Here is a 68,945-nt window from a genome sequence, read left to right on the forward strand (position 1 = left end):
CATACGTGATGTCTCCACTTCCTGCTTACTCCTCCACATCTGCCTTCTCACTGCGAATTCCCGTGGCTTCAGTTGTATTATTTGCATGCCATCTTGAAGTTACATACTTCTCCAAGCGTTCAACGTCCTATCTGCGGCGGCTTGAGCGGTGCGTGCTCTCTATGACACGGGTTGTTATGTAGTTGGGGTTATGTAGGGTTTGATGTGTTGGGAGGGGTTGACCTTCACTTCCGTCTCTCATCACCTCGCGTCCAGCCGGCCTGTTGCCAGCGCAAATCGAATCGCCGCTCGAACCGCTTGCATGTTTGGCGTCAATTTGTCGTCGTCCGATGGGCTTTTGCCTCCTAGGTAGAAAGATATGTTGCTTCTCTGTGTTTCTGTACATTCGAGCATCTCTCTACGGTGTGTCGTCCATTTTGTGCATCGGAAGAGAAAATGCTCAACCGTTTCAGCTGCCTGTCCGCATCCACAGATGTGCGAAGACGCTGCGTCGATCCGATGAAGATAATAGTTGAGTCTCGCCATTCCGGTTCTGAGTTGTGCAAGCGTGGTCGCTTCTTTCCAAGTAAGCTTGTCGTAAAGTTGGCGGGTATGCTTTCCTGGCAGCGGTTTGTCGACTCTTTTGGAGAATAGTCCGATCTTTTCCGGCAGCACTCTTCCTGGTGAGCACTTTGGTCGTGCTACGTTGAGCGTCGTTGACTTCGCCGTTGGAAAGCGTGCCTGCGGAGTGGCCCCCTCCTTGGTGGCTTCGTGCGCTTGAGCCTTTGCTTGCTTAAGCAGTTCGTCATCCTCGCTTGTGGCCGTCCATTGGACTGTTAGGGTGTTGCCGCCTCGACGCAGGCCTTCTACCGAGTCGTAGATGCACCGTATGAACTCTTGTCCGGACTGTTGGTGAGGTCGTCGAAGCGTAAGCACCGCCGCTTTGTTGTTTGTCACCACCGTAATCCTCTCGCTCGTGACGTCTAACAACGGCATCCACAGTGCGTATGCCATAGCTGCCAGTTGTCCGCTGTACGGTTTCTGCTCCGACCTCGGGCCTAACGTGAAGGAGAAAGTCTTGAGTTCGAGGTCGTCTCGCAGCCCCGACCGTTTCTCAACGACACCGCCGACACCTACCACTCCATTTCTTGCTGAGCTGCTGACCGCGACACGGACTGTGGTGGCTGTCCCGGCCCCCCTTGTCTCCTCCTCACCGACTTCAACTTTGAGTCTCTCTTCCCATGGCAACAGCGTAAGCAGGGTTGATGGTCTCGATTATTTCCATCGGCACATCCTTCAGAGCCTCCGCCACCTGGAAGAGAGGCGGAAGACATTACAGCATCAATCAAAATGGTAATAATAGTGGTGATAATAGGCAAAAGAGCATAGGGATAAGTGACGTATCGTTAAGTACCCCTTTGAATGCGGGGTAAGAAAGGGTAAAAGTGGGTGTTTTGTGGTCTTGGCGAAAGTGCTGTTCAGCCGCACCCGATGGGATACATCATGCGGCTGATTGTGCGAACATGCTATCCAACCAACATGAACGTATTCGATGCGTAGTGTCTTTCCAGGGCGCCTTCTACATGTTGACGCTGGCTTTCCAATTTTCTTCTTAAACGATTGCCCTGACGGTTGCTTTCTACCGTTTGCGCGCGGTCGAAGATAATCACGGTGCTCTAGTTGAAATGCTGCTTTCGTCACTATGACCTCGTCAGCGCTATTTCGCGTTGCTTAGACGTCACCTACCTGTCCTCGAACCTAGAAAGATAACATCACTGTCGTGTTTGTCGCTTGATGGCGACGCCGTCGTTGTCGTTGTTGATGTCCCAGCCATCGGCAGGCCGTCTGTGATGCATGGTGTTGTGCAACTGCGGAGATGCGCGTCCGCCACGGGCCTCCCTTTGCGCAACACTGGCCGAAGGAGCTTGGACCATCGTACGCCGTCTGTTCCTGCACCAATCAACGCGTGTGGGATAACAAGGTCGAGAAGGCTCAGCTTTCGACCGGACTTTGCCGTGTCGCTCGGGCCAATTTTGCCTCGCTGACGCGGAGCTGGACGGTCAGGTAGCATCTTCTCAACGTGGCGGAGTCCTACGCAACTGTGATTCTCCATTACTGGAATTTTGCTGTCGATACGGACACCGTCACACCTAAGGATTTTTGCTTGAAGTACGGGCTTGAGCCAGCCTGTACAGGTAGTGTATTCAATGACCAAGTATCCGCCCTGACGGATTCTGTATCACATACGTATTTTCTATCACACCTTCGTCTCAGGTTCACGTTCGTCATATACCGTCTCGTCCAACAGCGTAGTCAGTCAGCGACCTAACTCCGTAGTGTTCAAGACCAGCCCAAAAAACCGAAAACCGAAAACCAAAAACCAAAAACCAAAATAAAAATAAAAATAATTTACCGCCATGAGCAATGAAGCGCACCCATGCTACAGCAGTGTTGCTCACAAAAGGTGCCTCAAAAAGACGACGGCCCAACAGTCCGGACACTGAGCAACCTTTGTTCTTCGTGACGCTACCGATACCAGAACAGAGACGGCATCGGATGTCTTCGTCTCTTCTGCTAACGGCAAACCGCTACCGCCTGCATTTTGGTCGTTTACGGCTTGTCTCATCATCGTCATCGTCTCGACATCGTTTGGTACGATGGTCAGACGTACCGAAGCACTGCTCGAGCTTTTGGCTCCGCACCAGCTGCTGAACGGTAAATGGCGAGCCGCTGATGTTGCGACCCTCGTCGGGAGTCTCCCACAGGCAGACGGCCAGGGACTCCTGCAGACTGGCCACACGAAACCTCACTTCCAAAAAGAAATGGCCGTCTGGCCGGGTCATCGGGTACGACGCAAAGTCACATGCTACTTCATGGCCGCCGATACGGAAGTGAGCCTTGCTCCTGGCGAGTTGCGACACGAACTCTTTCAAGCTTTCAGAGCGGGCACCCAGCCGACAACGGATGTGTCCGCAGCACTCGTACCCTCCCTCAGAAAACAGATATGGTCGCGAAGCACGCAGCTCGAAGATAAACAGCTCTGCCCTTGCGCAAAGTGCCAACCGCTTCAATGCCGGCAGGCCTTCGAAAGTACATTCATCATCACATTCGGGATCGTCAAAGCTGGACAGGCTGTCCAACGGCGGTTCGGGGCCGTCGAATTCGACGTCAAAGCGGAAGAACTCACCCGATCGGCCAACCTTTTTGTGCGCCACGAGCCGCTGCCAGGCGTTCTTGTCACTGCGAAGGGTCCGAAAGGCCCGCGCCAGGCGGAAGGGGAAGTAGTCCCGCCATCCCCCGTTGGGCTCGCGCGCTAGCTGCTTTTCCTCCCGAGAGGAGCCTGTACCCGCCGAGGCCAGGAGGCTTGGGTCGGGGGTTTCGGGGAAAAGCGAAGCCACCTCTTGCAAAGCGATCGCGGAGGGGTTGTTGGCCACCAGGCCGCCGTCTTGGAACGTGCCGAGGCCGTCGATAGACCAAGGCGTGAAATAGCTGTACGACTCTGTTAGCAACAACTGATCGTGTAGCAATCAATCGACGGCGGCGCTGTAACGAGATAGCCGGTACTGACTACGGAGCGGCGGTTGCACATCGGATGCTGCAGGTCAGATCAGCCACGACACGAGCAAGATGCAGGCGTGATGTATGGACACCGAGTAAGCACGCACATCTCCCACAAAGATACCTGCCCGCCGCTGTCGCTTGTCGTCAACACCTTGTACTCTGTGAAGCCCATCAGCATCGGGTTGCGGTGTTGGATCGCGTCATCGGATCGCGTCAGCAGACCGTGTCAGCGGAATGGGAAGACTACCGTGATCTTCGCCCCGGTGGCCTACTCCGTTGTAGTTGGTGAAGATGCAGGCACTTGCGTCTTGCACAGTAGCGACCGTCATCCCGACCATGGCACCCATCGTGTCGGCGGCCGAGTAGTCGGCGATGCTTCTTTCCGAGCCGAACATGTCTCGCAATGCCTGCTCGATGTGTCGCGACGGATACCTGCTATCGAAAAGGAGCAAGGCTGCGGCACGAACAACTGTGGCGACAAAAGGAACCTGCATCATCAGTCGTACGAAAGAACCTATGATGGGAATGGACGGGACGCCGCGGGGCGTGAATGCCTGGTTTGATAGGGACTCGAAGCGGGCAATGCACTCGTCCACCGTCCAGCCGTTGATGCAGAGAGCACCGGCGCTGATTGCGCCTGCCACGAGGTGTCAGCTACGAAGTAAATCACACATGCAACGGCAACGTTCCACGACGAACCTGAGCTGGTCCCGAAGACGACGTCAAAGTTCTTCTGCACAGGGTGGCCCGGCAGGCCAATGTCGTCTTCGAGCTGCTTCAAAAACTTGAGCGGGTATTTTCCCCTCGTCCCGCCGCCGTCGATACACAGCACTCGGGGCGACGCGGTGTCCGGCTTCACTCGTATCTGCATGCCGACGTTATGTCCGCAAAGGAGACACTCGTCGACGTCGATCAGCCACGGATCGGCCGCACTCGCGACCCCAAAGATCTTGACGCAATCCATGCACTGGCCGTGGCCACACTCGGGGAAGAATTGCGGACGACGCCGTAGGCAATGAAAACACGTGCTGTCGGACCGAAGCCGTCTCCAGTCCTCCGCGAAGGCGGCGACGAGCTGTCGGTGGAGTGACGCCGCGGACTGGCCCATCGTTAGCTGCCGGAACATACGGGTCATCTGGGCCTCGATCATCTTGGAGAACTGAGACGGCAAGACGAAGTCGGTGGACCCTTCGTGCGCCAGAACGGCGGCGCCACACACGTTGTAGCACACGTCTTTGTAGAACATCTGGAAGACGTCTCGCGGATCAAAGACTGCGGGATGGTCAGTAACAGTCAGGGTTGGCCAAAGCCCGCGGGACGTACGGTGCATGCCCGGGGGGTAATGGTCCAGCAGGAAGCTGGAGGCGATGACAGGCACGGCGAATCGTTTCAACGCGTCGACGGAGTCGCAATGCATGAGAAACCGCGCGAGGTGTGCTTGTAGATCTGCCGCTACCGGGTTGTCCAGCCGAGAGAGGGCGAGAAAGTTGAGGGGCGGGGCGTCGGCATCACCGAGTTGCGCCGTGGCGTGGCGTAGGAGACCGGCGAGATGGGTGGCCGAGAAAAGGCAACTGGCGAGGACGCGCTCAACTCGTTTGGTCTCGGCCATATAGGAAAGCTCGTTGCTCAGTATGTCCCAACGCAGGGAATGGAGACGGCGTCGCAGAGACTTGGGAGACGTGTCGGCCAGGCTGATGACGCGGACGCCATGGAAACGTTCGGATGCATGGACGTTTGTCCTCTTGCGGACGGCCTGTAACAGCTGGTTGCGTGCGGAGCTCTCTTCGCCGCCGTTCGTGACGACGACCAGCCAGGGACGCACCGACGATGTAGACGGCGTTTCTAAGGTCAGCCACGACGCAAGCCGCTGTGCGACGACCTCTACACCGCCGACATCATCGGCAAAAAGGCAGACCACATCTGCAAAAGGGAAAAGCATGCGGTTGTAGACATGGTCACCCGATGCCACCGCTGTGGACGGGATGCTTGCGCTGTGCGCAGTCGATATTGACCTTGTTGCGAGTTCATGACAGAGCGTAGATTTCCTCGGCCTCCCGAGCCGTTTATGGGGGGGATGTCGGCGTCGGCAATCAGGGTGGGCCTCCCGCCGGACGCGCCGACCGGGGCCAGGGAAAGATGGATCTCACCGTGTCCCCGGGTTGTGTTGGGCGGGGTGATGTCTACTCCAAGTCTTTGCATAGCGACCCGCTTGGTCGCATTTCCTACCAACACGAGTGTACTTGGGTATTGGCTGTCCGGACGCGGCAGACTGTCCAGCAGTCTCTGGGCACGGTCTGAGCTTTCAATGACATAGGCCTGGTCTTTGGTCGACACGCGCAGCCAGCCGGTGTGTTTACAACGGGTCATTATGGCCATGGGGTTGCGGTCGCCTGTCTACTACAAAGGAGACGAGGCGACTGTCTTATAGTAGTATAAGGGCAATTCGGAAGCCAAAACGAGCTGTGGGTAGATGGATCCGAAGCCCGATGTTTTTGGGGAGATCCAAAACTGTCTTTGACCCCTTGGCCAGCACCATGAAGACACTTCCGGCCGGATAGTCTGGTCAAACCCAGGGCGGTTGACGGCTGTTCGCGGTTGCGCGGGTGCCTGCATTTAGGGTGTACGCCAGTCGGAACACCATGAGCAGCATCACTCTTGGCTGATGGTAGTCAAAGACAAAGTTGGGTCGGCCAGCCGATCACCGATCGTGTGTGACGCGGATGTGGAATGGTCCCCTTGCCAAACCTGACATGACATGGCGAATCTGATGCACTTTCAGAAGCGGTACAGCCATCGGTTTTTTATGTACTGTATTGTATATTGTTTTTTCCCTTTCTTTTTGGACAGATTCACTGTGTGCTTTTGATGACACAAGTCCGTACACAGTTCATGTTTCTCCTCACACGCCTTTCGACAGCGGTCCATCAATGCTGCAATACTATACTACATGACGCCAAGACGCAAGATATTCAACCATCCATCACGTTGCCCAATGAACGGACGTTTCCGAGTGAGGACTCGAACCTACACCGGCAGTCGCCAATGTAGGAGGAAACCTGGGAGTGCTGGCACGGAACTGCGACGTGCCGCTTATGTCTGTCCAGCCAAGCTGGTGTCGGCTACAGAAGCAGCTGCAGTATGGCCAGTTCACGTAGCGTCTGCTGTCCAGGTTCCAAGCCCATAGTGGATCGTGTGTATACTTCAAGTCGTCTTGCGTCGAAATGACCAGACTCGGCGTTGAATAAATGGAAGAGGGGTCGCCCTCGAGCTGGCTCTTCTCGGGAGACGTGGAATCATCGAGGCTCCAGGGGCTACTGTGGCCGTGGCGAACTTCGGACACGTTCTCCCGCGGAACGTCGCCCGATTCGGATGCACACGAGGACGTGGGTGATGCCACGCTGTTTCTCTCTGCAGGAAGCACCTTGACTTTTTTCCTGCGATTCGCTCGAGGTTTGCGCGTTGGCTGGCGCGCCGTCAAGCCCGCCCCTACAAGACGCCAATACGAGCCTCTCCCGTCCAGTCGTTGAAAGGCCTGTTTCGCACGAGTCAGCGGGGTGCGACTCCAGAACGCTGGTCTGGCAGACGTTGACAAACCTTGTTTAGGCTGAGGTTCGAGCGGACGCTGTTTTGCCATCCTTTGTTTCCCCTGTTGGCTCTACTGGTGTTTTTTTCAAACCAATCGTAGAGTTCGCTAAGCTCCATCTGCTGCGTCTCCCTGCTGAGAAGCGCCGTTTGGATGAGCTTTGCATATGTCATCTTCCGTCCGCTTTCGTCCATCTTGGTGTCGGTACTCGGCGATGATTCGCCGGCTGCCTTGGCCGGCTGTGGGGAGACCGGCTCCCCGCTAAAGGCGTGCTGCGGCATGCAAGTCTGTGCCGGCATGCAGCATGGATTGACTTGCTGGTCGGCATCTACATCGTGATGATGAGATAGGAGACGTGGTTGTTGAGGAAATATGGGGGGATTGAGATCAGAAGAAGCGGGTGGTGCGCGGGTGGGATCCATTGGATCAAACTGGTTTGCTGCGCTGGCACATGAATGCACGGTACTGTACTGTATGGAAAACAAAGTGTTCGCTAATAACACGCAAAGTCGTGGAAGCCGCATCGATTCTTCGGGGGCGTCCTTCTCCGACCGACGCTCTTATTTTCGGGCTGTCACCGTACCCATTGCACTACATAGTACCTGGGAACACACAATATGGAGTGGTCGGCGACAAGGTGTTCGACGCCGGAATGAAGATCCAAAAGTGGCTACAGCGTACGACAGTACCCAGGTTGAAAACCAGCTGCTGTTGGCGACACCCTCCTCCCGCTGAGGCCATCGCCGGGGTATCGAGAGCAACAGCCGAAAGTGGCGCAACAGGAGCCTGGGCCGCTGGGTGCTGGGTGCTGGGTGCTGGGTGCTGGTGCTGGGCATAGTACATAATACAGGGGGTATGTTCTGGCTCTTACGTAGCTAGGTGCAAAAACGTCTCTCACAATCAAGAATCTCGTGTCAAATAACAAGAACCGGAAACTGCTTACGTGAAGTGAAGCCTTAAAGGCCGAAACTGGATGTCTTCGTCTAGGGCGCAGCAGCAGCCGTTTGTGGCCTCATCTGGTTGTGGCACCCAGCATTGAGGAATCCTCAGCCAGGATTGTGCCCAAGCAGGCCTGCCTTCACCGAGCCGGACGGGCCCTTCCTACCTTCCCGGTCGACGATACTTTCACAACACCGCATGCGCTGGTAGGAACCCGAAAAGAGTGTTCTGGCTACTGTATGTAACGACCAGAAGCAACTCTTTGAGGCAGGTGACCATGCACGTAGTCACCAGGAAAAGCCGAGTGCACATTTGCGCACTAGGTAAAGAGGAGCATCGGAGAACGGCCAACCGCCTCAGGGAGCCATTGCCTTTTCTCGCCCCGCACTGCAGAGGAAATGTGGCTAAAAAAATCTATGTGATGGGATTTGTCGATCGCCACTCATTTCATCGCGTCGCATCCGATAAGTGCTCCTGATCTCAAGCGCCAACAAGATCAGCACCACGACGCCAAAAAAGCGCGAACCATCTCTGACAAGGTCTCTTTCTAGGCCTATTGACATATCTTCTCTGAGGTATTCACTTCCCGCTCTCTGGCCTGATTGCTGAACTTTTCATGCAACAGTCCCCCCATCTTTCGCCAAATTGATGCCAAAATCCATTTGGCGCAGCAGGCTGCAGAACTAGGCTCAACGTAGAGCGAAGTCATGTTCTCGACGTTGTTTAGCTGGTCATACTCCGCGAAACTCGCTCGCCGAGTGTATGTACACATGGCGTTAAGGCTCTCGATTGCGACGCAACATGGAGCACATTGTAGACCATGGAGAGGCCTCCCGGGAGAGTAGGCCATTGGCCATTTCTTCGCCATCGTAGACAGAAGACGGCTTTGCGAAGCCCTGCGTAAGAGACTGCAACGCCACTTGACGGGAATCGACGGCCGACGCCGCCGATGCTGCTTGCACCCAGTTTGCTGACCACACATTGACCGTCACATGCCATGTCAACCAAATGACACTGTAGTTGGTGAATAGTTACGTCACGTGTTGAAGCCTTTCAAGTGATGTGATCTCAGACAAGGAGGCCGGCATATCCAACCATTTTCGGGATATACCGCACAGGCTTAATGACATCCTCGCAAGGAAACCCCCTACATCCGTTATTCCTTGAAGGCTACGGTGTTCAGTTGCGCACCATGGCTCATCACGATGTCTTATGCAACCTTTTACTCTGTCACAGCTCTAGCGTCTCTGAGTCCCAAGTTTTCTATCTGCTTCATCCTCGTAGATGCTCTATCCTCGTCAATGACTGAGATCCAGTCGCCGCTGGTTGACGTCAACGACAGCTACAGTACGAATGAATGCTCGTCTTCATCCTAGTGAGTCGTAGCCTGGCTTCCCGATTCCGCAAGAGAGCTTTTCCGAGTTGATTCCAGCCCTGCTTCTCGAGCATGGTCGGCAATGGATGCTAGAATATCAACCACTTCCAGCTTCTGCAGGAACATAGCGTCCTCCTCCTCCTTGTACAAATCACCGTCATGCATAGGCATCACCGTACAAGAGACGACCAAGTCGTTACAGACGGCCGGGATGTCTTCAAACCCAACTCATCAAGAGAGAGAGGCTCGTCAGGCGTGGCTGTGATCACACACCATTCTGCTGACTCGTTGGTCTGCGGCATTCGCGGTCGCACCCGTTCGAATGATAATGGTATGGCAGTGACACCATCCGGTAGGGGCGCCACGACCACGCCATGCGCGTGCATAACTGCGGTAATTATGAGATTACGATCTCTAGAAAGACGCTCGAGAAAATGCATGGGCCTCGTTCCATCAAGCCGCAGAAAGAATTCCACAAAAGGGATCTGACGGATGTCAATCCACTCTTCGTCTTCGTCGGAGAAGCAAGAGCTTGCGGAGGCTGGCTGGCTGTTCGTCGTCAACATGCCATACTCATGGAGGTGGAGCAGCGCAGGCACCAGTTCCTCAGACTCTGGATCAAGGGGGCGAAGGTGATAAGGTGTGTGAACGTCTTGGATACCGGCTGCGCTTAGTTCGATAAACTCGGTATTCAAGTCGACTAAGGCATCCCAGTCTTTAGCCTTCTTCCATTTATCGATCCAGGTGGAATCTTCGAGCGTTTGTAGGTCCATCGGTCTCGGTATCAGGTGTAGTATGCTGAATGGGTGGCTGAACAAGTTGGGTAGATCTAGAACCAGTTCAAGGCAACAATGAAAGATCGATGATCGGTTTGGGATGTTGAAGCTGGAAGGGGATAGGGATGTTTCGGTGTGGAGGTACAAGCAACCGCTCAGGTGAGTTTCTCGACGGTATGGGCAGGCTCTTATATACGGTTTCGGGCGCAAAGAACCTCAAAATTGCAGCAAGCCATATTCAGCTGAGCCGGGAGTCATTACTATTGTTGCAGTAAGGGCTGGGTAGCTCACAACGCAACGGGAACGAGGGGAGTCGAGCGGGTCCATTGTGGCTTTTGGTTTACCGCTGATCCATCAGCCATTCTGGCTCCAGTCGGCCGTCCGAATGCTGCATATCCATGGTTGGTCCCGTAGACGAGCAAGGGCACTTTTCTCTTCAACCGCACAACTGCCGGTAAACTTTACTGTACATACTATGTATCTCGACTCGGAAGAAATCACCGTCTTGCTATCTCTAGTCGAACATAGACTGCGGCGTCCCAAGGTCTGACCCCTTTCCCCATGCGAGTACGACTGTGGCTCTTTCTTTAGCCCCTTGCCCTGCGGTCTTGTGCAAGGCCGCCTCACGTATACGGCAAAACGCGACCGTGAGTCCAGGAGCCGGTCATCCCGTCAAGGTTCTTGTGGTGGGTAGCGGCGCGGTCGCCCTGGCAGCCGCCGACACAGCCGAGCATATTGGCATGGACCATGGACACGATGGTCATCGAGCAAACCGATAAGATAGACGGGGCAACATCCTACAGTACTCTAGAGGCACTATATGGATTCTTCAGAGCTCAATATCTAAGGTCCAGTCTTGGTTACGACGACCCCGGTGATACTGTTCGTCAGTACTTGGACGACTCACTCGCAAGAAACGGCGGCGCTGGGCCGGAGTCGTCCCCTGTCCGAGTGCAGGTGTTTTTGGATCCCAGCCCACCCATAGCCATGTCTCGAACCTCACCCACTTCACTGTCAACGATGCCCAATGAGCACCTCTCTCACAATGACCACTTTTGGGCAATCTGTATTGCTGTATGTATGTACCCTTGCCCACACTCTATTCTCAAACAAGACTGCCGTTGCTCAGCCGAACGCACTCTGCAAAACTCCCTGACCAAGTGTACACAAAGCGTCTAAGCACTTGATTGCGACGCAGCGTGGAACACATATGTAGGAAATTGCGAGGCCTCCCGGGAGAGGAGGCCATGGGTCATTTCTCTCCCACCGTAGACAGACGACGGCTTCACGAAGCCCTGAATTAGAGAGGGCAACTCCACTTGACAGGAACAGACGATCGAAACCGCCTGTCCTGCTTGTACCAGGATGTTGACCCAACGCTGACCATCGCGGGCCAGATCAACCAAATTATGTTGTAGTTAGTGAACAGTTACGTTATGTTCTAAGGCCGTCCAAGCAATGTGATCTCAGACAACGAGGCCAGCATTTGACTATGTTCGGGATATAGCTGGCGTACCGCGCACCTTTAATGATATCCTGGCGGGGAAGCCCCCTACATCCGTTATTCTTAGAGCAACGACCTCCCATTGCGCATCATAACTCATCACGCTGCCTTGTCAAGTCTCTAAGTCTGTCACAACACGAGCATCTCCTAGTTTCAAGTTTTCCACCTACTTCGTCCTCGTCGATGATCTCCTCTGCCGGGACTTTGATGTCATGCATTATTCCTCGGCCCAGAGTAGGCAGGCGGTGGAAAGGGTGGCAGGTCCATGGCCATGTATGAGTGGCGGTCGACCTCCACCGTCGTCGTCACGAGAACACCCTCACCTATTTGCTGGGGCGCGGGGTCGCCGTCTTTTTGTATCTGCACACGGCATCGTCTCATTCTATCAAGAGACCAACTCCATATTTGTTTCGGACTCTCTTTGTGGAAAAAGCTTCCCGATGATGCGGGGCGACGTCGAGACGCGATGCTGACAAGTAGCAAACGCAGCGTGGGTAAGCTCGCACAGAGCATCGCCACGGACTGTTCGATGAATGACCATACCACGATATCGACATGGTCCCACGTCTCATCGAACGTGGTGCTATACTCCACCAGATATTTGATCCGGATGGCCGATGTCACGCAGGCGCTGCCGGCCGTGTCAGCCTTCTTCCGCTTCCCTTCTGCCACAAAGCGGTTATCCGACTCACAAGGAACCGACGCTGAACAGTGCAATAACTGCCAGGCGCCGCGGGAGGGAAATCTTCAGCTGCCAAACGTGGGGGATCGGCAGGAGTAAGATGGCGATATCTTCCGCCATGGCGAGCCCGCCGCTGCTGTATCCCACCGCCTGTAAGTTCAGACACTGACGGTCGGTGATGGTGCGGTCCCAGATCGATCGTACGGGTATGCATTGCACCGCAAATGGGATGGTGAAGAGCGTGCCGTGAAGCAGGAGGATGATCTCGATGGCCTGGGCGATCCTCCGGAAGGTTTGTGACGGGAAGATGCGGCGGAGGAAAAGAATGATCGACAGTTTTACGGCGGCTTGGAGGACAGTGTAGACCAAGTTTCCGACGTAAAGCATCTGACTCGGCGTTTAGTGTGAGGCACCACGATCAACCGGCGGGCCCGGGTTCCCGAACCTTGCGGATAACAATGCCATTCCCCACTGGTATCGTCCAATAGTGCATGCCGAAACCAATACGTGTAATGTGCATGTAGACTGCGGTCAGAGCGATGAGGAGGACCTGTTGGGTGACATCAGAAGAATTCGCCAAGGGGAGTTGGGCCCAATTACTGCCGCGAAGATAGTCATGTAGTCATCCCCCATAGGCCACCGGCGTACTTCATCCGCGTAAAAAGACGAAGCGCCACGACGAGGAACACGAGACTGCAGCTGATGACGAGCGTACGTCGGACTTCCTGCCTCCGCGATTCCTTGGGATACGCTTCGCATAGGACTCCCTCTACCGTCGCTGCAGCTTCGCCAAGGTAGTTAGTAGGATGGCACTGTGAATGGGGACGGCAGAGCCAACTTAGTTGATCGCCAAACGGACAGTGTGTTTGCACACATGCCGATAATTCCGCTTGAATGGCGATGTTAGAACAGATACAAGTCGTCACGTCTTCTGGGTCGCAGGCGGACATGAGGAATGTGCTGCTGATACATTCAGACTTGATGGATAACATATCAGCATGATGGAGACCTGGATAATGACGCAAAGACTCACAGCACATGACGGAACCTGCGAAAGAACCTCGATGGCCGACGTTGCCTTCACGATAGCAACGGCAAGCTGGAGAGCCAGGAGCACGGGAGCTAGCGACCGACGGGGCGTTGTTGAGGGCATACTGACAAGAAAGCGCGAGGATGCCGAGACGCATGGATGACGGCGATGCCATCGCGGTTTCAGCACTGACGGGAGCAGTATACCGTATATCGGGGAGCACACCTCGGCGTACTCCACACCATCATGACGGATGAGCTATATGAGGCGCTGGGAGAGATGTTTTTGGCGTCGACCGTTGCAGCCGAAACATGCTTCCTGTACTTTTCACGCAGGGAGGATGGCACGTAGTCGTGCGCGGGAAGAGCAGAGCCACTTATGGCGCCGGTGGCCAGCCTACCGACCGATGCCTCGTCTTGCGTATCCGCTCGTCCGTGACGAGTAAAATGACAACGGCCCGTTCTGTAGTTGATGTTCCGCAACTTGCAGCCGGGCTTGAAAGGCCTTGAAAGACAAGGCCCAGAATGCTCTCAGACTGTCTGCGAGCCCTCGTCAGCAACAGTTGTGTGCATCATCATACGCAGTCATCGGCAAGCAGACCATCGTAGCTTTTTGATACAGGTTGTTCTAGTGATGAACCCTTCAGCATGTCATGGTTGCGCTGGGGATTTCAGAGGGTTTAGTAAAGCCTGGCACAAGCTGGCTCACTTAAAAGGCGTAGACATCAAGCGAGGGATCTGGCATTTGTTTGGAAAGTAATGTTTTGTAGAGAACCAGCAACGCAAGCAAACGGCACACAACAACATCTCTCATGCTTTCAGAACTGACTGCTCGACTAGTCTACATCATCCTCATCGTCGTCCATGCTGGACTCCGAGCTTTCCTCTAACACATCTACGCCTCCGGCAAAGCTAGAATCGGCATCGGACGTGCTGACATACTCTTCATCGGATAAGTTCTCATCCATGCCGCACATCGAATGACCTGCCGACTCCAGCTCTCCGTCGCTGAGCGTGTCGAGAAACAACTCGGACGCGTCTGCGGTGTTCAGCTGAAAGACGGCTCTTGTCCGATGCATCGATGACTCGTGGGTGTCGGGGAACAAGATCCGTACGCAGCAGTACATGTAAAGCATCTTCCTCGACACTGAGTCGTCGCAGATGTGGAGAGTTGCGGGCAGCAGCCCCGGCTGGACAGCGTCTTCCGGCGCATGGATCTCCAATATCCGCGCGGAGAACATCAGAACCTGCTCCAGCACCTTGACAATGACAGGTATGTTGCCAAAGTCAAAGTTCAACACCTTATCAAACTCGAACAGGAGGTTAATTCTGTTGTCGGGTGGGCCATCGTCTGGTTGCTCGTGCGCGTCGCGGAGTTTCAGGCACGCCAGAAGCGCAGCCACCTTGACGACGAACTCTTTGCCTTGGAGCGGCCCACAGAGACAGCTTATGACATAGGCAACGAAGCGGTCTCCCGAGGTACTGTTGATGTCCTCTTTTACTTTGTCAAACGGCGGGTACCATGTGTCGTCGGTCAGTCCGGTATGGGGACAGTTGACGGCCAGGCAGATGGCAAGGCAGCACTGCTCATCTTGTCTAAGTAGGTTGGTCCTGATTTCATCAGCAGGCTATCCACCGAGATGGAACAATGATGTACGGCTTACCACATGGAGTCCATGATCTAGATGAGCACGTCTATGGCTGCTCAATCGTTTCTGTTCACGTCACGCCGATGGTGAAATTTATAGTGTCTGCAACATGGCTGCAGACTAGTTTCCAATTGGAGCGAAGCAAATTCTGCTCTTCGTACACGCAGACTCATGTTGATGGCCGATATCATACTGTATGCCTTAAAAACGAGTCTCCTGCCCAGTGGGATTTGCAGAAGCCATAATCGGCTAAGCAAATCATGACAATGGCAGTTTCTGCAATGGTCTTGAGAGTTTAGACGCGACTACTGTATGAAGTGAGATGTGGATGCGGAACTATTCGTGACGCATTCTATTCGCCGAGACTGGATCGCCTCTTGGGCTGTGGATGTCCGCGTTAAAAGAACGGCAATAACAGCAGCCTGATCCGCTTTGCCGCCGGTGTTTCGGCTTCGCATGAAGCTCTTCAGATCATCTTCTGGCTTTTTCTTCTTTCTTGAACCCAAAAATCACAAGTCCCTTGCAAATTCTATATAATACTCTTTTACGCCAGGTTTGGCATCTTGATGGCAGTGAAGTCCATCCGCAAAGCACAGTGGCATGGCAACCAGACCCTGAAACGCCCTCGCCAATCAACCAGTTGGCCGAGTCAACCGACCGACATAGACAACGAGGTCGTTGCTTTAGGCGGAACAACCCACGCAGTCGACCTCACAGACGTCGCTATACAATCTCAGAAAGCCCCGGTCAGCAGGGAAAAACGCCTGGAAGAACTTGTGAGAGACTCCGGCCGTCTCAGACAAGAACTTGACTACTGGAAAAGCGTCGCCCTGAAGGGGTCTACCTTCATAGCCAACGTCGACGAAGCTGTGGCGCAGCTTGCCGACATTGTCAGCAGATTTAGGAGTGTCATCGACGAGACAAACTCTCTGGTGGCGGAGAACAGTATGGCTCGTGGTAATCCTTTAGAGTCCGACCTGAACGGCGATGTGGGGAGAGAGACCGGCTGTAGACAAGACTTGCCGTTGACGAAAGCCGAGCTCGATGTACTCCTGGCTCCTGTCAGACGGGGTCGAGGGGGGTATGACTTTGAGGTTGTTGATTCGAAAGGGAGTCCGAAGCGGGCACCAAACAATCCTGGAGGCTGGTTCTAGAGCGAAGCATATGGTATTATGGAGATTATCATTCATCCGCTCCGTTATCTAGTATTGGGATTGATTCTTTACTTGTTCTGCTCCGGGCAAAATACCTGTTGTGTCAGAAAAAGGTTTTGGCCGACCTGAAAGTACTGTGCACTAGTTATGAGCAGAAGACGACCAAGCAGAAAGAAAGCCTGAAGACACCTAGTGTCTATGGATGGAGGTCCAAATGGTGTGATCTCGCCGCCGATTCCGAACGTGGCTGAAGTGTTTCGTGCTGAGCAGCAGCTAAAATCGGCTCTCCGATTTCTCAGTCACTTCGAAGTAAGGCTAGAAACAGGCGCGAAAAATCCATGCAGTATACAAGAAAGGCTAGGAGCCAATAGTCTGGCATTTGCTTTCGCCGCCATGATTGACTGCATTCGTCGCTTCTCCCTAGATGACTAAGTCTTTAGAGGAAGTTCTCGATTACGTTATGAACCTGGTTTTTGACAACAACAAATGGCACGATCCCATTTTCTTCGGGTCCGCCCCCAAGCGACTTGCCAATGGTGAAGACTGTCGAAAGCTTCACCTTGCAGCTGCTTCGATGGACTGAAGCGGGGATCTTCAGTGCAAGGCCAAAGTGGCCGAATCGCTGAAACGTCCGAGGTTCGTGAGTGAAGTCCTTTCGTGGATTCAGGCGTGGATTCAGGGCGCGGATTCACGGTTCACTTTAAAAATCCAAGGAAACGACGATAAAAGGGATGACTACACAAGGGTTCGATATTTATGTAGCCTGTTCAACCAGGAAGGCCATGAACTGACTACTTGTGTCCTCTACTACAACAAGGGCCCGGGGCATCTGGAGGAGTCTCATATTTCAGGCCACCAACTGCCGTGGGAAAAGACTTTAGTGTATTCTTCTGCAGTACTCGCTGTCCATACGTGACCCGAAGCCGCTCAAATGGGCGGCGAGGCAGGATGCGAGCATAGATTTCGAACCTCAATGTTGAGATGCACCTTCGCGGGACTGATTGGCATAAGTCTCCGCGAACAGGCGACCGACTACATATGACATGTTGCATTAGCAGTAAAATGGTACTTGAGGGTATCGCACGCGAATGGATGGTGTAGTAAGATGAAGCGCGACTTTATTCAGTCGTTCATTGATAGATGCTGATTACATGACTGCGCCTTGCCGAAGCTGAGAACCCGTATTCTTCGAAGCCATAAACAGCTCCAACCCCCTGCGGTTGCAACTAGGACCCAGAGCCCATTTGCCGCTTCGAGCTCGGCAACAAGCCATTCGGATTGAATGACTAAGAACCAACGTTTGGCCCTGTATCGCAATTTTATTGGCAAATTCATGAACCAGTGATGCGGGGGTGCCAAAAGCCAATTATAGCTCTTGGGAAGCGTGTTGTCAGCAATACAGCAGATACTTTGCGGGTTCTCGAATGTCTCTGGTCGCGAAGAGGATCCAGTAACGGCTGCGGTTAGAGGCATGTCGGCTCAAGTCACCAAAAGCCGTTTCGCATTAGGCTGGGTCGCACCGCACAGAAGTTGTCCCGTTCAATCGGCCTGCCGATCCACAAGTGGCTGCGATGAAGCAATACAGACATCAAGCCCCACAGCCGATTTCGAACCGACTGGACCTCAGGCGATGATTGGCGTGGTCTCGTGCGCAAGTCTCGATCGACCCCTGACCCTTGTACTCGTCTTCACGTTTACATGGCGGCGAAACATGCAGACTGTTCGTTGGCTGTCATCACCTCCCACTTCGCCAACTCGAATGCTTGTTGGAAAACCGGGCTTCTGCAGGCTAATGCCCAAGACCTCAAGCACCTCCATCATCGTTGCGACCAAGACTCGGCACCGCCTGCGCCAGCGGCGGCTGTGTAATATACCAAAGATCGCCAGATGTCCTACTTGATCAACCAATCTATATAACACGACAATCCCCTCAGTCACGTACTTCACGTACTGCTTCACTACAACCAAAGATTCAACGACGTACTCAGCGAACCCTCATAACGACAATGGCTTCTCGAATCTCAATACCAAACTTGCTGACGCCCGATCTGGCCATGCACACGGTCCTGGCCGAGGCTGAAGTTCGTACTGATAATGCCTATAGACCACAAACCTCGCCACAGCGAGACATCTCGTTGTCAACAAACGGCATATACTATCAAACAGACGTCCTGACGCCCGATCTGACCATGCACACGGTCCCGGCCGAGGCTGAAGTTCGTTCTGATAATGCGTCTAGACCACAAACCCCGCCACAGAAAGACACGTCGTTGTCAACAAACGATACGCGCCATCAAACAGACGTCGAGCCGTGCTCCGTCACGACGAGCCATGCCAAGGCGGTTCACTCATTACTATCGCCTGCAAAGCTGACTTCCTCTGGGGAACCCACTTTGAAGGATATGTTCTCGGTGCAAATGCTGCAACCTTCCACAATAACGTCTTCGAGTCTGGCTCTTCAACAACAGATGTTCGATGGTTACGGCAGTCTAGGCCCCCCTGACTACTCGGTTCAGATGTTACCTACTTGTTGTTGCAACTCATTCATCAAGTGAGAGAGAACCACACCCTTTCAGGAGTCAAAGAATCACTGCTAATCAGTTTAAGGTTTCCGTTTTTTGAATCCTTATGCGATCAGCAGCTCCTCGATATTTCCAGCCTGGGCAACTACGACCCGGCCTTTCTATCCCCCACCTGCAACTACTATGGTGGATGGCATTCTGATTATGCAAGCGGGGTATGTGATCCACTGGAAAACGGTGCGTCGAGTCGCTACTTCATGGAGAGTCCGCTCCCCGAAGCCTACTTGACTGGTGCGTGCCTGGGCAGTGTTGTCTCGGTCCATGATACGCCGGTCGAACTGATTCAACCGTGGACCTACGGCTTGGACGGTCAGCCTGTCCAGCACTAGATCTTTGTGCTTGAAAATGGCCTAGGATGTTGCTGGGGAGAAAGATGGAGTTAACACAGTTTCTCCGCCATTCTTTGCTGTCAGATAACCTCATTGGGCTCTTGAGAGGTTGTTTCCTTCTCCCTGCTCCGGTTTGATTGCGCACGGGCCAACACTGTAAATTGTAGCGACTGTTTTTTGGTTCCAGCGCGAGAGAGAATCGAAACCGGAGCCTTGTATGCACGAGCGTGTATGCACGAGCGTGTATGTACGAAAGCATTCCCTTTTGAGTAAGACAGAGTCCGTCCGTGTGGAATCGTATCCAAAAGACCGATCAACCATATTGATAACGTGAATACCAACGAAACAATTATTTCAAGGTCCAATCCGACTCGAATGGGTATGGTACTGTACACAATTACTTCGAAGACCCTTCCACCTATGCCGCGCCTGCAGCTGCATCTTCGTTCTTGGTGCAAAGTCCAGACCGCTCTAACATGATTGTGATCAAAGAACGACCGGCTGCCGTACCATCCAAATCCACACGACGGACAAACTGAAAATGTTCCACAACAGCCTCACTGGCTTCGATAGAGTCTTCCCACTCTGTCATTTCGTCCGCGTCGCCGATGGCGCATCCGTTGTAGTTGTAATCAGAAGCACTGTGTTTGATTTCTGCTCTTGCCGTTCTTGCTTGACGCCCTGGTTGACGTTTCTTGTTGTAAAACGCTACGCGCGCAGTCTGATGAGCCCCAGCGGAAGACTGACAATGCTCGTCGCTGTTGGTGATGTGGGGTCGAATTCGATTCGCCTGTCCGCCGGAGGAAAGCGCAGGGCGAAGTGTTCTGGCGAGACCAGGCATGGAGAGCGCTCTTTCGTGTCGCCAATCGCTAGTGGCATGTTTCCCTTCTGACGGTATTGCAGAACATCGAGGGCTTCCGGTGGGAGGTGACATGGAAGAAACCCAGTCGTTAATGACGTCGAAGGAAGTCGAAGACTGACACGACATTTCGATTGGCCGGTGACAAGTCGGAAGTGAGACTTCTGTTTTTGGACATTGTGTCACGTTCGAATACTAAATAGCCAATCCCCACGTGAAAGTTGGTGGTTACTGTGCTCCTGTTGAGCGCTCGCGACGAAGCCGTCGCTTGGTCGGCGGATCCCTGTACGCTCCAAAAGAGGCGCCTTGGTCTGGGGCGTGTATGACCGAAAGCTCTTTCTGGACGGTCCACATGCATGCCCCTGCCCAGCCGAGCCATATCAGCAAGCCCAGAACTGCAGTAGGCGATAGGCCATTTCGAAAGCTCGACCCAAGAGCGACTGTTGTCACACAAATATAGCGAGCAAATCTGTCCAAACTGGGTTGGCATATTTGCCGCTCGAACTCAGGCTCGCCTGGTGTAGGTCTGCATGTACCTCAGTCTTAGGACTGAGCTGGTCGGTCTTTTATCAAGCATAGAAACGGCACTCACAATACGACATTTACATTGGACGCATTGTTGAGTAGCCAGTCGTACCCGTCAAAATACTGGGGTCCAACTCACTGTTTTTATCACAGATACATACATCAAGCCATTGTGTACAGTAACAGTACGCTATTCTACCTATTTCGGTCTTATCCCGGTATGCTATGTCAGCACCAAACGCACTTTCGGTTCCAGTCCGTCTTTTTCATAGGTTTAGCCATGCAACAAGGTCTGAATCCTGTCACTAAAAGCTGCGGTAGTTGCGGCGAGGATATTTGGCGTTGTAATAGATAGATACCGGCGATGCTGAAGACAACAAGATTAAAGTCACTAGAGGGGCATGTTCAAACCAGGCCAGGGGTTGGAACATGAGAAATGTCATGCTTAGCATCATATTATGACGGGGGTATCCATAGCCTCAAATCACATCTCGAAAGCCGGGACCAAACCTCAATGATTTGTCTTTTCAGATTACTTAACAGCCAATAAGGCTCATGTATAAAGACTCTTGACTTTCACTACTAGCCAAACCTGCGATATAATGCCCACCTATCAAAACAGCAATCACCCAACTGAAATTCCTGAACATCGTGCTTGCAGCCCACGGGAGCCAGGCCAGCATCAGTAAGTAATTCACATGAGGCACTCTCATTGAAAACAGCTTACACTCTGTACAGACGAGAATGTCAAGACAACGCGTGACCGAAGTGCAAGATGCAGTCTTCAACAAAAAAGACGAAGCTTCGGACCTGGAAGATGGAGCCTCTGAAATAAGAGACATGACTTCCAGTTTGGAGGTCCTAGCCTCCTACATGACAGACGAAACTGATTGCCTAAAGGCTGCAGTTTCTGATCTGCAAGCGATAGCCACCAGACAAGAAGCCAAGGCCTCTAGCCTAAGGATCGAAGCTGCTATGCTGTATGACAAAGTCTCTCGATTGAGAAACGAAATCCCTTCACTGAAGGATACAGATATTCAACGAGAGAAACAAAGTCTTCGAAACCCAGGTTATCCGAATGCATCGACAGTGGTGACAGGTCTGATAGTAGCTTTAGCTTTGACTTTTGGAATGATGACTGCAACTGGCTGACGGGAGTGACTGCGTTTATACATCGTGGCGTAAAAAGGCTAGGTCGGTGGTAGAGGCTGGCGCTGTACGGAGTGTTGGATTGACGAAGGCTCCCTTCGGGGCCAATGGTGACTAGAATTGAATCCACTCCTCTATCTTATGCTACGGCTTGACCAGATTCCATTGAGTGTCGTCTCAGGTGAAGATGTTCCGTATTCGATGGGTCTATGCCGGTGCTCCCCTAGCGCCCTCAATGGCAGCTGGCTGGGTCCAAACCCGCCGTCAGGGATCGTTAGCTAGCCTAAGAAAGCATGCGTAACTATGGCCGGTCCGCGTCTGTCATTTCGTCTTTTCTCTTACAGTATAAAATGGAAATGACTCTGATCAAGCTACATGGTTCCTAACGCTAATCTCGTGAACCTGTAGTTGCGTGTCACGCGCAGTTCAAAACAACCAACTGCGCCACAAAGCGGAACCTCGTCTCATTATCTCCTGTTTTGCATTATACGGCCATGCTACCGCCTAGCGCGCGGGACGCAACCATGGGGGTACGACTGCACGGAAACCGCGAGAAGCTGCGGAAGTCACCTCGATCCACGGCCAATCGATGTGTGTCATATGCTTTGCATAACAAAACAAGCTTGCTCTCTTGGTTCGAGCGTACACATTTATGCTGAAAATCGATGTGTTACGCGGTGAGTCCGCTTTCCGGTGGCTTCGCCCCTTTTATTCGTCGTCCGGTTTGGCCACGCTACTCACGGCCTTTGCCTGCACTTACAGGCCTGATCGTGCTCTGCCAGCAGGTGGCTGTAGCTTGACATGTCTTTCTCTGCTTCCCACGTGGGACATGCGTAACCGTCCCACCTGACGGCGTACGAAACATTGCCGCCATCGCTTTCATAGCAGCCCACAATAGACTGAAGACATGACGCCCAGGCAGGATTGCTCGGCCGAGGTCGCTCGACACATTCTTGCCATACTTTGACGGAATTTCCGTCGTCATAAACCCATAGAAGTTGACGACCGTCTGGCCAATCCCACAGCAGGGGATCAGGAACCTCTGCGATTACGCCATAGAACACTCGGCCGCCACTCGCGAAGGTGCAGATGACTTTAGTTACGTCAAGACGTGACGACCATGCCGCATCGACCGCCGTGCCTTTTTGTACTCTCATGTTGACTGTCGGGGATACGGCTTCTCAACAGTACACTCAAGGTCTCCTCTTGAAAATGAATGAAGGTGTGGGAAGAAGACTGATGATAGGAAAGGAGCGTCGTCGGCTCTCAGCAGGCAGCCTCAACTTATACGGCCGCGCAAGCAGATTCTTCTATACTCATGTAATGCAGCCACTTTCCGATCCTACCATCTTTTACTTCGACGCACATATCTGCTCTTTTGTCGATAGACCATTTTCTCTGGATCGTAACTCCAAGCCTGTATCCGAGCAGTCGCTGCTGCGGCGGGATCTCGCCAATCCTGCACTATGGCCACACAACTGAAAGAACATGGTCACTGTATCGCACGTAAGAACACAAAGGCGCGTCGAAGACGAGCCTTTAGGTGATCACATGGGAAACCAGATTACGTCTTGCTATTACTAGCTACTCTAATGCGCCTTCTTTTATGCGCACAACTTCAAAGACAGCTGGTAATGTAATTGCGTGCATTCTTCATGCCCTCTCGGTATTTCGGCAGAACCTCTTGAGTAAGCTCGTTATCTTCTGAACAGCGTGCTCATATTGAGGCGGGATACGCGTAATGAGCACTGTTTCGTCGCTGCCGTCAAATTCCATACAAATGGTGACGGGCCACTGATGTTCTGCAACCTCCCGCACGACTTTCTGCGCGAGCGCAGTTACGGCGCCAACTTGCGCCGTTGCCCTAACTACCACGTCCGTTTCCGGCCAAAGTTCTGTGTGCCTCACGTGTGTGTCTGGCGTGTTTGGCGCTGTGCAGTCATCATCGGGCGTGGCGGGGTTGGTACTGACTTTGTTACGTTAGTAGGTGCCATTGACAATAACAGTGGAATTGCTTACAACTGTCAACGCGTGCCCTTTTCCGTGGAGCTTGTTGCGTAGAGGCTTGAATAGCCCGTTCTCGCTCATCGAGCTCGTTTTCATCGAGAAACGAGTCCTCGAAGAGCCGTGGAAACGAGTCGTCCAAGGTGGGAGAGCGTTGATCGAGGGGAGGTTCCATGTCTTCGAAGTCAACCGGGAAACACGCAGCAACGTACTCAAGAGATTCGTGAGAAAGATAACATCCTAAACTTCGGTCACAATTGTAGAAAACAACGAGGATTTATACCTTTTCGCGGCTGCGGAACCCTTGGTCTTGCCCTTCTTAGAATGTCATATGGGGCGGTGGCCTCCACTGTGAAAAGGGCAGGACGTCCGTCACTTGCCAGCACGGATGCATGTTCATATTTCACGCAATCATCCCCCTGTTTGACCAGACATCGTTTGAAAGTTCTCGTGAATCTATTGGTTCTGCTGCAAACGGTGTTGTAATCTAACTATCCTCGCTGCTGTCACAATCCTTTTGCGATGCTTCTTTCCAATACGAAGGAGTAAGCTTCCACATGATGTGCTCCCTACCTCAAGCCGACATCAGGAAAAAACATCCTCGCGATGACTGGCCCTGGTAGTTTCTCCTTACTCTTGTTGAAGCGCAACATGTTGAGGACCCCTGTTTTGCTCAGACTGATCCCGTGCTTTAGCATCTCCGTAACCATACGCACGATAGACCTCGGCGAATCCTGCAGAAATCGCGTTGCCACCGCATCGCCGCTTCTTGATGCCGCCCAAAAGCAGTGCGAATACAACACATGGAAGATCCTCAACAGCTTGGGCTCTCGCGTCAGGAGACTGATCACACCCCAATGGTCTCGCGCATCCGCCAGCCGCACCAGCTTGTCGATGACGGTGCACAACACTTCTTCGTCCATCTTGGCACCACGCCGCAACAAGATCGACGCCGTAACGGGGTCTCCGTGGCACGTGGAGAGTGTCCAGGTAAGGCTCGTCGCACCGTGCGAGTCGCGCTGATCAATGTCCAAAAGGCCCGAGGAGAGCAACATCTCAGCCTCCCAACGACGCCTCGCGCGGATGAGCTTCAGCAGAAGAGGCCCCGTCCAGTTGCAACGCGCAGAAATGCAAACCATTGCGTTCGGGTCGGCGCCTGACTTGACGAGACGCTTGATGAGCCGTTCTTTTACTGCCGCCGTCCTCCCGTTTGTTTGCTTGGACCGAGCCAGCAGTGCCAACTCGAGCGGCTTCTGGTCATAGATACGGAGCGCGGGGTCGGCCCCCTCCACCAAGCCGTCCGACTCGCCGGTGGCATCCGCTCCGGCTTCCAGAAGTGACAGGGCTGCGGAGAACATGCCGTCTTCGCACGCCATACTCAAGGGCGTCATGCGCCACGTGTCGATCGTTGTCGGCTGGTTGACGTCCGCCCCGAATCGTGCTAGGTGAGCTATGACCGTCTCCGGCGACGGTGACAACAGCGAGTGAATCAGCGGCGTGTCCCCGTTGCTGTCGACCTGGTCCACTCCCAGTCCTCTCTCGTCGATCAGATAGGTGATGACTTCGGTCAGTCCCGCAGCGACCGCTTGGTGGAGCGCATTGATTCCGAACTCGGGAGACTCGAGGCGTGCGCCACGCCGAAGGAGGACCATCGATGTCTCCGCATCCCGGCTAAGAAGAGATAGGAAGACGGGAGTGCGTAGCCGGCAGTCCGGGACCCCGTCGATATCCGCACCGTGATCGAGGAGAAACGAAACGATCTCAGCATAGCCTTTCGAAGCGGCCAGGTACAGGGCCGTGACGAAAAAAGGGCTGGGCTGTTGGGCTTCGGTCATGTACATGGTCGTCGGTTTATTGTAGTCAGCGCCGGCTCGGCGGGTATGCTCAAGTGTGGCGAGGGCCACGCGCGTGTCTGTACAGTGGGCAATCGTCTCAAAGACGGCGGAATACTGACCGTTCGTGACATCGTGCCGGTACAGCTTGGGGTTGAAGAACGAATGCCAAGCGTGCGAGCATCGTGCGAAATGGGACTGGACGTGGGGTTCGCTATGGTTGAAGATGTGCCACGCGACATCTAGGGGAATCGGCTTCATAGGGAAGGATTTCTGTGGCTATTGGGCGAGATATCTTGGTTCATGTAACGAAAGAACACGACGCTGGGGGAACCAAAGGCATTTGCCGAGTCAGGCTCGCTGGTTTCATGTGTACATGATGTATGAACTCAGTCGCTTCTCTACATCCAGTACGTCGAAAACGGATCAAACACCCACTCCAGACCCGCGGTTGACGCTGTCGTGTGCGATGTTAGCTGCATTTTTGCTGCATTTTTGCTGCATTTTTGCTGTTCAGACGATACGTGCTCCTGCTGACATTGAGCCATTCTATGCATGCGTTACATAGGTGCACTGCGTGCTGCGTGCTGTATTTGCAGGAGGTCTAAGGCGTATCTGTAGACTAGATATGGCGATGTTGGCTTCCATGGTGCATGTGTATTCGAATGGTTTGTTTTGGCTCGGCTCAAAACTGACGTGGGGGTTGGATGCAAGTGCCTGTCACCTTACGGCGCCGCTCGAGATCGGTTTTGGACGCTGAGCTTGGTCTACTTACCGCAAGTATTTGTGAATGCCCCGCAGACAAGTTGAGTAGTTGAGTAAAGATCGAGTGTTCTCGGCCATGCAACAAGGATCTTGCTTTCTTCGCCACATCCTGGCCTCAAAATCCGCGTCTTCTTTTCACTTTTTGGTTCCCGCAGTCGAGTTTGGAAATCGACGTCTTGCGCCGCAATCCTGGTGCTAAGAGCCGTTTCTGGCTCCAAAGGTGGGTATCCTTAACTTTACAATCAGGATCCCGGTCGTTCCGCCACAAGCCCTATCTACAAGATCCAATACCGGCTCGTCCTGCAATTCTCACAGCGGAGACCGAAAACCGACCATTGGCACTGGTGCAATTACGGGCTGATGAAAGTCTACGGATACCGGTATTATGGTTTTTAGAAGTGGGCATCCCAGCCAGGAACAAGAAATTTGCCTGTACCAGCACATCGTCTGTCCGTCGGCCGCATAACTAGTTCTTGCTAGGAGCCAGTTTCGGCTTTTGGAGGAGCCTTTCCAGCATAGCAAGAAGGGCCCTGCTTGGCTGTGTGCACTGTCCGCGAGGTCGGCATCCAACCCCGATTGCCTTCATACCATTGGGGGTTCATTACTCCAAAGAGCCGATTCTGACTAGATGGTGAATACCCCCAGCCACGCAACGAGGCCCTACTCATCCGCACTGCCGTCCCGCACAGCTGCAGCCAAATGCCAGGAGCCTATTCTGACTCTTAATGGCGGCCATTCTCAAGCCTGGGGTAAAGATCTTGCTCGTCCCGACATAAAGCCTTTTCGCAGAGTCTGTATCTGGCTCCATCTAATGTACTGAGAAGTCGAGGTCTAGAAGCTGGCACTCGTCGCCGTTGGGGCTACGCCCTTCGAGCCGCTTTTGGCTGTCGGGGTAAGCTCTTCCCAGCCACGCGACAAGGGTCTTGCTTGCTCCCCGCTTTTCCCGTCCTGCCTGCAAGATCCGTCTTTGGCTCTCTTGCCAGGAGCTAAGCCTAAGTGGTCTCCGTCTTTCTTGCCTCACACCAAGGTCCTTACCTGCCAACCCATTTCCCCTGTCAGCAATATCCAGACCTAGCTCTTGTTCAGAGCTACTATTACATGGTACTTCTTTCCACCTCATACCCTGTCCGCAGGATCCATTACCGGTTCATCCTGCAGTTACCAAGGCTGGGGAGCTCTGAAATCAACTTTTGGCGCCAGAGCAATTACATGCTACCAAGAGCCTCTTCTGCCTTTTGGGACTAGGCACCCCCAGCCAACAACAGGAAGCTTGCATGCACCAGTACATCGCCCTTCCGCAAAACCTACACCAGACTCCTTCTAGGAACCGGTTTCGACTCTCGGGAGTAGGAATTCTCAAGCCTGTATGAAGGATACTGCTTGTCCCGATATATGGCTTTTTCTTGAGATCCGTATATGCCTTCATCCACGGTACTGGAGAGTCGAGACCCAGAAGTTAGTATGCAATGCCGCTGCAACCACGTTGTTGGTGGTCGCTTCTGGCGACTGGGGCAGGGCCCTCCCAGCCAGCATCTCACTTGCTCACATAGATCCCCTGTCTTGAGCATCCGTATCTGGCTCTTACCAGAAGCCAGTTTTGGCCCGTCCTCCTAGCCACACACCAAGGACCTTACCGACCACCCCATTTACCATGTTGAAAAAGTTGGATTTGACTCTTGTTAGTCGCTATTCACTGTCCGCAAAATCCTTTTCCAGCTCCCTTCAACCGGCTGAGTCTGGAGCGAGATTGTCCCCAGCCACACGACAAGGATCTTGCATGCTAAGTCATGTCCCCTGTTAGCAAGATCCAAATCTGGTTCTTTTGGAAGGCCATTTTTTACTTTTCGATTCCGGCTTTAGGTGCCTTTGGGAGACGATCTGCCCAGCCACGCGACTAGGCTCTCGCCCTGTCGTGTAGCAATGGATGCCGCGACCTAGAGATCCAGTTCCAACGTCGCCGCAACGATGAGGCAAGTGCCAGTTCTGGCCTTTCGCGGAGGATGTCCCCAGCCATGCAACAAGGGTCCTCCTTGTTTCACGACCTACCCTGTGTACACGATCCATGTCTGACTCTTGCCAGGAACTGGTTCCGGCTGGTCTTCCCAGCCACGCAACAAGGAGCTTTCTTCCTCTACTACTTACAGTGACTGCAAGATCCATATCTGGCTTTCAATTGCTGGAGTGGAAAGTCCGGAACATGCTGGGAGCCTGTTTGGGCTCCCAAGATCCCAAAATGAGTCATCCCAGCTACACCGCAAGCACCTTGCTGTGCCGTGTATGGTCCCTGCAAAGACCCATTTCCGGCTCCTATTGATATATTGGAAAGCCATGGTCTGGAAAGCCAGTTGTAGCGCACCTGCGACAATGATGCGGAAGCCATTTCCGGCCTTTGGTCGAGAGTCTCCCCGACCATGTAACAAGGAGCTTTCTTGCTCTACCAAGTGTTCTATCTGCACAATCCATGTCCAGCTTCTGCAGGACCAGGTTCTGACCTCTCATGGAAGGCGTTCTCCACCATCCGACCACGACTCTACTTGCTCTGGTACATCCCCGACTGCAAAATCCATTTCGAGATCCCAGTTGTTACCTTGGAAATCCGGGACCCACAAATCGCCTTTCGACGCCGCTGCAATTGCCTCTGGGGAGCCTTCTTATTATCATTATGGAGTCACTATCCCCAGTCACACAGCGAGCACCTTACTTCGCCATGTATCCTGTCCGCAGGATCCCGTTCCGACTCCTAGCCTACGTCACTCTAGGTCGGGCTCCGAAAATCCACTTTGATAGCGATTGTGCACATGGCGAGCAGCAATGAAGCAAGAGAATGGCCTTGCTCCCCATTCCTCCAGTTGTGGCGGTGTCCGCTCACTTCCGCCATGAGCCGAGCCACAGGACTTGACGACAGTGCTTGCGAGCAGGCAAAATATATCGCTGTACTTGAAATCCCCATTTCCGGCCCTGCTCGCCAGCTGGAGCATCATCAAGCTCCATAAACAGAGGTTTATGGAGTGGCTACTTTCGGCGGTGACACCATGGGAAGCGGGTCCACACACCTGGCGCGTCTGTTTGTAGGCTCGTGAGGTGAAGTCGTTAGAACAGTGGGTCCTGACTTGCCCGTACTTTCCGTGGCATCGGGATGCGGTTTGACTGAGCCGGGACGACTTTAATTGTCGGAGTGCGTTCGCCCTTTCTTCCCTCACCCGCAACATCCACTTCGCGCCTGCGTCTCGCTGATTCACGAGCAAGTCATGGTTCCAGACACATCCTCACCTCAGAAGCCAGACTTTCCAGTCAACCTCTATCCTCTGCTTCGAGGAAGCCATACGCGCCATGCCGTAGGACCAAGACCGGGGCTTCGGTACGCATGCTGTCGACTTGGCTCTCCATATTCTGGCCATGAATGCCAAGATTCTGAATGACCTCGCGACCGAAGCTGACTCAGAAGCCACCGGGCGAAAGGAAATCGACAAGCTCAATCGACAATATGGCTGTTTCGATAAGGTCGATGCAAATCAAATAGTCCAGAACCGCGTGCTTTTGAGGTAAGACCCGGAAGCCCAGCACTGGTCATCGTTTCTTACTTTTAAGTAGAAAACTTTACTCATAGATTGCTGGGCTCTTGGCGATGTTAAAAATGAGTCACGCATTCAAACCAACGAGGCTAACAACTGGGATATTGCCAGTTAGGAAGGTGAAGGCAGGCCAGACAGGGTGACAAGATGAATCCATAGCGTAGGATAGACCGCCCTTATCATTAAAGCACATTTTGATAACTATTGTGGTCTCGAGGAAAATGTTTTAGGTTAAAGTACGCAATGCCTATGAAACAGTGCCTGAAGTCCTAAGAAATCGTCCACAGCAGCATAACCAATATTGGCAAAGAACTGCTCTGACATGGCGGCCGGCAACGAATTGAACGCCTGAAAAGCCAACTGTTCTTTACACGATTCTTCTACTGAACACCCATCCTGACTGAGTGCTTCCACCACCATGTGATGGGATCGTTTGAGTGCCCACATGAGTGGCGTACAGCCTTTGTTGTCTCGAAAATTGAGGGCTTTCCTGCTGTTTTTGACTAGGATTGACACTGTCTGTTCTTGGCCTTTCATAGCAGCCCAGGAAAGTGCTGTGCGGCCCTCTGTGTCGATCAAGTCCACGTCAGCCTTACCTGTATCAAGCAGCATGTTGACAACGGCCTCATGTCCATTTTTTGCCGCCCATAAGAGGGGTGATCGGTTATCTTTCGTAGCAACCTTGACGTCTGCTCCCTTGTCGAGAAGCAGCTTGACCACTTCGAGATGGCCGCTGTCTGATGCTGGATAGAGCGGCGTCCATCCGTCCTTGTTGGCAATCGTAATGTCTGCTCCCTTGTCGAGAAGTAGCTTGACCACCTCGAGATGGCCGTTACTTGAGGCTGCTTTAAGTGACGTCCATCCGTCCTTGTCAGCGACCGTGATGTCTGCGCCCTTGTCGAGAAGCAGCTTCACCACCTCAAGATGGCCGTTACCTGAGGCTACGTGAAGCGGCGTCCGTCCGTTGTTATCAGCAACTGTGACGTCTGCTCCCTTGTCGAGAAGCAGCTTGACCACCTCGAGATGGCCGCTGCCTGATGCTGCGTGAAGCGGCGTCCATCCATCGTTATCAGCAACTGTGATGTCTGCTCCCTTGTCGAGAAGCAGTTTGACCACCTCGAGATGGCCACTGTCTGATGCCGTATTAAGTGGCGTCCATCCATGAGTATTCCTAAGTGTCACATTACCTTCGTTTTTGAGAATCATCTTAACCAAGCCGAAATGGCCGTTCATCGATGCAGCATAGAGCGGTGTTCGTCCTCTACGGCCAGCAACATCAATGTCTGCTCCCCCTTCAAGCAACATTTGCGCTATTTCCTGGTATCCCTTTTCGCATGCGATTTCGAGGGCTGCTCTTCCCGACTTTGCCTTTTCATTCGGGTCCTGCTTGCAATGATGAATGAGAAACCTCACCACCCCTGTTAACCCCAAATAAGAAGCATAGTATAAGGGGCTTGCCGGTAAGATTGTTTCTGTCGCTTCCGGTTTCAAATCCTCGCCATGGACATCAAACCACTGTCTCCAGGAGTCCCAAGTTTCAACGCGTCCGGCAAAGAGGGCGTTCATTGCTTTCACTAACGCCTCGTCGTTTACATTGCTGACGTCAGTATGTTGATGCCAATATTTCGCAGCGTAATTCCGGAAAGACATCCCGATTCGATCTTCTTCCTCATGAAGTGTTCCGTCCCAAACTCGTTGGAAACCGATGTAGCGGAGACATAGCTTGGCTAGGAGGACACCCTCGGTGACTTCGTTGGAGGCGCGCAAGCTTTCGTTGGCAAACAAGACCGCCCCCCGAGACGGGATCTTACACAGCAGGTACTGCTTAACCGAGAAATGGGCTAGGTGTATCTTCCTCGATCCAGCCGGAGATTCCGATAAAGTGCCTCGTACTTCTATCAAGGATCCACAGAGATCCAGGATTTCGCTTTCGATGTAGTCATCATCAACAGAGTCCGGCAATTCGTCGACTGGCAGGTCGTCGCAGTCCTCATTGATGAGCACAGCTTCGGTGATCTCGCAGACAGTCAGGGGCCGCAGAGCAAATGCGGCCCATCGCAGCAACGAGAAGGCCTTTGTTCTTTTTACATCTTGCAATCTCTCAATTCGTTCCCAGTTGCGGTCGTAAAGACGGTCAAGCCCGGCTGGGGTCTCGTCGATGTCCCTTTCAAGCTGCTTCTGGTTTCTCCATTTCCTCAAGAAGTCTTCTTGCATTCTCAGCCACTGGAACTGGCCGTGACAGCGATCGGCCATTCTCTGGGAGATGCTGAGTCTTATTGATTCGTCCTTGTTGGACAGCTTGTTGTCGACGATACTTCTTGAGTAGGCAATGTTGTCAGCAGATACGTCTTCCAGTGATATCGTGTATTCGCTGAATCCCGAGTATCGCTTGAGCCCCTGCCGGATTTCAGGCTCGTTACGGCTGACCACCAAAACCCGAGCAGTGGTGTCGTCAATCGCTTGCCTAAGCTCTTCAAGAAAGCGGGCCACAGAGTGGCTGCCGCTGTGGCCTCCCCCCACCCAAGTGCATTCATCCAGCCCATCCAAGATGAACGTACAGCACGGAACGGTCTGGACAACCTCACGGAAGAGTCGGATGATGGTTGCTCGCGTTGCGGCCTGTTCATGCTGTGCCAAGCGTCTCTTCCGGACCACATTCAAAGCAGCCTGGTTTTGAAATGTTATCGCTGCTAGCCACGACCGTATCGCTAAGAATGGGTCGTCACGGCCCTCGGACTTGGATGATAAAAAGAAATGCGCGGTGGGTGTCTGAGGCGTGGATGAAATAACTTCGACTAGTTTGGCACAAAGGATCGTCTTACCATACCCCGCCGGGCCGTTGATCCACAGCAGCTTCGAAGCACCAGGTGGAGCATCGGGCGAAAGCCACTGGCGAAACTCTGTCCGCGCCAGTATCCACTCACATGTGCCGTCCAGCCGCTTCTGGATGGAGTCGTCGTATAGATCGTTCGGGGACGGGCAACCAAGCCAAGCGCGCAGGTCCCGTTTTGTTTCGGCTGCAGCCGTTAGCTAGAGATCGAGGGCGCGGGTCACGGCATCAGTACCTTTCGTCTCTTCTTCTGCCTGGCGCAGGAACGCTCGAATCTCATCAAACAAAGGACTGTCGACTAGATGAGTATCTTTAGCACTGTCAGATCAATATGCTAGGCAGTGGTTCGGGGCGTTTGTCCGAACCGTGTAGGTGCGCAGAGTCATAGTTACGTGCTCCATGTCCTGATGGTGTACCCTTTGTGTCGTCTGGAGGAACCACACTGTACAGATACTGCACCAGGGTCGCAAACATCTGAACGTGGCCTGCGCGCTTTGTTTTCCCGGTTAGTGCCCAAGCGGCCTTCCGCCACTTCGAGTCCACAAGCGCGCCATGGCGAAGCTGGCCTTGCCGTGTGGAGAGAAAACCGTCTTTTGAGATTTTGCTGTCTGCTGGGGTGGGCTGCTGGTTGAGGGCGTCATCTTCGCCGCTGCAAAAGTCTCGGATGCTGGCAAAGAGTTTGTGAATTATCGCCATGTTTTTCGCATCATCGAGAGCGGGGTGGTGCGTGTCGGATAACTTCCCTTTCTCGATGCCGACAGCGCGACACCACTGCTCGAAGCGGTGCTTGTCGGCGTCGAACAGAGTGGCTAGAGAACGTGAATCGCGGCCAAAGTTTTTGTACGAGTCGAACTTTTCAACAGCTTCCAAGCAAGAGCTGAAGAGGCCGGCTAGGCCCACGACGCCGACAGCCAGTCCTACCGGTTCCATGGTTGCGCGCGTGAGGTTGTCGCGATTGATGGAAGGCGGGGTTTGTGTTTTCTACATGAAAGCAGATTTATGGCGCAACCTGTCATCCGAACACAGCTGCATACAATGGCATTCGTCTGCCTGATGCTTACCACGTGTACTGCTGTCATTTCTACCATGTCGCTGTGTTTGCTAGCGCATCCATCCGATGCGCCGCTCCACTTGGGCAGCCTCCGGTAAGGCATAGTTGTGAGGGCGGTGGACCGGCTGTGCGCGCCAATGAGGCTGGCAACATAAGCGTGGCGGCGTCGCCTCGTTGGGTGCATCACCAGCTGGTTGTCACTGGACAAGGCGATAAGGCGTTCCTACCGCTCGTGTCCGAAGCGTCTGGCGCAGTAGTTGTCCACAACTGGGCTGCCTCAAGAAGCATGGAGACATCTTGGGCACAAGTGGTAGTGCATTCTTTGATTCTTGACTTTGATAGTGGAAGCTGGGAGGATGCCAACATGTATGTCATCACACAGTGAAGACTTTCGTGCCGAGAGAGAAGCAGCAATTCCCATTTCTCAAACGCGCTGCACAATGATGGAATGCATGTTATATTCGTATTGATTTCATTGGTCCAGGCGTCCCCTACCGTATCCCTTGCGGCCCAGCGAAGAACCTCGTGGAAATTGTCGAGTGGGACGACGGGCCGGCTTGCGCCACATCGCAAGGCGCTTTTACTGCAACGGGCTGGCTACATTCCACCCCATCACTCCGTAGACCAGTAATCCACCCGACGATGTACATCTGAGGGCTAAGTCGCTTCCAGAACGCTGTTTCAAGAATGCGCTTTCCATGAGTCGGAAGGAGGCCTAGCTTCCGTCATTCACGGAGAATTCATGCGTGGCAGTGAGACGCAGTACTTGGGATTTTGTACACTCGAATTGGATTGTATATTTGGAGCAGCGTCAGGGTGACGCTGTATTGTGCGACTCGGTCGGTCGTATAGGTGTTCGGATCACACCCTACGCCGTCCCAGACGTGTTGCCATCATCGTCCCAAGATTCGTCAAAAGCAAGCGCCGCAGCATCATACTCCAGCGGCAGAGCACACACCATAACGATCGAAAACTCGTTGCGACGGCTTGGATGGGTGGCCATGGTGATAATTCGCGGTCTAGTGAAACTGACAGGTGGAAGATTGTGATGCTGCAGGTTACGACAAGGCTGGAGTAGCACGTGTTGGCTGTGCCCGCAGGCCAAGTCAGCCTGATTTCTTAATCTTTCTGCGACTGATGTCCATTTCACAACTTCCGACGTTGCAACTAACCGTTCGATTTGTCCTCTATTGCATTCGATCTTGCCGCTATGGATGGGCAGGTTTCATTCGGATCGACGACTGGACATATCGCATTCCCCGGCGCCCGTGTTGAGACGGGCGGGACGCTAAACGTCACAATTTCTGACGGTCGTAAGCATGGCACTACCCCGCGCCTGAAGACAAACTGAAGTGTCTAGGCCCACCAACAACAGTGACACGACCCCTCTTCATCATCCCCTTCGAGCGCAACAACGACATTATTGACCGCCCTGATGTCTTCGCCAAACTCGACGCTCTCCTCCCGCCCGTCACTGAATATCAGAGCGCCGCTCTCTGGGGTCTGGGAGGCTCTGGGTAGGCTACTCTGGCTTCTTCGAGGCACAGAGCACTGACTGTCGTAGGAAAACACAGATAGCGCTCGAGTTTGCCTACCGCCGGTTCCGCGAAACGAACTGCTCTGTTTACTGGGTTCACGCAGACAACGAAGCGACGTTCACACAAGACTACGAAGCGCTTGCGAGGAGGGCCGGGCTTACAGACAGATTCCAAGGCGAGGAGCTGCTCAGGGCGGTGCGCGAGTGGATCGAGGCGCAGCCTCGCTGGTTGCTTGTTGTCGACAACGCAGATAACCTCAGCATCTTTGGCGTCGGAAGGAGAACGGCGAACACACAAGCTACGACTGAAGGAATATGCTTGGACGACTATCTTCCCCGGGCGCCTGTCGGCACCGTACTCTGGACGAGCCGCGACAAGCGGATTGTAGGCAGCCTTGTGGGTGCTCGACGGGGGGTGTCGGTGGGCCGTATGAACACTGGTGAGGCTTTGGCGCTTTTCGAGGCGTCAAGAAATGAGAATGTTGCTGCCGACGAGAAGAACGCTGTTTTTGAGTTGTTCGCACAGCTGGACCACCTCCCTCTTGCCGTTTCGCAGGCTGCTGCCTACTGGGATCTCGAAATGGATTTTGCAGTCGGGGATGTAGCAAAGCAAGTGGAGTCGTGTTCGGATGGTGGAGAACGCCTTCCATGAAAGGTCAGAACCTGGTCCTGCAGAAGCTGGACATGGATTGTGCAGATAGAACACTTGGTAGAGCAAGAAAGCTCCTCGTTAGACGGCTGGGAAGACTGTCGACCAAAAGCCAGAAATGACTTCCGCGTGATTGTCGCAGGTGCGCCAAAACTGGCTTTCGGGCGACGGCTTTCCGCTAAATTAATAGGAGCCGGAAATGGGTCTCTACGGGGACCATACACGGCACAGCAAGGTGCTCGCCGTGTAGCTTGGATAACTCATTTTGGGCTCTTGGGAGCCCAACAGGCTCTAAGCATGTTCCGGACTTTTCAATATAGAACCAGATATGAGTGTTGCAGGCACCGTAGGTAGCAGAGGAAGAAAGCTTCTTGTTGCGTGGCTGGGAAGACCAGCTGGAGTCAGATGTGTATCGTGTAGACAGGGGAGATAATGGGACAAGGAGAGCCCCTGTTGTATGGCTGGGGACGTGGCTGAGGACATCCTCCATCAAAGGCCAGAACTGGCACCTGCCTCATCGTGGCGGCGACGTTGAAGCTGGATCTCTAGGTCTTGGCATCCATTTCTACTCAACAGAGCAAGAGCCTAGTGACGTGGCTGGGGAGATCATCTTCCAAAGCCCCCAAAGCCGGAATCCAAAAGTGAGAAATGACCTTCTAAAAGAACCAGATTTTGATCTTGCCAACAGGGAACGTGACTCAGCAAGCAAAATCCTTGTCGCGTGGCTGGGGATAATCTCGCTCCAAACTCAGCCGGTTGAAGGGAATTGGAAATGGATTTTGCGGACATTGCAAATAGCGCCTAACAAGAGCCAAATCCGACTTTTTCGATATGGGAAACCGAGTGGTCGGTAAGGTCCTTGGTGTGTGGCTGGGATACGGATGCCCAAGACAGGGGATCTAGGTAAGCAAGCGAAGAGACCACCAACAACGTGGATGCAGCGGCACTGAATGCCAACTCCTGGATCTCGACTCTCCAGTAAAGTGAATGAAGCCAGATACAGATCTTAAGAAAATGCCATTTATCGGAACAAGCAGCATCCTTCTTCCAGGCTTGAGAATTCCTACCTCCGAGGGTCGAGACCGGCTGCTAGAAGGAGCTTGGTGTAAGTTTCGCGGACGGTCGATGTGCTGGTGCATGCAAGCTTCTTGTTGCGGGCTGGGGGTGCCTAGTCTCAAAAGCCAGAAGAGGCTCTTAGCAGCATGTAATTGCTCTGGCGTCAAAAGTTGATTTCAAGACTCCCAGCCTTGGAATCCGCAGGAGGAACCGGTAATGGATCCTGCAGACAGGGTATGCATGGGGTGGAAAGAAAAAGTAGCTCTAAACAAGAGCTAGATCTGGATTTTGCTGAAAGGGGAAATGGGGTAGCAGGCAAGGACCTTGCAAGAGAAAAAGACGGATCTTGCAGGCAGGACGGGGAGAAAGCGAAGAGCAAGCAAGATCCTTGTCGCGTGGCCTGGGAAGGCCTTACCCCAACAGCCAGAAGCGGCTGGAAGCGCGTAGTTCCAACGGTGGACATTTGGGCCTCTGGCGGACGACAGACGCCAGTGGGGATAGAGTTGTCGAGGTGACGGTTTCGGACATTACCTATTACGAACAAGCCGATCGGGAGCGGACTCGTCTAGCAGTAGCATTGCCTGTGGGCGTTTGGGAACCATCACTAGCAGCTCGATCGGTTCTCAGGCCTTTTGATCGTAGCACAGCGGGCGCCGGTCGGGTTGCAGCCATCTAGGTAGCGCGCTTCGGGGGCTGTACCGACAGGGCGGTCAAGTGCGGACCCCTCTGAAAGTAACTGCAGGGCTGTCGTTAATAGCAGGCGAATTGACTTCACGGTACGGCCAGTACATTGACCGCCTTCATTTACTAGTAGGCGTGACGCCAGCTGGAATGTAGGACTCTGAAAGTAACTGGACCTTCCCTGACAGGTGCCTCGGGCGGGCGCTTCGGGGCCGTCACTGGTAGGTCGATCCGACTCGACGACGATGGACAATCTCAACTCATACAACCACGCACAATCACCACAGCAACAACAGAACTGCAGGGTCTTTCTCTCCAGCGGCTGTCTGGGAAAGGGAAAACAACGCGGCACAAGGGCAAACTTCAACAGGATGATTGTGGTATAGTAAGTGAAAATAACAATCTGTAGCAGCCATCCCACCCATCGGCTCATTGCACGCAACCCATGGCTGCCTCTCCATCAATCCACCTTCAAGACCAGTGCTCCCCTACTTCAACATTTCAGATTTTCTTAGTGTTGTGGATGTAAGAAAAGGGCATCAAAACACTGGTTTACATTCCCACTACGCCACAACTTCTCCAAAACTCGTCGTACTAATGACGTTAGAGCCTGTCTTAAATTGGTAAGATCATGCCATTTACCTTGCGTCTCATTTCGTTCTCGATGAGGCTGCCAGCCGCAGAAGTGGTCGAGTCGAGTTCATCATCGGAATCTTCCTCTGAGGATACATGAGATACATCCAAACCTGCGGAATGAGCAATAGGACAATTCCCATTCCCGTTGGCCATGTCTTGTGGGAGCCTCAAGCGAACCCGAAAATCAATCGTATCGAGCTCATCCTGGAAGTCAAAATTGGCATACACCTTGAATTGATCGATAGGATCTTTACAGCCTAAGACACCATTAAACTCCATTAAAACATGGTAGCCGCGCGTGTCCTCAGCGCCAGAGATACGGTACCACGGCAGGCGTTCTTCCAAGGCACTAACGAGCTCTTGACAGCTATTGAACTTGCTACCCCGGTATGAGACAAGAGCCATGTCTGCTCCATGTGTGCACTGGATGCGTGTCCTTCGAATACGGTTGCCTTGAGTCAGGATGTATCCAGCCACTCCGCGTTGTTGACCCCCATCCAGCAGCTCGTCTCCAAAGACTGCCCCACAACCAAACTGCGTCTCGAGGTCTGCGGTCGTACCGACGAAGTTCTCAGTCCCTCCTCGCGTTACTTCGTTTGTTTCCATACTTGACATATCGGTATCTGGCTATCAAGAAGTCTTCCTTTGCTTGTTGGTGTAATTTGGCTTATTGTTAAGAACCGTGTTGACTGCTGTTCTGGTACCCTCTGCCATCCGCTCAGGTGTGCGTGTCTAACAGCCGTCCGTGCGTCTCCTGGTGCCCGCTACTTTATGCTTCGTCTTTGTTTCCTTTCCGGTAAAGGTTAGCACCCGCACTGTTTCCTCGTTTAACCGTCACAGTGGGCCTTCTAACTCTGTCTCCAACTGTTGATGTGAGCCAAATAAACGAAAACACCACTGCTAATTTCTCTGGTGTATTGTTTTCGGTAGTTGTGTGATGAAAGAGAAGAGATTGCACGCCTGTGTCTCCCTGCTCTGACGGCGCAGTGCCTTGTTTTTATCACCCCGTGAGTTGGTGAGGTCCTCGCTTCACCAACAATCTTCCTCTTCTGATGCGATTACTTCAGCAAGTCGCACCACACAGCAGGGGGTACCGCACAGCAAGGGGTACCGCGCAGCAGGGGGTACCGCGCATGGAAGCCAAGTGGGTCTCTGTAGAGGTAGCCAATGAGCGACGCAGACGGAGTGTGAGTGACAAGACAATTCTGGGTGATGGCCCCACTATTTGAAACTTTTGGCCATGCGCCTCTCCACCAAGCGCGCGCCGTGCTCGTCACGTCGCGTCTCCATTCCGCCTCTTGGTCATCCAATGGGCGTAGGTAAGCACTCCACTCACCTCGGTTCCCTTACAGTGGTTCTATTATCATGACCAAGTTCGCAGTTAAAGTCCGACCTTAGCTCGCAATATTCCTCAATTATGTTCCAAAGGTGCAGAGACAAACCCGCTACCGATCAAGTTTGAGCGGAATGCGGCAATTAAGACGGCGGTTGGTTATCAGTCACCCAAGGAACGAACCGATGTCGATGTGATTATCTCGACACCCTCAAAGCCTGCAACACCTTGGAACGCCGCGACTTAACTAACAAGACCATAGTCAATGGACTCTTATCGGAATACCGATACTTCTCGAAGAATAACCAAGCGAAACGGCCGAATCCGTCGAAACCACGTAGCACCGATATAGCCAGGGTCTCGAAGGAGCCGTCATGAGGGAACCGTTACAGCCTGCACGGCGGAAATACCCACCGAGATGACCTATAAACATGTTAGCATTATTGTTGAGATGGAGGACCTCGCTGCATTACCACGAGCTGTGTGCGGCTTCCTTAACCGCGCAGGCAGGCTTCTCTACTGTGTAGACATCTGGCAACGCTCACAACAAATTCGGACCCTCGCTTGAGCACTGCTCTTATGGCCCATGATCAAATCAAATAGCACCCAAACTTCAGTCTCGCGAGGTGGCAGGGATTTTACTTAGGAGCACCGGCGGGCACCGGCACGGCGTCAGCAACCCACTCGGGGGAGTTATCGGGTCTGGCAATGCACCAGCATAGCAGAACCAAGCCCTTCCTCCGGTGCCGCTTCTGTCACCAATAATCAGGTTGAATAGCGCCCATGCTTCCGGAGGATTGGTCCATGATAGGTTACACTCCTGCATTGGGGTGTGTGATATCTGTAGGAAGCATATTACTTCGGCCTTTGCCAGCCTCACTTGCGCCCAACGCTCCCTCAAAGCAGTGAATTAATATTGATGCTTGATCAGCTTATGTATGGGCAGACTCAACGTTGATTGGGTCAAAACGACTAAGTTGATTGATTCGAGGGAAGCCCTGCCTCCGCCGCTCCCCAAGTCAACTTGCCCCGGTCCAGTAAGCCACCTTTGCTGTGACAGTGCTTGATACCATGGGAAGAGTCTTGTCGTAGATGACGATTCTATCTGCTTCCGTACCCGACCTCTGCGTTCCGCCGGTTCCTCTGATTATCGATATTGATACAAGCGATGGAAACTTCTGACAGAAGCAACGTCCGATCTTGAACTGGGACCATGATAACGTTAGCTAGGTCACCTTCTACACTTATGAGCATAAGTCGCTTCCTCTTCAGAAGGACATACTGAATCTTTTGAGATGCTCCACATAGTGTCCTTACTTAGACAAAACTGTTTAAATGCACTTATTTGTCGAACCTGATGTGCTTGAGCTGCTTGCTGGAGTCAAAAGCGGATGTCAGCAGGTACAGTTTCAGGACTTCTCTGTTCACTCGCACCGTCACCCAGCACGTTGGCTCCATGATTCGTCCAGACTAGGCAGCCATCGCTGTTTCGGGAGGCTTGGAGAGCACATCATGGCTGTTACTAGCTTTCAGAACCTTTCACGTAGATGCAGAAGAGGAAGCAACTTACGCTCCTGACTATACACGCCACATATTACGGCGCAAGTTGTACTGTAGCTACTTTGAGTAGCATCCATTATTGTTGAAATAGGATAGCGCTGGACATGGCTGGACATTGGATATCCAGCGCGGACTGGCTGCTTTTTGTAAGGAGGTAGAAGAGGAACACACAGAGTTTATTACGCCCTGGCTAAGCCATAAAGGGCTCTTGTATCTATGTTACATGATCACTCCATCCCTTTTAGTTGTTGTCTCAGGTAATAAGCCCCTACGCAAATCCATTTCTGTCTGTGTCATACTTGATTACTTCTTTCAGTGTCGGCGGTTTCTCGTGGAGTTAGTAGCAAGCCGTCTTGAGGCCTCTTCCTCAAGTGTTCAGCGTCCCATCTTTGGCGGCTAAAGCAGGTTCTGCTGTCGGTGGCACGTGGGTGAATATGGGGTTAGTCGGCGGTTAATGTTGGTGATGTCATGCAGTGCGCTTTTCGTCTTAAGTTCAACTTATCTGTATCACACACACACACACACAATTTATTACGCCCGCGGCAAAGCCGAAAGGGCCACTTAAGCTGACTACATGTACACTGCTAAGCTTATGCCTTTATATCCTTGAAGCCCATAAGTGATGTCTCCATTTCCTGCTTTTCCAAATCTGCCGCCTCGCTTCGTTATCCCGCGGTTTGGTTGTATTATCATAGCATGCCATCTTGAAGCCTATTCTCCAAGTTTTCACCGTCCTATCTATGTACTGTACTGTACGGCGGCTGAAGCAGTGCGTGCTGTCTATGGCACGGGTTGTTAGATGGTTAGTGTTATGTCGGGTTTGATGTGTTACAGGGGTCAGCGAAAAGGGATTCATCTCATATTCGACACACTTCTCTCTTTCCGCACGGACGTTTGACATCTTGGCACCAACACAGTCTGACTTAGCACGGTAGTACTTGACCTAGAGGAACCTTAAGTTGACAGGGGTGCTCCATTCATGGTTCGGAGCAGACATCGGCTTTGGTGTCATCACTAGCAGGGGTCCTAAGTGGGTTGAAAAAGCCCATTCTGGATTACCCAACCCCTGTCATTGGAGATGGAGGGCGTGCCCAAGTGTGTGGGTCGATCGTCGGATGACGGATATTGTGTTTGGCATGTATTTCCGTCGGCCAGGGATCAATATACACTGTGTAAGCATCAAAAACGGCTTATGTGTCCGTGCGGAAAGAGATTAGAGAGTTGAAGAACGTGAAGGCCTTTTCGCTGACTACAGTAAGGGGTGTGAAGGCCACCACAGTAATCTCGCTGAATATACCTAGATTCGGGGATCTCAGCTTATTATCATATTTTGTTGTTGCTGTTGAGAGTCAGTCGGGTGTTTTGCGAAAGGGGTGGTATTGAGACGCGTGGCGCGACACTAGTGGACCCACTTTCGGCGCGTCCCGTCGTGAAACATGCAGGCGGAGTCGGACACCATCAACGTCGCGTCCGACTCGGGGGAGGCCAGCGGAACGGAACGGCCACCGCGACGGATACGCAAACCGACGACCAAAGTCCGACTGAACGAAGGAAACAAAGAGATTGCCGACAATGGAAGCGCAGAGGCGAACGATCTCGGAGGAAATGGGGTGCGGAGGACTACCACCAGGGGCGCGTCAGCCGCGAGAGGAAGGACCAAGACGACCGAGGACGACGACAGAACCCTGCTGCTGGACATGGGAAAGCAGATGAGGGAGCTTCACGCATCCCTCCAGGTGGTTTTCAATGCATGGAAGAAATCAGAACTGCGCAACAAGGACATCCAGGCCGAGCTTCGACAAGTCACGGACGAACTTCGGACGGCGAACGAGGAACTCGGGTCAATCAAAGACGAGTTGCAGACGGTCCGCGACGACCTGCAGGCGTTAAAGCAGCAAGTGGAAGACGATAACACGAAGACACGCGAAAAGATCGAGGCTTTTGCGACTCAGGCTTCGGCGCAAAGCGGCCCCAGTCCGTCCTACGCCGCCGTCGCCCGAATCCCCTCAACCAACCAAACCAGCGATGCACGGACCCGTACGTCCGGCGTGAACCCGACCAACGTGGCTGACACTCTGTACTGCACGATCGATACCTCACGAGTTGAAGCAGAAGATGACAACAAGCCCAACGCGGGCGCGATCAGGGCGGCAGTGGAAAAGGAGATGCGAGCGGACGGCCATACGGGATGGCGGTGTCAGGCCGTCACCGTGAACCCAAGAAACGAGAATCTCATCAGAATCGTCTGCCGAGGCGACGCGGAGCACCAAATGGTCAAGCAAATCGCGCAGACGAAGATTGCCCCAGGCATGCGCGTCCGAGACGACGATCTGTATCCGATCAAGGTAGACTTTGTGCGATGGTCGGCGGTGTGGGAGGAGAAAGGAAAGTACAGAAGTGAAGCGGCAGAGGAGTTCAGCAAGGAAAACGACACCACCGTCGCCAAAATCGTATGGTTAAGCGACCAAGAAAACCCGAAACAGTACGGATCGATGGCGGTCTACTTGACCAAAGCTAGTGACGCCAGAAGGCTCATCTCAGAGGGCTATTTCCACGCCAGTGGAGAGTCTGGAAATACGGGAGTGTTCAAGCCCCAGTCTCGGACACATCAGTGCTTCAAATGTCAGCAGATCGTCCGGCATAAGGCAGAGAAATGCGAGAACAGCCTAGTATGTGGGCGGTGCGCCCAGGAGGGCCATCACCACAAGGAGTGCCGCGAAACAGTCCTGAAGTGTGTTCCCTGCGGAGGTCCGCACGAATCCTTCAGCAAGAAGTGTCCGAAGCTCTACCCATCTCTCCATGAGTAGAAACCTTCAGACCCTTCAACTGAATGTAAGGAAACAGGATGCAGTGCACGAAAGCCTGATGAACGATGAGCAACTGCGAGACTTCACAGTCATAGCGGTGCAGGAACCATGGGTGTGGAAGAGAGAGGGCAAGATCTTGACGGTGCCGATGCGGCACAGCAGGTGGACCAGGATGGTTCCGACGGCGTGGAGGGAAGAAGGACGATGGGGGATCAGGAGCATGTTGTGGGTCAACAAGGAGATCGAAGCGGAGCAGGTGCCGATACCGTCACCTGACATGACGGGAGCCATTCTTCGACTCTCGGGTCGCCGAGTGCTGGTTGTGTCGGTGTACGTTCCGGGACAGGAGCCCGAGATGCTCCGTCGCACGTGTTGCATGTTACGGCAAGCAATCGCGGACGTCAGGAGTGGCGCGGGCGAGGTGGTGGATGTGGTCTTTGTGGGAGACTTCAACCGACACGACCAACTATGGGAGGGGACGACATCTCGGCGAGCAGGCAGGGAGAGGCAGACCCGATCATCGACTTGATGAGTGACCTCTCCCTCTGTAGCCTCTTGCCGAGGGGGACGAAGACGTGGCAGAAGAACGACGCAGCAACAACGATTGACCTGGCCATCGCGTCGGAGGAGCTGACACGGATGATGATAAGATGTATTGTGCACGGGACAGACCACGGATCGGACCATCGGGCGATTGAGACTATGTTCGAGATTGCGACTCCGGGCGTGGACGGCAAGCCTCGACTTTTGTTCAAGAACGCCCCATGGAAGGCGATCAATGCCAGGATTGAGACAGCAATGCAATGCATCCCTATGGGAGGCACTGTGCAGCAACAGACGGACCGGCTCATGTCGGTAGTATCGGAAGCGGTTGAGGCCCTGACGCCCACAGCCAAGCCGTCTAGGTATGCGAAGAGGTGGTGGACGGAGGACCTCACTCAGCTCCGTCGGATCCACACAGTCTGGAGGAACCGGGCGAGGGCAGAGAGACGGGCTGGCCACTGCCCACCGGATCTGGAGGAGCGAGCCCAAGCCGCGGCGAAGCAGTATCACGACGCCATCCGACAACAAAAGAAGAAGCACTGGCACGAGTTTCTGGCCAACGATACGAACATCTGGAAGGCAGCCAAGTATCTATGCGCCGACAAAGGCGCCTCTTTTGACAAAATTCCTCAGCTTACTAGGGCGGACGGCTCAAAGACGGAAGAAAACGGAGAACAGGCAGAAGAACTACTATCTACCTTCTTCCCTCCGCTCCCGAACAACATCGAAGACGAGGGGCAGCGTCCACAGCGGTCGCCTGTACCCTTCCCCGAGATCACGTTGGAAGAGGTGGAGAGACAGCTGTTTGCAGCGAAATCGTGGAAGGCGCCCGGAGAGGACGGGTTGCCAGTAGCCGTGTGGAAGCAGACGTGGCCCGCAGTGAAGCATCGGGTTCTCGCTCTGTTCCGAGCTTCGATGAACGAGGGAGAACTGCCTAGGCAATGGAGACATGCGAAGATCATCCCGCTGAAGAAACCGAACAAGAACGACTACACCATCGCGAAGGCCTGGCGACCGATCTCGCTGTTGTCGACGCTGGGGAAAGTGCTGGAATCGGTGATAGCCGAGAGGATATCGCATGCTGTCGAAACATACGGGCTCCTGCCCACGAGTCACTTCGGGGCTCGGAAGCAGCGATCGGCAGAGCAGGCGCTGGTTCTGCTTCAGGACTACATCTACAGAGCATGGAGGAGGAGGAAAATCCTCAGTCTGGTCAGTTTCGACGTCAAAGGCGCGTACAACGGAGTGTATAAAGAAAGACTACTTCAGAGGCTCAGGGCGAGGGGAATCCCGGAAAAGCTGGTGGCGTGGGTGGATGCGTTCTGTTCGCAACGGACAGCAAGCATTCAGGTCAACGGCCAGGACTCGGAGGTTCGCTCTCTGCCCCAAGCGGGCCTACCTCAGGGTTCGCCGCTGTCCCCTGTTCTGTTTCTGTTCTTCAACGCCGACTTGGTCCAGCACCAAATCAACGAAAATGGAGGTGCACTAGCATTCGTAGACGACTATACGGCATGGGTCACCGGACCATCACGAGAGGCGAACCGACAGGGGGTCCAGGCCATCATCGACCGAGCCCTCGACTGGGAGCGACGAAGCGGAGCGACCTTCGAGACAGACAAGACAGCCATTATACACTTTACACGGAACTGGCGCCAGCCAGAGGACTGGTCCCCTTTCAGTATCAAGGGGGACATCGTCCGGCCCAAAGACCAGGTAAAGATTCTAGGCGTGATCATGGACACCAAGCTCCGCTTCAAGCAACACGTGGCAGAAGCGGCATCGAAGGGCCTCGAAGCCGTGCTGGAGCTCAGACGACTCAAGGGCTTGTCACCGTCAACGGCGAGACAGCTCTTCGTGGCGGCGGTGGCCCCCACGATGGACTACGCATCGACCGTCTGGAAACACACGTGTAACGCAGCCCAGATGAAGGTCATCAACAGGGTGCAGAGGATCGGGGCTCAAGCAGTTGTGGGAACCTTCAACTCGGTGGCTACAGCGGTTGCCGAAGCAGAAGCAAGCATACAGTCAGCCCAGGAACGATTCGAAAGGAAAGCGATCAAATTCTGGGTGCGTCTCCGGACATTACCGAACAATCATCCGCTGCGACATATCAGAGTCAATACCTTCAAGAGGCACATCTCGCCTTTCCAGACGATGGCCGCGGCCTACCGTGACTTGTCCCTGGACAGACTGGAGACCATCAACGCGTTTTCGCTGTCACCATGGGAGAACCGAGTGCAGACGGTGGTTGAAGACGATGGAGACAAGGCAAGCGCAGCGATTAAGACAGGCTGGGCCGCAAAGATCGCGACAGCTAGTTCGGCAAGAAATGGAGTCGTGGGCTTCGGGAGAGCACTGCATCTCCCTAAGTCACACACGGGAGGCGGCTTCACGACAACGGAATCATGCACAGTCGGTCTCAGGACGGAGCAGAACCCGTTCACGGCAGAGCTTCAGGCGATGGCGACGGCAGTAGAGTCCCTCTCGGAGAGGATCCGTCACCTTGTCATATACTTGTTTGCCAGCAGCAAAGCCGCCGTGCTAGCAGTAAGCAGACCCCGACAGCAATCAGGCCAGCAAGAGATCCGTCGTATCTACGAGGCTATCAGTGTCCTACAAAACAGAGGCAACAGAGTGTCACTATTCTGGCTCCCGGCTGGGGTAAAGTCGAAGCTCGTCAAGGAGGCCAAGGCAGCGGCAAAGGAGAGTACCCAACAAGGGAAAACACCTAGGAAGAAGCCAGCCAGGGCTTTCTCAACCACGCTTAGGAACGCGTTACAGAGGGTACAGGAGACGAACCCCGGAATACCAGAGTGGGTCGGAAAGTTCTCAAAGAGAGTCGACTCGGCTCTGCCAGGAAAGCACACACGGCAACTGTACGATTCATTTTCATGGAAGCAGGCCAGCACACTGGCCCAGCTGCGGACGGGGATGGCAAGGCTCAACTGGTACCTGCACCAGATCAGGGCGGCCGCCTCGGATCAATGTGCATGCGGACAAGCAACAGAGACGGTTGAGCATTTTCTCTTCCGGTGCACCCAATGGACAGCACAACGCGCACCGATGATCCAACGGACTGATACGCACAGAGGTAACCTGTCATTTTACTTAGGCGGAAAGGCCGCATCAGACCCTGACGACTGGTCACCATGCATGGATGTCGTAAGAGAGACAGTGAAGTTTGCCATGGCAACGGGACGACTCGATATGCAGGTCAACCAAACATAGGACAGGAACAGCATAACATCACATCACTAACATTAACCACCGACTAACCCCATACGCACCCTCGTGCCACCGACAGCAGGGCTCGCTTCAGCCGCCGAAGATAGGGACCTGAACACTTGGAGGAAGTGCTCCAAGATGGCCTGCTACTAACCTCACGAGAAATTGCAATCATCGGAAGGCGTAATCAAAGATGACGCAGACGGAAGTGGATTTCATACACGGGGCTTATTTTGAGACTAGGGTAAAAACTCAACAAGGGAAGCATGTAAGACACATAGACGTTAGAGCCCTTTATGGCTTAGCCAGGGCGTAATAAACTCAGTGAGTGAGTAAGGGGTGTCCTCCTATTCCGTCATTCATCGCCTTGCGTCGAGCCGGCCCGTTGCCAGCGCGAAACTTATTGTCGCTCGAACCGCTTGCATGTTTGGCGTACATTTGTCGTCGTCCGACGGGCTGTTGCCTCCCAGATAAAAGGATATGTTGATTCTCTGTGTCTCTGTGCACTGGAGCATCTCGCTTCTGAACGTTGTCCATTTTGTGCACCGGAAGAGGAAATGCTCAACCGTCTCTGCTGCCTGTCCGCAAGCCCCGAACAACCCACTCCTTCCGGGAAGCCACTCGGCCGGCCGTGGCTGTGCCTTACCGACCCCGTTAGCCTATTGCTCCACATGGAGACCTTCCCACAGGAGTGTCTCGGCCCGGGGCAAAGCCGAGACGGTGCCGCCCCGTATCCGGTACGGGCTATACGGTCGCGTCGTCCGAGTTTGCACTTGAATCCGGCCGCAACGGCAGTCCCGTCTCTGAGCCGACAGACATGCGCCTCCGTCCTCTCGAGCGTCTCAAGTGCAGGGGCTATTACGCCGGCGATACCACGTCTTCTTAGACGCCCCAGGTACGAACTGGGAGTGCATCAAATGAACCGGCGATACCGCGTTCAAGCGACGGCCCAGGTACCAGCTGGGAACGCAGCTCCCCCGCTGCCTTCTGGTCACGACCACGGCGCTACGGCCCACCGGAAACCCTGGGCGCAACCCCAGGTCCAGCTTACCGTTACCGCGACTCGTTTCCGACTCGCAGCCGACCATGTCTTGCAGATCAGAGGCGCAGAGCAGCCGTCACGCCGGCACGACTACTCGCACTCTGTCCACGTACCCAACCCATGTACGCCGTATGATGTTCGATCGCGGTGCGCTGTGTCCTCGGGATCGGTCCGGCCGCTTTTCCTGTGCTCGAAGCTTAACAAGTCTGCTGACACCATTTCTACCCGTCGGTCTTAACAACTTCCATTACGCTCGACCAGAGCACGTAGGCTTGTTCCGAGCCCTCGCCGGGAGACGCGCCGATGCCTCATGATGCTCGACTCGTCCGCCTCCCGAGCCCAGAGCTGGATGGGCCGGAGGGTGTCCTGTCTCTTCATCGACGTCAGCCAATGTCAAGTCGGATGGTTTTCTTACGCCAGTATCCCCCGTGTAGCATGTTGGTTTCGGAAATGGCGTGGATGGTGCGGCGGTCGTTGATCGCGTAGTCCGTTTGTAGGTTCGAGAGTGCCGATGAAAATTTTCATAGCACCATCCAACCGCGGTTTTTCGACCGCGCGCGACACACCGCGCCACACCAACCACTCCTACTGACACCGGACACCACGAGAAGGTCTGCCACATCGTCCTACTGCTTTTTCAAGCAGCATCCAGTGTGCTCACTGGAGGCTCGTACATCCAGGCACGGTGGAAAGTGAGAGCGGCGCGCCTCGCAGACTGCTCTGGCGGGCGGGAGGCGAAACACGGTTCGGAAATACGCAGCCCCAAGGCGCAGGCGCTGATGAGGATGGGTGGGCCACCTGAATTGTGGCGTAACCTGGCCATTAGAGCGCTCCTGATATAAACAATAAGCGTACTACGGCCTGAGGCTTATTCACCACGTCCATCTCTTTCCACAACATCCTTTCTACATCTACCCAACATGCCTAGATTGAACATCGAGGAACGGATCACAGGTGATCCAACATGATCCCTGTTCTTCACTCCTAGCTCTTTCAATGGACCAACAGACGCTTTGGTATTGAGACAATGTTTCTAGCCAATCGCAGCAAGAATGTGCGGTTCGCGTCCCTTTATGCATGAATGTTCACATCCTCACTTCAATTTGCAAACGCATGTTAGCAGAGTCCTTGCTCCGAACGGAGCATGCCAACCAGGGCGGCAGTTAGACAAGAGCAACGTCCTCAGCAGCTCCATCAAACCACACTTCCCCTCACTCCCCGAAACGCTAAGTTGATCAAGAGGTGCTCTCAGTGGACGTCATCATCGATGCCGATTCCGACGTGCTTCCGGCCGTTTTGATGAACGAAGTAATGTGTGTGGAGGGAGGGGCTGATGAGTCAGCAATGGCCAGACGGTGGTCAGTGAGGGATCCCCGACGTGGTTCCAGGGCGGCGCCGTCTTGCCTCCTCTCGGTTATCGCGCTTTGGCTTAAGAGCCTTGATGTGACTGAAAGTGGCGGCTTCTGAACGAACGGATAGGCTGTTGCGCTTTCCATATTTATCGCATGCAAATCTTGCAAGAACTCTTCATCTGTACGTTTGCTGTCATGATTGACTGCGACGGTACCCACATGTAACCCACCAGGCGAGTCACCAGAGAGAATGCACATTTTCAATGCCCTCCGACGCTGATGGCGGAGTTCTTCCGTTCCGAACCCGGCCTGTGCCGTTGGCCTGCATACTTGAATGTCTGACTACAGCGACCCAACTACATATTAATCCGGCCCTCACAAGCCCGAAATGGTGGGCATTGCTCCTTGAAACGGACGGAGCGGAGCATGGTAAAACCGACACAGAAACATCTTAGACGGTGAGCTTGACCGTTTGTGTGAGCTTCCAGCGTCTTGTCACTGGGGGGTGTCGCTCTAATGAGGCCAAACCTGGGTTGACTGCAGGACACGCTTGATGCCTGAGCGCTTAGGCGACAGTACTGTCCAAGACCGAGACACCAACCAATGGGCACTGCAGAGCACTGCAGGTCTTGACCGATCAACAGCTTGATCATGGTTATCAACTTCATGCAAAGTACGCGTGTACATTCACAATGATGAGGGTGGTGCCGCGAATGTTCGTCCGTGTATTCTCTGTCGCACTGCAGAAACCTTTACTTTCCAACCTGCGGCCAAGGTGGTGTTGAGGTACCGGTACGACTTGCCTCGGCCGATATGCAAGCCAGCCAACCAACCCAGACTCGAAGCTTATTAATTCGCGTTCCCGAACATAAGCCGGGGGCTGACTAAGTATCGTCTGTTCAGACGCGTCCGGCGAACTTGATAATTATCCATGCGCAAATGCCATGTTTGAGTTGCGCCTCACTAACACGACTTCATTAAAGAACCAACTATAGGAGAGCACATGCGAATAATGTAACTTCTGCATATTGGATTATGTAGTAAGTACAGACGGACGCGACAATTAAAACTAGGACCGCCGTACGCCATTGTAAAGTCTGCTTTTGTTTCATCGGTCGTGTGCCACAGATCCAAATGGAACTTGTACAGCTATAGCCATTCGCCCGGTGATCGGCCTTTTTGGGCACCAGAACGCACCTCAATATTACTGTATTCTCTATCGTCTTTATGACCGCAGTCTTCCAGGATTCCTGCTGACTTTCTTAAGTGTTCTTAGCTATAGCTATTAGTAGTGCAACTAACTAGCCAGTATTGGCCTTCAAGAAGTTCGAAATGAACCCTTGAGCACAGCCTTACGCTGAGAGTAGCTAACCGATGACCGATGCAGTTGAGCGATCCAGTGGCTGAAATGGCGCCAACGAGCGTGGATGCTGACCTCCTCTCTCCCGATGATTGGCAGTAATGGCATAAAGAAGTGGGGTTTCCATGGATCGCGTAGAGCCTGATGGAGACCGCGTAAAGCAACGGCCACGCGACAACACAGCCTGAGTGTGGCGTAAGTCATGCAACCACCGATGATGCCCGGCGGAGTTCCAGTTTACAACAAAGCAGAGCGCATGCGGTGCTGTCAGCTAGTAGATCACTCTGCATAGGATTAGTCACCATCGAGCGACCTGGGCCAGATGCAGGCACTCCAAGCACCGTCGAATCACGCATCCCGGCCAAGCCACTTAAGACGAAGAATAACCAATAAGCAATAGTTAACTTCTTCTCTTTACCTACAATGCTCATGCGGAGGTGACTCCACAGCTTGACATACGCTCATTGGCACCTCTCTCACCGAAGGACGAAAAGATCCTTGTCGCCCGACATGTCATGCAAGTCCAGAGCGAATCTGCCTTGCTGCCTCGACGCCTCTGCGACCAGCAGCAGTCCGCAAGGCGGCTTTTTCGTCGGCCTCTATTCCGAACTACCGCATAGTTCAAACCGTTGCCTCTTCCGCGCGATACACATCCTCTACATCCTGTACAGCACTCCCTCGCGCAGTGCACTTTCTACGCAATAAGGCTGCCACCAGCAGCCACCTCATTCACCTCACAAGCATGTCGGACCCTCAGAACTATACTGTTGGCTGGATCTGCGCCATCACCACCGAGTTTGTCGCTGCACAGCTTTCCCAACATCCGGCTCGGATTGATGGTCGGCATCGGAGGCGGCGCGCCGAGTCAGAAGCACGACATCCGCCTCGGCGACATCGTGGTGAGCAGTCCCCGTGACGGCAAAGGCGGAGTTTTCCAGTACGACTTTGGCAAGACGATACAGAATCAGACGTTTCTGGAAACGGGGTTCCTGAACCAATCTCCGAAAGTACTGCGAGCGGCCGTAGGTGGACTCAAAGCTATGTACGAGGCGGATGGCCACCAGCTTGACGACGATGTTAAGAGGGTTATCGGGAAGAAGCCTCGACTCCGAAAGAAGTACTCGCGGCCACATCCGAGCAGCGACAGGCTGTACAAATCAGACATCGTGCATGCGCCGGACACGGAGGAAGGCTGCATCAAACTATGCGGAGACGATTCATCCCACCTCGTACCGCGCCGCGAACGGGACGAAGACGAAGACAACCCGGCAGTTCACTATGGACTAATCGCCTCTGCCAATCAGCTCATGAAGGACGCACTGGTCCGGGACAGACTGGCGGCCGAAAAAGACGTGTTGTGTTTTGAGATGGAGGCGGCCGGCCTGATGAACCATTTCCCGTGTCTGGTCATCCGGGGCATATGCGACTATTCCGACTCGCACAAGAACAAAGAGTGGCAGGGTTTTGCGGCTATGGTGGCTGCAGCGTACGCAAAAGACCTTCTTCGCCAGATCCCGCCCAACAAAATCGAGGCTGAGAGGAGGGTTGCAGAAGTCCTGGGATCAAGTTAGTGTTCTGTTTCTTTACAATTCTACGACTACGATTGAAGCTCTATTGATTAAATACCTTTGTAGTACATGCAGATGTTTCTCAAATACGCTTGACCGCAAAAGATTTGCAACAAAGCCTGCATTTTCAGGAAGTCATGCAGTGGCTCGCTCCGCCAGATCCATCAATGAATTATAACAAAGCCTTCGAGCAACGTCATGAAGGTACAGGCCAGTGGTTTCTCGACAGCGAGGAATATTCGACGTGGAAAAAAGGGCCAAAGTCCTCTCTATGGCTTCACGGCATCCCGGGCTGCGGTAAGACTGTCCTAAGTTCAACGGTTATCAAGGACCTCAGCAGCACTAAATCTTACCCGGGAAGTCTTCTCTACTTTTACTTTGACTTTACCGACACTAGCAAGCAATCGCTTGAGAGAGCGCTTCGGTCGCTTATCGCTCAGCTCTACCATAAAAGTCACGACGTCCAGACGCATCTGGATTCACTTTACTCCTCGTGCAAAAATGCTTCGCAACAGCCAAGTGTGGACTTACTGATCTCGACATTCGAGGCCATGGCGCAAAAGATCGGCGAAGTATGGATCGTCCTGGATGCACTCGACGAATGCCAAACGAGAACAGGCCCAAAAAACGAAGGGTTGTTACACTGGATTGAGAGTCTTTCAAACTCACCGCAAGTGAATGCGCACCTTCTTGTGACGAGTCGCCCTGAACACGATATCAAATCAGCATTGGAGAGATACATCGACAATCAGATCCCTCTCCAGAGCGACCTTGTTACAGAAGACATACGTGCGTATGTTCATGGAACAGTGAGACAACACGAAGGATTTAAGAGGTGGCGAACGCGAGAAACGATCCTAAATGAGATCGAAAGCCACCTGATGGAAAAAGCCAACGGAATGTAAGGCAAAATCAATATCTTCAACATCTGTTGCTAAGTTACAACACAGGTTCCGCTGGGTTTCATGCCAACTTGATGCTCTCGAAAAATGCCCTGATCCCAACAGTCTTCGGCAAACGCTACGATCGCTACCAAGGACACTGGACGAAACATATGCCCAAGTCCTACGAAGAATTCCGCCTGAATTCGAGAAAAATGCGAAGCGGTTATTACAGTTTCTTGCCTTTTCTGCACGACCTCTACGAATTGAAGAAGCTGTCGACGTTATTACGGTAGACACCAAAAGCAAGCCCAGGTTTGACGCCGAGAACAGAATGCCGCAACCAGACGAAATCTCTATCTACTGTTCAAGCTTAGTAGCTGTTGTCACTCGATATAATAACAGCAGAGACAATAAGGGCAGAGAGCTACAGCTTGCGCATTTCTCAGTAAAGGAATACCTGATATCTGATCGAGTAGAGCAAAACATCTCTAAAGCCTTCAGAGAGCCACTAGCTAGAGCCGCTATCACAGAAGTCTGTCTTACGTACCTCTTGGAGCTAGACCACAACCTTTCGCCACTGAAGATTAGACAGCTATACCCACTCGCACAGTATGCTGCACGATATTGGATGAGCCATGCTATCAAAGCCGACATCAGTCAAGTCCTTAAACTCATTGGAGAGTTTTGCCTACATAAGGAATCTCCTAAAACATGCTACCAATTGTACAAACCAGATGAGCCATGGAATGAGGAACCGAACTCTGTTCATGAAGCCAAGACCCCTGTGTTATACTATATGGCATTTGGAGGCCATAAGGAGGTCGTCCAGATGCTTCTCGACAAGGGAGCAGACGTCAACGTCCAGGGCGGCCACTTCGGCAACGCTCTCCAAGTCGCTTCATACGGAGGTCACAAAGAGGTCGTCCAGATGCTTCTAGACAAAGGAGCAGACGTCAACGCCCAGGGCGGCGAGTACGGCAACGCTCTCCAGGGCGCTTCATACGGAGGTCACGAAGAGATCGTCCAGATGCTTCTAGACAAGGGAGCAGACGTCAACGCCCAGGGCGGCCCCTACGGCAACGCTCTCCAAGCTGCTTCATTTGGAGGCCACAAGGAGGTCGTCCAGATACTCCTCGACAAGGGAGCAGAGGTCCACGCCCAGGGCGGCGAGTACGGCAACGCTCTCCAGGGCGCTTCATATGGGGGCCACAAAGAGATCGTCCAGATGCTTCTCGACAAGGGAGCAGACGTCAACGCCCAGGGCGGCGAGTACGGCAACGCTCTCCAAGCTGCTTCATTTGGAGGCCACAAGGAGGTCATCCAGATACTCCTCGACAAGGGAGCAGACATTGGAAACGCTCTCCAAGCTGCTTCATACGGAGGCCACAAGGAGATCGTCCAGATGCTTCTCGACAAGGGAGCAGACATCAACGCCCAGGGTGGCAACATCGGCAACGCTCTCCAAGCTGCTTCATTTGGAGGCCACAAGGAGGTCGTCCAGATACTCCTCGACAAGGGAGCACACGTCAACGCCCAGGGCGGCCACTTCGGCAACGCTCTCCAGGGCGCTTCATATGGGGGCCACAAAGAGATCGTCCAGATGCTTCTCGACAAGGGAGCAGAGGTCCACGCCCAGGGCGGCGAGTACGGCAACGCTCTCCAAGCCGCTTCAGACGAAGGTCACAAAGAGATCGTCCAGATGCTCGTCAACAAGGGAGCAGACGTCAATACTCAGGGCGGCCACTTCGGCAGTGCTCTTCAAGCTGCTTCGCTTAGAGGCCACAAGGAGATCGTCCAGATGCTCCTCAACAAGGGAGCAGACATCACGGTCGCTAATGAGGGCGGATGGACACCGTTCTATTCAGCCTCAGGCAGCGGCCATCTCGAGGTTGTCAAACTGCTTCTCGACAAGGGAGCAGACATCACAGTTGCTGATAACGATGGATGGACGCCGCTTCACGCAGCATCAGGCAGCAGCCATCTTGAGGTAGTCAAGCTGCTTCTCGACAAGGGAGCAGACATCACGGTCGCTGACAAAGATGGATGAACGCCGCTTAAAGCAGCCTCAGGTAACGGCCATCTCGAAGTGGTCAAACTGCTTCTTGACAAGGGAGCAGACATCACGGTCGCCACGAAAGACAACCGATCACCCCTCTTATGGGCGGCAAAGAACGGACATGAAGCTGTTGTTAACATGCTGATCGATACAGGTAAGGCCGACGTGGACTTGATAGACACAGAGGGCCGCACAGCACTTTCTTGGGCTGCTATGAAAGGCCAAGAACAGACAGTGTCAATCCTAGTCAAAAACAGCAGGAAAGCCCTCAATTTTCGAGACAACAAAGGCTGCACGCCACTCATGTGGGCACTCAAACGATCCCATCACATGGTGGTGGAAGCACTCAGTCAGGGTGGGTGTTCAGTAGAAGAATCGTGTATAGAACAGTTGGCTTTTCAGGCGTTCAATTCGTTGCCGGCCGCCATGTTAGAGCAGTTCTTTGCCAATATTGGTTATGCTGCTGTGGACGATTTCTTAGGACTTCAGGCACTATTTCATAGGCATTGCGTGCTTTAACCTAAAGCATTTTCCTCGAGACCACAATAGTTATCAAAATGTGTTTCAATGATAAGGGCGGTCTATCCTACGCTATGGATTCATCTTGTCACCCTGTCTGGCCTGCCTTCACCTTCCTAACTGGCAATATCCCAGTCATCAGCCCTCGTCGATTTGACTGTACGATTCGTCCTGCAACATTGCCAAGAGCCCAGCCATCCATTGGTGAAGCCCTCTGCTTTGAAGTAAGAAAAAATGACCAGTATTGGGCTTCCGGGCCTTACCTCAACAGCATGCGGTTCTGAACTATTTGATTTGCATCAGCCTTAATGAAACAGCCATATTGTCGATTGAGCCTGTCGATTTCCTTTCGCCCGTTGGCTTCTGAGCCAGCTTCGGTCGCGAGGTCATTTAGAATCTTGGCACCGAACCCCCGATCTTGGTCCTGCGGCATGGTGCCTGTGACTTCCTCGAAATGTGGTCGAAGCAGGGGATGGAGGTTGGCTGGAAAGTCTGGCTTCTGGGATGGGGTCGTGTCTGGATCCATGACTTGCTTGTAAATCGGCGAGACGTAGACGCGAAGTGGATGTTGCGGGTGAGGCGAACATACTCCGACAATAAAGGCGAAGTCCGACTGTTCATTCGCCATAGACACTCAGCGATACGTTCAGGTGACACGGCCGAAAGCAAACACGGGGATCAGGCAAACAATTCAACATCTGCAGTCACGCGTGAAGCCGTTGAATGAAGGCATGGCGCTGATTGGGCGACCTGTTATCAAGTATACCGCAGTCAAGACGCTACTTCCTCTTGGCTATCTACGCACTTGTCGGTTTCGATTGAGGTTATGCCGCTAACGCTTGCAAACCGACAACACGATTGTCAGCGTTGCGCCAGGAGTTACATCGTCAACGCCGACAGCACTGTGCCACAGGTCCATTGCGTGAGGGACTGGCAACTTAACTCGCACTAACTTTGGAACCTAGGTTAACCAGGCAGTAACTAGTGACCCGGGATAGACCCCACCGGGTTCTAGACCCGAGATAATTCCATGTACCCTGTATTTAGAGTGGGGCTGAAGAGAACCTACCCGTGAGAAAGTTGTAATTAAGCTGAAGTAATTTTAATCAACGTTCGCGTCAAGGAGATCGCCACGCGGCTTGCGCGCTGGACCTCTTTTCCCAGTATGCTTAGTATGTGATACAGAGGTTTTCTTGAAGTCATGTTCCAATCAAGTTTCCAAAACTATCCTCACTCTGTTTACATCCTATGTCTGAAACCCATGCGCAATACTAGCCACAAAGCTGATTACTCTCTAGATCCTATTACACACACCATTCAGCGAAGGGGTTTCATCTGCAAGCTCTGCCATGGCTGCTTCTAGACATGTGTTTACCGTTATCTCTAATAGTGCCACGTTATCATCCACTGTTAGTCTCGACACTGAGTGGCCTCAGTGACCGCTCGTGCAGCCAAGGTACCAGAAAGGCAGGCGGATCTCATTTACCCCACTGAGCAGGCTGCGTACCACCTTCACAACTGAGAAAAGTGCTTTTGTACCGGTCATACCCGATTGTGCCAATCACGCTCAGCCCATGATCAACCTCCGTCGGTGCATGTCGTGCGACTGGGAAGACTCGCTCGTTGGCCAATAGCGGACAGCTCCACCTCTAAGAGAGCTTCCCGCTTTGCCGAAAATAGACAATGTTTGCTCGTTCTGGGCGCTTGCTCTCAGCCGCATCGCCTGAGAGTCGCATCGCTGATTCTTGGTGGAAGCAGCGACGAGCGTAATCACTGGCACCGTTATAAATGGGGTGGTTTCTCGTCGTCGGTCCGTTCACTCTCCGCCTTTTCGTTCCACAACATCAAGACTTTTCAAGCGGCTGACTGTATTCAAGAACACAGACCATATCAGGGACTCAGACGCCGCGGGAATCGACCTCCCTAATTTTGTCTACAAACGCCTCGATGAAGCTAGGAGTAGTCTGCCGTCAGACCAGGACCGTGGATTCGCGATGAATGCGATCACTGTGATCCTCTACTTATTAGATGTGGTCGTCACACCAGCAGAATGGTGCATGACAGACAGTGTCAGAGAAGCCGCAGGGAGGGAGGATGTGAAGCGACTCTGGGAAAAGAATAACCTCTCTGATGTTTCTGACCTGATTTGCCTAACGCATGATCAGGCGCTTTTGAGGTAAGAAGACAACTTCTCCACGCAAATTAACAAATTCTCGCAAGATCTTCGGGCGTTGGTGGAAAGCAGAGGTCACGAATACCAACGAGGTCAGCTTGAACGAGAGAGGCGTCCACTTTATGGAAGCAGTTGCGATTGGGTCTGCTGGGGGGCCATTCATCGATGCTAAAGGCAGTGATGGATTACGCCTGGTCGAACCCAATGTACGAGATGTCTTATGCTGTATGGTGATTCTATTAAACACTTGCACCAGTAGACTTAGGGTTTTAATCGATATGGTCATGGCCTTTACTGGTAAATCCTTCTAGCCGGGCTTAACGACACGGCGATGCTTGTAAAGTCGTGCACGTATCCCATTGGTAGCCTGCCCAAAGCGCGCTCTTCATGGTCACAAGATGCCGCAGCCGCATTATCACAGTTTACCCAGCAAGAGGATCTCTAAATAGACTTAGTAAGGCTATAATTACTTCCTATTTCCTCCGCTTGCAAGAGCCGTGTAGGATCATGTCAAAGGAAGTGAAAACAATGCTTGAAGCCCTAACAAGTCGTGATCTTCGACATAACCAATGCCGGTCAGGAACTGATCCAAATCGTCTGCTGGAGTCAACCAGAACGCCTGAAAAGCCAGGCTGGCTTTCAAAAGGTCTGACATACGGCTCCCGCCCTGAATTAGCAATTTCGCCACACGAAGGTGAGATTTCCGCATAGCCCACATCAGTGGCGTGTAGCCATCCCGGTCTTGTGAATTGATGTCCACAATATTGTTCGCAAGGAGTAAATGCACAATAGCTACATGCCCTTTACTAGCAGCCCATGAAAGCGTTGTACGGCCGTTCTTATCACAAGAATCTGGATCCAAGGTCGCTTGGGACAAAAGCAGACGAACCGCATCCTCGTAGCCCCCTCTCGCGGCCCATATAATTGGTGTGGCACCCTCAACATCCTTGGAATTTGCGTTAACGCCATACGCATGGATCTCATTTGCTGCATTGCCTTTATCATTTGGTACAACAAGTGAATCTGTTGTTTGCTGGTAAATATCCGCGGACTGCCCGTTGTCAGAGGTACCATCTGGCGGCGTCCCTGTGTCGTTGCGCGTTGCTACAACGTCCGTTCGCAAGTCGAGAAAAGTTCTGAGGACAGAGTTTTGACCGTACTCAGCCGCCCACGACAGCGGCGATCGACCGTGCTCGTCTCTCGAATCGACATCGACCTTTCCTGAGTTGATGAGTATGTTAACAACAGCGTTATGACCGTACTCAGCCGCCAACGACAGCGGCGATCGACCGTGCTCGTCTCTCGAATCGACATCGACCTTTACTGAGTTGATGAGTATGTTAACAACAGCGTTATGACCGTACTCAGCCGCCAACGACAGCGGCGATCGACCGTGCTCGTCTCTCGAATCGACATCGACCTTTCCTGAGTTGATGAGCATGTTAACAACAGCGTTATGACCGTACTCAGCCGCCAACGACAGCGGCGATCGACCATGCTCGTCTCTCGAATCGACATCGACCTTTCCTGAGTTGATGATTGTCTCGACAACTGCTTGATGGTCTCCGTATGAAGCAGCTTGGAGAGCGTTGCCAATGTCTGCTCCCTTGTCGAGAAGCATCTGGACGATCTCCTTGTGGCCCCTATCTGAAGCAGCATAAAGAGCGTTGCCGTACCTGCTGCCCTGGGCGTTGACGTCTGCTCCCTTGTTGAGAAGTATTTGGACGATCTCTTTGTGGCCTCCTGATGAAGCGCCTTGGAGAGCGTTACCAAAGTAGCCGCCCTGGGCGTTGACGTCTACTCCCTTGTCGAGAAGCATCTGGACGATCTCCTTGTGGCCCCTATCTGAAGCAGCATAAAGAGCGTTGCCGTGCCTGCTGCCCTGGGCGTTGACGTCTGCTCCCTTGTTGAGAAGTATCTGGACGATCTCTTTGTGGCCTCCTGATGAAGCGCCTTGGAGAGCGTTACCAAAGTAGCCACCCTGGGCGTTGACGTCTGCTCTCTTGTCAAGAAGTATCTGGACGATCTCTTGGTGGCCTCCAAATGAAGCAGCTTGGAGAGCGTTGCCGTACTCGCCGCCCTGGGCCTTGACGTCTGCTCCCTTGTCAAGAAGCAGATGGACGATCTCTTTGTGGCCTCCTGATGAAGCAGCATAGAGAGCGTTGCCATAGATGCCGCCCTGGGCGTTGACGTCTGCTCCCTTGTCGAGAAGCATCTGGACGATCTCTTTGTGGCCCCCATATGAAGCGCCCTGGAGAGCGTTGCCGAAGTGGCCGCCCTGGGCGTTGACGTCTGCTCCCTTGTCGAGGAGTATCTGGACGATCTCCTTGTGGCCTCCGTATGAAGCAGCTTGGAGAGCGTTTCCAATGTCTGCTCCCTTGTCGAGGAGTATCTGGATGACCTCCTTGTGGCCTCCAAATGAAGCAGCTTGGATAGCGTTGCCGTACTCGCCGCCCTGGGCGTGGACGTCTGCTCCCTTGTCGAGAAGCATCTGGACGATCTCTTTGTGACTTCCAAATGAAGCGGCTTGGAGAGCGTTGCCGTAGTGGCCACCCTGGGCGTTGACGTCTGCTCCCTTATTGAGGAGCATCTGGACGATCTCTTTGTGACCTCCGTATGAAGCAGCTTGGAGAGCGTTGCCGTACTCGCCGCCCTGGGCGTTGACGTCTGCTCCCTTGTTAAGAAGTATCTGGACGATCTCTTTGTGACCTCCGTATGAAGCAGCTTGGATAGCGTTGCCGTACTCGCCGCCCTGGGCGTGGACGTCTGCTCCCTTGTCGAGAAGCATCTGGACGATCTCTTTGTGACTTCCAAATGAAGCGGCTTGGAGAGCGTTGCCGTACTCGCCGCCCTGGGCGTTGACGTCTGCTCCCTTGTCGAGAAGCATCTGGACGATCTCTTCGCGACCTCCGTATGAAGCGGCTTGGAGAGCGTTGCCGTACTTGCCGCCCTGGGCGTTGACGTCTGCTCCCTTGTCGAGAAGCATCTGGACGATCTCTTTGTGACTTCCAAATGAAGCGGCTTGGAGAGCGTTGCCGTACTCGCCGCCCTGGGCGTTGACGTCTGCTCCCTTGTTAAGAAGTATCTGGACGATCTCTTTGTGACCTCCCCATGAAGCAGCTTGGAGAGCGTTACCAAAGTGGCCGCCCTGGGCGTTGACGTCTGCTCCCTTGTCGAGAAGCATCTGGACGACCTCCTTGTGGCCTCTATATGAAGCAGCTTGGAGAGCGTTGCCGTACTCGCCGCCCTGGGCGTTGACGTCTGCTCCCTTGTTAAGAAGTATCTGGACGATCTCCTTGTGGCCTCCTGATGAAGCAGCTTGGAGAGCGTTGCCGTACTCGCCGCCCTGGGCGTGGACGTCTGCTCCTTTGTCAAGAAGCATCTGGACGATCTCTTTGCGACCTTCTGATGAAGCGGCTTGGAGAGCGTTGCCGTACTCGCCGCCCTGGGCGTTGACGTATGCGCCGTTTTTCAACAACTCTTCTACTGCACACACGACCCCTCCATATGCCACATAGTATAACACCGGAGCCATGGATTTGTCAAACTCTTCTGGCTCTTCCCATGGCCTATCTGGGTTGAAGAGACCGTAGCACGTTTTGGGAGAATCTTTGTCCAGGCAAAATTCTTTAATGAGATGAAGAACCCTGTTGGTCTCGGCTTGGAGAGCATGGCTCATCCAGTAACGTGCAGCGTACTGTGCGAGTGGATATGACTGTCTAACTCTCAATGGCAGAAGGTCGTGTTCCAGCTCCAAGAGGTACGCAAGACAGACTTCTGCAATAGAGGCTCTGGCTAGTGGCTCTCTGAAGGTTCCGGAGATATTTTGCTCTAGTCGGCCGGATACTAGATATTCTTTAACAGAGAAATGTGCAAGCTGTAGCTCTTTTACCTTATTCCCTTTGACATTACCGCCTCGAGTAACAACAACCACTAAACTTGAACAATAGATAGATATCTCGTCTGGTTGTGGCATCCTATTCTCAGCATCGAACCTGGGCTTGCTTTTGGTGTCTACCGTAATAACGTCGACAGCTTCTTCAATTCGTAGAGGTCGTGCAGAAAAGGCAAGAAACTGTAATAACCGCTTCGCATTTTTCTCGAATTCAGGCGGAATTCTTCGTAGGACTTGGGCATATGTTTCGTCCAGCGTGCTTGGTAACGATTGTAGCGTTTTCCGAAGACTGAGCGGATCAGGGCATTTTGCGAGAGCGTCAAGCTGGCATGAAACCCAGCGGAACCTGTGATGTAACTTAGCAACAGATGTTGAAGAGATTGATTTTGCCTTACATCCCGTTAGCTTTCTCCATCAGGTGGCTTTCGATCTCATTTAGGATTGTTTCACGCGTTCGCCACCTTTCAAATCCTTCGTGCTGTCTCACTGTTCCATGAACATACGCACGTATATCTTCTGTAACAAGGTCGCTCTGGAGAGGGATCTGGTTATTGATACATCTTTCCAACACTGATTTGATATCGTGTTCAGGGCGACTCGTGACAAGAAGGTGCGCATTGACTTGCGGTGAGTTTAAAAGACTCTCAATCCAGTGTAACAAACTTTCGTTCTTTGGGCCTATTCTCGTCTGGCATTCATCGAGTGCATCCAGGACGATCCATACTTCGCTGATCTGTTGTGCCATGGCCTCGAATGTCGAGATCAGTAAGTCCACACTTGGCTGTCGTGAAGCATTTTTGCACGAGGAGTAAAGCGAATCCAGATGCGTCTGGACGTCGTGACTTTTGTGGTATAGCTGAGCAATAAGGGACCGAAGTGCTTTCTCGAGCGACTGTTTGCTAGTGTCGGTGAAGTCGAAGTAAAAGTAGACAAGGCTCTTGGAGCAAGACTTGGTGCTGCTGAGGTCCTTGATAACCGTTGAACTTAGGACAGTCTTGCCGCAGCCCGGGATGCCGTGAAGCCATAAGGAAGACTTCGGCGTGTTTTTCCACTTCGAGTATTCCTCGCTGTCGAGCAACCACTGGCCTGTTCCTTCGTGACGTTGCTGCAATGCCTTGTTGTCATTAGTTGATGGATCTGGCGGAGCGAGCCATTTCATGACCTCCTGGAAATGTTGGCTTTGTTGCATCCTGTTTGTGGTTGAGCTGACTTGAGACATATCTTTACGTACTGCAAAACGAATGTAAGTAATTTAATCTGAACTAGAGTCATAGAATACTAACGATGTTCCATAATTTCGTCGATTCTTGAGGAGCCCTCTACATCCTCCCTGTCGATAACTTCAAGCAGCTCCTTTGCAAATGCGGCCGCGGTTGCTGTGGAATAGTTTTGCCACTGGTCGTTCTTGTGGGTGTCTGCATAGTCGCAGATCCCTCTGATTACGAGACAGGGAAAGTTATCCATCAGACCAGCCGCCTCCATCTCGAAGCAGATGCACTTGTCCCCAAGTCGCTGTACAATGTCGTCCCGAGAGATCCCATCCTTTACGACGGAGTTGCCTGAAGCAATGACGCCATAGTGAACTACGGGATCGGTGGATCGTCGATGTCGTCGCCCAATTTCTTTCCCTGTGTCGCAATGCTCGCAAGATTTCGTCTGGCTGGCCTCTTGACAACTTGCATCTTCGGATGGGATGCTCCTTGTCGCCTCGTTCGTACTGGCAGGCGTCCTCACAGAGGCATAGACAAGCCAAAATAAGGACCAAACCCATACCAGTGCCAGCTGAAAATAGTGCGTACTGACGTTATATGGAACAGCTCCTGCCAAAGACACTGCGCTTTGTGGATCCGGGCGTTGGATGTGTATAGAGGATGCTTCGAATAGCCGGTCGTTGTGCGCCCCTTGGTAGACGAACGCAGCGTCACCTGGTTCTGCTTCTGCTAGTAGGGGATGACGCTGGAGCATATCGTCTAGGATGCTGCGTACTCGAGGTCCTTTGAGCCGTCGTTTGGCTTTCAGTGCCGCCAATCCTTTGAGAAGGACCTCGGGCGGAGACGCGAGAGAACCGACACGTGTGAACTGGCCGTCGTTTCCCAGCTTCCCTAGATCGTACTGCACGACTCCCGGACTGGTACCAGTCGGCTGGCTAACGACAACGTCGCCGAGGCGGATGTCGATGTTGTCAGCCAGCCTGGGGATGCCAGCGCCAATGCCGACCATGAGGCCGAACCGAAGATGCGGAAGAGAGCTGGTCATGCTCCACGCTGTCGTCGCTGCGGACACAGTGCCGTACTTTCCAGCGGCTAGCGAGGCGATGACAACATTGTGGTCCCCAATCCGACCCCAGACATAGCTGTTTGTGTCTTTCGGGTGCTTTCTGAAGTTTTCCGGCTTCTGGTGCTCTTCGTCGAGCACGGCCTCTGCCGCGGTCAGCTCCTTGTCAAGAGCGGTGATCCACCCGATGGTGTACAACTGAGGGCTTGGAAGTCGCTTTAAGGATGTCATAGCGCTTTCATAGGGCTGAGAGAGGTCTGAGTCGGTGAGGGTTCATGGAAGGATACATGGCGATGCTCCTGTTGAACACGTCCCGAAAGCGATCAAAATAAGCCCTTGAACACAGCCTTGCGCTGAGGATAGCTGACTGGATGACCGATGCAGTTGAGCGATGCAGTGGCTGACGATTCGATAGCACCAACGAGTGGATGCTGACCCCTCTCCCGATGATTGGCAGTAACAGCAGAAAAAGATGGGTCTCGGGGGCCTAGCCTGATGGAGACCGCGTAGAACAATGGCCACGCGCCAACACAGTCGGGTGGCGGCGTGCGACCGCACAGCACGCCCGGATATCTTTCAGAGAAAGATGAGCCTGGTAAGCCTACTGGCCATGGTCCGTGGGTGGACGGTTTTGCTATGGACTTTGGTATCTCCTCTCAGTATCTAGTCAGGGAGCATCAGTAAGAGCATTGCTTATCAGTAAACAGCCGCTGCAGGCTATGTACTCTACTAAGATAACGCCCATCATGTCCATTGTAGAGCCTTATCACGCCAACAAATGATAGGCGTTAAGGTAGGTGTGGTGTAAGTCATGTAACCACCAATAATGCCCAGCGGCGCTCTAGGAAGGACGAGAAGCATAGGGGTTCTAGAGAGAGGCGAGGTGCAAGTCTCTAAAAATAAGGCGCCTGCGGTGCTGTCAGCCAGTGGGCCACCCTCCATACAATTAGCCAATATCGCGCCATCCGGGTCGGATGCAGGCACTTCGAGCATCGTCGAATCACGCATGGCGGCCAAGCCAGTTAGGACCAAAAAGAACCAATAATCGGTAAGTTATTCTCTTGATAATGCTTATGCAGGCAAGACCCCACAACTTGATGTACGCTTATTGGTAGCTCGCTCACCGAAGGACGAAAAGACCGATGCCGCCCAAGAAGTCATGCAAGCCCGGAGCGAATCTGCCTTGCTGCCTCGTCGCCTCTGCGGCCAGCAGCCGGCCCGAGGCGGCCTTTTCGTTGGCCTTTAAATCAAACGGCCGCATACTAAATAGCCCGAACGGGTTGCCTCTTCCGCGCGATCCTCATCCCTTACAGCACCCCCACGCGCAGTGCACTTTCCAGGCAACGAGGCTGACACCAGCAATTGCCTTCGCACTCCCCTATTTGATATTTCACCAACGGATTTGAGAGCTTCCTCTTCCGGTTGTCACACAGATGTAGCGAGGAAATTTGTTGAAACTTGGTTAGCATATTTGCCGCTCGAACTCAGGCTCACCTCAGTGTGGGTCTTCAGGTACCTCAGTCACGAGACTGAGCAGCTCAGGTCCCCACTTAAGCACAAGCGGGACATTCATAATGCGAGATTGATGTAGGATTCGATATTGTGCATCTGACGTAAATGCAGGGTGTCATCTTCCATTCCATATGTGAATGCGGCGATATGCACTTATGCAATTAACGCAAGTTATCATTGCATTTCTCTTCCATGCCTAACTTTCGACTTTCCTTCTGTTAATGAGTACATGTCTGCTGCCCTTTCCCTCGCGCTAGTTAGCTACCGCCTCTGCCTTGCGTTATCCTAGCGACGCAATTGCACCTTGCAGATAGGATACTCCTTTACCTGGTGTCAAAAACGACCCATACACATCACATGACACAGCACAAATGGGCGAACCGGCACCTCCAAACAAAGGGGGCATCCATGTTTAAAGACCTTGAATACCTATTGTGGTCCTAAGTGCTGGTGACGAGGACACTCCTTGCACGGGTGTTGCTGAGGAAATGCAGGGAGGTTTCCCAAGGGGGTTCCTGTAGGCGAGTGCGACGCGAGTCGCAAATGGCAATATTGTGTTGGTTCATGCACATCTCCGTAGAGATAATCAGTAATTTACAGAATCGTAGAGAACCGTCCAAATCAGTTTGGATGCTTTGACACATGACACCTTCCTAGGAAGTTGTCACCCCTTTTTGGTAACCGTAACCTACCTGTGAGTTACGGTTTCGTTGCCTTACATACCCCGTGTCTTTACCGTTAACATGATTTCTCAGCATAATGGTGGTATTATACCTTCCTAGGAATTTATCCCCCCTTTTTAGCAACCGTAAGTTACTGATGAGTTACCGTTTTGTAACCGAAAGAGCCCTTCTACTACACCGTCACGTCTTTGTTAACACAATAGTAGCATAGCGACTTCCTAGGAAGTTATCACCCCCCTATTTGGTAACCGAAACTGCCTATGAGTCCTTGGCCTGAAAAGCGACACCAGTGGCCTAATTTGATTGTAAAAAGTTGTTGCTTGCCCTATTAGATATGCTAACTTCATGCCGACAGATCGAAATCTGCTGTTATTTCTTTAACATTTAAATGCTTTCATGTTCTTACCACGAGCAAGAGGTCGTGCATAGCTGCAGATGCGCCTTGTCTAATGCTGGGTAGTGACCGCCTAGCAGTCCCCCTTGCTTGATCCCTATGCTTTGACTCTATTGCTCGAAGCGTGTCTTGGTGGCATCGAACAAGGTGTATTGCACGTTTTTGTCAATCCGGACTGAACGGTACGATTCTACCTTGTTGACGGCCTGTAGTCAGGAGCTGAAGAGACCAGGGAGCCCAATGACGCCGACGGCGAAGCCAGCAAGTATCTTTGCGGTGTTTTGTGATGTGCTAGATAGTGTCAAGAAGGATCACCTCTCTCGGCATTCCTAGACCAGGTCCTGTATTTACACTTTAGACAGTTGGCCGGGTCGCTTATGAGGCGGTGAATGCAGGAGTTCGCGCGGTTCACCTACTCGCGCTGCTCCCGCCAAGGCTCCCTAGTCCAGGCAAATGCACATTGGCCTGTACGGCGAAGAGCGGGGCGAGGCATTACGGCTGGTGTATTGTACTGTGAGGAGTAGCGGGGAGACACGCAAAGGGGGCTGAATAAGGGATCAGACTGCGAAATAGAACACTGTTGTATTTATGGCGAATTCAGACAATATGGGATAGCTCTTAGATATGGTGCTGCTGGCGAGTAAGAGCTGATGGCTTAAACAATTTTATGAGGGTTGCCAAGGCTCACCAGATGGACCTGGAAAGGGTGCCGTGGGCAGCGATGGTCCCAAGAGCAATATTTAGGGACATTGTAAGAGGGCAATAAGGTTGACATGTCGGACCGAACCGATCTCTTCCAATTTTATTCAAAGCTGATCTATAAAAAGCCGAAACCATTGATTGTTGCTCTTACCAGGACTAGCCTTTTCGGGGTCGGGCAAGTTTCCGATCGCTCCCTCACAGCCCCAAAGCCTTGCAGTAGTAGGCTGGGTTCGAAGGCACGACGCCTTTGCCTGCTCTCAAAAGATAGGTGAGCCAGCCGTTACGAACGACCTGTAACTGTACCAGTGCATGCTTCCTTGGCAGACCTTGGTGTTTTATCTCAGCGTCGTAGTAAAGGAAAAGCAGCCGGCGTATAATTTAAGCATGAAACAGCTATAGGCTATAGTATTCACCAACCGGGAAGATGGTCATTTGCCATTGAGCCTACCGTAGCAGGCCTACTAACTGACTGCAACTGGGACCCTGTTGAAGAGACTTCCAGCTCTTCAGTCTCCAGACCACCCATGGGCCGCTCCCTGGTCGCTTTCGAACCAAATCACCATACTGGAGCTGTATGTGTAGATACCCTTTAGGACGCAACCAGATATACCACGTTGCGTGGCACATTTACAATGTCAGCACCCGTGGAACCCTGGGTACCGGCCTTCACTGCATTTTAGACCTCACCAGAGCCGGTGAAAACATACTTGTTAGTTTGCGGGAATAGCAGTCACCGATTCGCAGCTCAACCTCTCGTTTTGGGCCCACTGGAACA

The 68,945-nt window shown here is 53.1% G+C and overlaps 14 protein-coding genes across 14 annotated transcripts; 4 read left to right on the plus strand and 10 right to left on the minus strand.

The window, feature by feature from the left end:
• Positions 1–2,567: 2,567 nt before the first annotated feature.
• Positions 2,568–3,718, minus strand: ColSpa_08965 (uncharacterized protein; the record flags this gene model as incomplete). Its single annotated transcript, XM_049275177.1, has 2 exons — positions 2,568–3,468; positions 3,645–3,718. The coding sequence occupies 2 exons, from the start codon at positions 3,716–3,718 to the stop codon at positions 2,568–2,570; spliced, it is 975 nt and encodes a 324-aa protein (XP_049131134.1).
• Positions 3,719–3,740: 22 nt separating this feature from the next.
• Positions 3,741–5,907, minus strand: ColSpa_08966 (phospholipase A I; the record flags this gene model as incomplete). Its single annotated transcript, XM_049275178.1, has 4 exons — positions 3,741–4,177; positions 4,240–4,812; positions 4,864–5,511; positions 5,553–5,907. The coding sequence occupies 4 exons, from the start codon at positions 5,905–5,907 to the stop codon at positions 3,741–3,743; spliced, it is 2,013 nt and encodes a 670-aa protein (XP_049131135.1).
• A 6,498-nt stretch (positions 5,908–12,405) lies between these two features.
• Positions 12,406–12,786, minus strand: ColSpa_08967 (uncharacterized protein; the record flags this gene model as incomplete). Its single annotated transcript, XM_049275179.1, has 1 exon — positions 12,406–12,786. One exon carries the CDS (start codon positions 12,784–12,786, stop codon positions 12,406–12,408), a length of 381 nt encoding a protein of 126 aa, XP_049131136.1.
• A 1,478-nt stretch (positions 12,787–14,264) lies between these two features.
• On the minus strand, positions 14,265–15,250 carry ColSpa_08968 (uncharacterized protein; the record flags this gene model as incomplete). The annotated part of the gene is made up of 2 exons (XM_049275180.1): positions 14,265–15,056; positions 15,239–15,250. 2 exons carry the CDS (start codon positions 15,248–15,250, stop codon positions 14,265–14,267), a joined length of 804 nt encoding a protein of 267 aa, XP_049131137.1.
• Positions 15,251–15,643: 393 nt separating this feature from the next.
• On the plus strand, positions 15,644–16,231 carry ColSpa_08969 (uncharacterized protein; the record flags this gene model as incomplete). Its single annotated transcript, XM_049275181.1, has 1 exon — positions 15,644–16,231. One exon carries the CDS (start codon positions 15,644–15,646, stop codon positions 16,229–16,231), a length of 588 nt encoding a protein of 195 aa, XP_049131138.1.
• Positions 16,232–24,248: 8,017 nt separating this feature from the next.
• Positions 24,249–25,772, minus strand: ColSpa_08970 (serine/threonine-protein kinase TNNI3K; the record flags this gene model as incomplete). The annotated part of the gene is made up of 1 exon (XM_049275182.1): positions 24,249–25,772. The coding sequence occupies one exon, from the start codon at positions 25,770–25,772 to the stop codon at positions 24,249–24,251; it is 1,524 nt and encodes a 507-aa protein (XP_049131139.1).
• Positions 25,773–30,228: 4,456 nt separating this feature from the next.
• On the minus strand, positions 30,229–33,608 carry ColSpa_08971 (ankyrin-2; the record flags this gene model as incomplete). The annotated part of the gene is made up of 3 exons (XM_049275183.1): positions 30,229–30,341; positions 30,445–32,865; positions 33,071–33,608. The coding sequence occupies 3 exons, from the start codon at positions 33,606–33,608 to the stop codon at positions 30,229–30,231; spliced, it is 3,072 nt and encodes a 1,023-aa protein (XP_049131140.1).
• Positions 33,609–42,617: 9,009 nt separating this feature from the next.
• Positions 42,618–43,071, plus strand: ColSpa_08972 (uncharacterized protein; the record flags this gene model as incomplete). The annotated part of the gene is made up of 2 exons (XM_049275184.1): positions 42,618–43,021; positions 43,044–43,071. 2 exons carry the CDS (start codon positions 42,618–42,620, stop codon positions 43,069–43,071), a joined length of 432 nt encoding a protein of 143 aa, XP_049131141.1.
• Positions 43,072–52,252: 9,181 nt separating this feature from the next.
• On the plus strand, positions 52,253–53,081 carry ColSpa_08973 (uncharacterized protein; the record flags this gene model as incomplete). The annotated part of the gene is given in 2 exon segments (XM_049275185.1): positions 52,253–52,305; positions 52,322–53,081. The coding sequence occupies 2 exon segments, from the start codon at positions 52,253–52,255 to the stop codon at positions 53,079–53,081; spliced, it is 813 nt and encodes a 270-aa protein (XP_049131142.1).
• A 1,677-nt stretch (positions 53,082–54,758) lies between these two features.
• Positions 54,759–56,009, plus strand: ColSpa_08974 (ankyrin repeat domain-containing protein 50; the record flags this gene model as incomplete). The annotated part of the gene is made up of 1 exon (XM_049275186.1): positions 54,759–56,009. One exon carries the CDS (start codon positions 54,759–54,761, stop codon positions 56,007–56,009), a length of 1,251 nt encoding a protein of 416 aa, XP_049131143.1.
• Positions 56,010–56,675: 666 nt separating this feature from the next.
• On the minus strand, positions 56,676–56,970 carry ColSpa_08975 (uncharacterized protein; the record flags this gene model as incomplete). The annotated part of the gene is made up of 2 exons (XM_049275187.1): positions 56,676–56,751; positions 56,801–56,970. 2 exons carry the CDS (start codon positions 56,968–56,970, stop codon positions 56,676–56,678), a joined length of 246 nt encoding a protein of 81 aa, XP_049131144.1.
• Positions 56,971–59,215: 2,245 nt separating this feature from the next.
• Positions 59,216–62,245, minus strand: ColSpa_08976 (ankyrin repeat domain-containing protein 50; the record flags this gene model as incomplete). The annotated part of the gene is made up of 1 exon (XM_049275188.1): positions 59,216–62,245. One exon carries the CDS (start codon positions 62,243–62,245, stop codon positions 59,216–59,218), a length of 3,030 nt encoding a protein of 1,009 aa, XP_049131145.1.
• Positions 62,246–62,724: 479 nt separating this feature from the next.
• Positions 62,725–64,087, minus strand: ColSpa_08977 (vegetative incompatibility protein HET-E-1; the record flags this gene model as incomplete). The annotated part of the gene is made up of 3 exons (XM_049275189.1): positions 62,725–62,951; positions 63,113–63,835; positions 63,889–64,087. 3 exons carry the CDS (start codon positions 64,085–64,087, stop codon positions 62,725–62,727), a joined length of 1,149 nt encoding a protein of 382 aa, XP_049131146.1.
• A 458-nt stretch (positions 64,088–64,545) lies between these two features.
• Positions 64,546–65,110, minus strand: ColSpa_08978 (uncharacterized protein; the record flags this gene model as incomplete). Its single annotated transcript, XM_049275190.1, is given in 2 exon segments — positions 64,546–64,575; positions 64,592–65,110. The coding sequence occupies 2 exon segments, from the start codon at positions 65,108–65,110 to the stop codon at positions 64,546–64,548; spliced, it is 549 nt and encodes a 182-aa protein (XP_049131147.1).
• Between the last annotated feature and the right edge of the window lie 3,835 nt (positions 65,111–68,945).

Source organism: Colletotrichum spaethianum (assembly GCF_022836535.1).
Source record: "Colletotrichum spaethianum MAFF 239500 DNA, contig25, whole genome shotgun sequence".
Lineage (NCBI taxonomy): Eukaryota > Fungi > Ascomycota > Sordariomycetes > Glomerellales > Glomerellaceae > Colletotrichum > Colletotrichum spaethianum.